General features: G+C 37.8%; 3 protein-coding genes across 7 annotated transcripts; 2 read left to right on the forward strand and 1 right to left on the reverse strand.

Annotated features, from left to right (window-relative positions):
• The first annotated feature begins 3,334 nt into the window (after positions 1-3,334).
• On the forward strand, positions 3,335-31,183 carry LOC129796455 (sterile alpha motif domain-containing protein 5-like). 5 transcript variants are annotated; one of them, XM_055838433.1, is made up of 10 exons: positions 3,335-3,607; positions 6,377-6,991; positions 24,133-24,357; positions 24,441-24,648; positions 25,212-25,324; positions 25,425-25,559; positions 26,830-26,884; positions 28,084-28,253; positions 29,980-30,195; positions 30,326-31,183. In XM_055838433.1, exons 2-10 carry the CDS (start codon positions 6,626-6,628, stop codon positions 30,929-30,931), a joined length of 2,094 nt encoding a protein of 697 aa, XP_055694408.1. In that variant the 5' UTR covers positions 3,335-3,607; positions 6,377-6,625; the 3' UTR covers positions 30,932-31,183. The 5 variants fall into 5 exon arrangements, with proteins under 5 accessions (XP_055694408.1, XP_055694498.1, XP_055694585.1 ...); XM_055838523.1 differs by having other exon boundaries at positions 3,336-3,607; positions 6,309-6,991; XM_055838610.1 differs by having other exon boundaries at positions 3,336-3,607; positions 6,421-6,991.
• Positions 31,184-35,938: 4,755 nt separating this feature from the next.
• LOC129796804 (SET and MYND domain-containing protein 4-like) lies at positions 35,939-38,198 on the reverse strand. Its single transcript, XM_055838898.1, has 2 exons — positions 38,073-38,198; positions 35,939-37,987 (listed from the first exon to the last, which is right to left on the reverse strand). Exon 2 carries the CDS (start codon positions 37,942-37,944, stop codon positions 36,151-36,153), a length of 1,794 nt encoding a protein of 597 aa, XP_055694873.1. The 5' UTR covers positions 37,945-37,987; positions 38,073-38,198; the 3' UTR covers positions 35,939-36,150.
• Positions 38,199-39,970: 1,772 nt separating this feature from the next.
• LOC129786874 (SET and MYND domain-containing protein 4-like) lies at positions 39,971-42,162 on the forward strand. The gene is made up of 2 exons (XM_055822124.1): positions 39,971-40,083; positions 40,160-42,162. The coding sequence occupies exon 2, from the start codon at positions 40,197-40,199 to the stop codon at positions 41,967-41,969; it is 1,773 nt and encodes a 590-aa protein (XP_055678099.1). The 5' UTR covers positions 39,971-40,083; positions 40,160-40,196; the 3' UTR covers positions 41,970-42,162.
• The last annotated feature ends 23,126 nt before the right edge of the window (positions 42,163-65,288 follow it).

A 65,288-nucleotide genomic window follows, 5' to 3' on the forward strand; every position in this document is an offset into this window, starting at 1 on the left:
TGACAGTTTGAGGAGCAATATTTCTTGGAATTGCTTCAAGGAAGAAATGAAACATTTGGCTTGTGAGAGTTGAGGATGGAATTAATGAGGACACTGAAGGGACACACCACCCCCGTTTCGCTGTGCAAAATGAAAGAGGCAAGAGATGGGGGATGATTTTGGCATCTCTAACCTTTCATCAAATTAAACCACAGGTTTGACGAATGGTGGCTGTGATTGAAGACTTTCTCTGCATCCCAAGAGAGCTAAAAAGCGGAAATTGAAGTGGTACGTGACCCCACAATGGTGTCCTTTGCTCTGGCTTGGAGTAATCCACCACCGGAGAAAAGTTGCCTTTTATCGCACACCACCCGCTTTACGTGAGAGTTTTTGGGTAGTTCCGTATAAATGGGTCCATTGTTGAACATTTGTAACACACATAAATTTGTTTCCTCCTCCTAACTATATGTAGCTGGTGGACAGAAGAGTTGATGTGTATTTTTCGCTCACCAGGAAGTCAACCAATTGATGCATGCATTCGGAGAATTTCCCAATAAATTCTCTCACGATTTACTAGTTTTGTTTTGTATGGTGAAAAGATCCAATAAATTGCCACTAAAACACGAACGTTTTCACACTGAAATCCATTGATCTCTCCCCAAAGACTATTTTACTGCTGAAATATTACTGGAAAAAAATTCCCGAATGTTATATTAAAAAAAAATCAAAAAAAAAAGTTTCATTGAGTATCGTTAAAGAATACAAAAATTGCTAAATTATTTTAAAGGATTTTCACATAAAATTCCTTTGCAACACCCCCGCATTCCATCTGATTTTACAGTTTTAGAAATTTATTTTATTCCCCATTTTAAATGAAACCTTTTCGATTGAAAAAAAAACTCATATTAACATGATGTTTCAATCCTTTAAAAATTCATCATAATTGCCGAACTTTAACCTCGCATAAAAATTGCTCAAGGGGTCATATTCCTCGGGGTTTGGCTCGTAGCAAAGGGGCGGAATTACACAATTTACCCAATGATGGTGGAACAAAGTTGGGATTCTAGTGTCTTCTTCCTTAAAATATTACTCCATTTTGTACGTGATCTGCACTCCAACACCTGACTAAGGTGATTTATCAATGGCTCTGAGGGAATTCCTCCGTGTAAGAAAGTGGTCAAAGTTGATGCGCTATTGATGAAAACTTTCCCAACATCGCACGGAGAGTTGCTGAATTACATAAAACCATTTTGAATAACTTTTAATTGCGGGAAGTTTGATGTACGATTATTTTGCACCTATAGCTTAATCATTCACTATGCTACATATAATGTTGCATTGCGGGGCAAAGTGCAAAAGGAAAATATATATCAATGGTTTGGCTTTTGCGAGAGAAGTGTCTGATTGATCATTAAAAAGTTTTGCATTTTCCAATGTATTTCTTCAAAGCTCATGCTTGTGCAATTTCCAAGAATTTTTGTGGATACGAAAACTTTGCATTTTGTGTTTTTTTTCTTCGACGTCATTTGGAAAGATTTAAGAGATAATTTTTGCAACTAATTGAAAGTTTTTTCAAAGGAGAGATTTAATATAAATTATATTTTTCAATTGATCACATCTTTAGGTATTCTTGAAAATGAAATTCTGGGTTTAACAAATTATTTAAAAAAATATATAATTTTGTGATAAGAAATTTTTGTCATTGTCTTTTGGCTCACTCAGGAATAACACAAAGAGTCTTATTCATGTTATTCGTAGTCAGTCCCTAATATTTAACCGAAATCTTTATTTAAATTATTGTAGAGCATCGTCAAAGACTCAAAGAAAGTGTGATCATTTCACAAAAAAGCTCTGAAAAATATACAAATTTTCCCATTTTAGGAAGAAATAATTCAAATTTTGATTACACGTAAAGACTGATTCTGACCAACATGAATAAGACTCTTAATTTCTAAAACCTCAAAAAAAAAAACAAAAACATTAACATACCAAAAACTTTGCTAAGATGTTCTGCATGTGATTACAGAAAGACTTTTGGTTGAATAATTTAAATTATTTTGTACAACATCTTGAATTTGCAGTGTCTTTGGTCTTTTTGTGAGAAAGACATTCTTCTAATACCCTTTTTTGAGACAAATTAATCCTCAACCAGATTATTTTCGACCTGGAAATGTGGATGAAGTTCCTTAATCCTGGTGAATGTCTCCTGCTTCGGAATTTGCAATGTATTATGCTGCTCTTCCAGCATTGTTGCCACATTGCATGTTTTAACCATTTTTTGACGATGCTTGGTGTACTTCCATTGAGTACTTCCCCTGCTGAACTTCCATACTCCAGTTGGAAGTTGTGCCTGGAAATGTTCCCTCTCTCTCCCAAAGTCTCTCACTTTAGCGTCTGCGCTCGATGTTGGCGAGAACGGCCGATGAGCATACTGGAATTGCTATATGTGTACGTGCTCAATGTATATAGCATAGGCATCCCCTCGCAGTCCGCACCCTAACTTTCTAGGTCTGTATATGTATGAAAAATCCCTCGAATGCAATATATGTATTAGGAGAAGAGAAAGAGAGGAAGAGAAGAGAGTAGAGCCGAAAAGAGAACCGGTTTGGCTCTAAACTCCGAAGAGTACGCGAGCTCTTCTATAACATCGCGACGTTGCTCTTCAATGAACATCTCCGCCGTTGTGGATTCAGTCTCGGACAGGGTTGGGCAATTTCATGTAAAATTATTTGTTTACATGATTTTTACATTTTACATGTAAAAAACATGTAAACTATATGTAAAGTATACAAAAATGTAAAAAAGATGTAAAGAATTTGTAAAAACAACATTTGAGAGAGAAATGTGTAGAAAAAAACCTAAAGTTTGATTTTTTTCTGTGTTAAAATTACTTTAATTAATTAACTCAAAGTATTTAAATCAAAAAGTTATTTTACATTAACGGAAAAATTAATTTATAAAAAGTTTGTCAATTTTTTTTTTAAATGTTTTAAATTTCTTTCTTAATATGTATGCAAAATTACTGATTGGTCAGAAACTTAGGTGGGAAATCATCTTTTATATGAAACCCGTTAAAATATTTATAAAAAAATAAAAAAATTAAAGAAACTTAGGTCAATATATTAATATGTAAAAATTTCCTTTTTGTAAAGAAACTGATGATATATCCTGGATTTCATTCTATTGATGTTCTTAAAGCCCACTAAATGATTTTAAAACAGATATTTTTCTTATTTACATTATTTATGTAAAATGTAAAGAAAAGTATGTAAAGAAAAAAGCATGTAAAGAAAGGAATTGTTTACATGTAAAAAAGCATGTAAAATGTAAAAATGTAAACAAACCGCCCAACCCTGGTCTCGGAACGAACGTGGCTTTACACTGCGGCGGACTGTTTCAGTGGTTGCCCTCGGTGTCACACGCTCAGTAACATCGCTCCTCTTTTTGGCTCCTATTGTCCCTCCTTGTGCACAGCGCGCAATCAACATTGCCGAAAGTTGCTTTGCCAAGGAGTGATTTTGTGCAAAAGACATTGTGTTGTCAATAATGTGTCCGTGGCAGGAGTGAGAGTTGCGATAGCTCATCTGCTTCAATAGTGACATACATAGTAGCATACAACCAGAGTGTGGTAGGAAATCCATTGACATTGTGTTGTGATTTTGAATGGTGAAATGATGCAAAAGAGAGGATATCAGTGGTCATTGAAGAATGTGCATAAAAATACTTTACCACTCTTCTTTACCTTCTTTCCCTTTTTTTTGCCCCGTTCTCACAAAGCACTTCCTCAGGCCACACCACTTACCTGCATCACAAGAATTTCTTTGTGTCTCACATTCCGTACTGCTGCTGCTGCTGATGCTACAGCAAGTAAACTTACTTTGGCATCCACGATATACAAAAAAACACAGATATAGAGAGAGAGGGAGAAGAAGAGATATGTTGGGCAGCAGCAGCATAAAGAAAAATATATATGTTTCAATCGTTTCAATGCTATGTTGCCCAGCAATATAGTGTTAGTTACCTCTCTATACACCAAAGCAATGGTAACATCAAACAAAAGCACAAACACATGGCTCGGGGATCTTGAGTGAAATCTTGGGGCTTCAATCTGCAATTTCCTCATCACATTTCGTGATGTTGCAGTATGACACGATGCTGAAAGGGATTTAGGATCACATACGGGGGTTTTCTGCTTTTCTCTCTAAATTCATTTCCTCTCTTTAAGGGAGAACCACTATGTATGTACTTTTCCTCCCCTGTCCGCATCATGCCTCATAGCGCTGATTCAAACGCATTTCGCACGTGAGTGAAATTCACAATGCCAAAGTCCCATGCATGCCTTTCAATTTTCCGGACAAAAACACATCCTACAAAATATTCTTTCAGACTATACCCAGGAATAGAGAAATATATTGTAACGTGTTGTTCTAACTGGGAGTTCTTGGAGCACATCCAAAATAAAATCTAGACTACCGGGAGGATAAGGGAGCCTTCGATGAGAGCAGGTGATACGGTGTGGGGGAGTTGATGGGAAAAAAAATTCATGAATAGGGAATGTGAGGCACAAAGTTCATAATACAGAAAAAATTTATTGTTTACTTTTATTGCACAACGAACAAGGGGATGAATCCTCCATAAATAAACGCAATCAAGATGCTCCTGTTTCTGCATGGGCGGAGTGGTGTGTTAGATTCTTTGTCACTGTCGACAATTTATCCGTTGCTTGATTGAGTTTCTTTTTATTACATTTGTACGTACAACGAGACACAGAGAGAATATTTCCCCTGAGGCAATGAAAATTGGTGGATTTTTCTCTTTGTTGCCCTCGTCTCTCCACGATGTTATGTGGAAGTTAGGGTTCCTTGCTTTACCCTCTATATACTACAGGCAGCACACGACTCCCTCATTCCGCAAAGTTCTCTCCCGAAAACCCATCAAACCCCTAAGACGTCGACATACTACATACTTCGCAGTGTTGAATGGTGCAAGTGGCAACATTATGAACATTACACCTGCTCATCGTAGTGCAGGAATAATTAAAATCCGGAAATTGATTAATTGACCGGGAGGAAAATGTGATCTCGAGTGTTTTGTAGGGCTCTTTTTTTATTCATCACCGAGGGGTTCGTTCTTTTTTTCATAAAAGCCGACACCGCATTCTGGCAAATGCATTCAATGGGAGCATTGGGAAAGTACCTATTTAAAGAGCACGAGAGAGATAGATGATATTTTATATGTATTTAGCGTCAGGTGGTGCAGCATAAAAGAGCGTAAAGTAGCAAAAAGTTATTTAAAATGTAACTTTATTTTATAATGCAGTAAAAATCATTAATTTGTATTTAAACTATAATGTTTTAAAATTTAAAATCAATTTCACCGAATTTTTATTGATTTTACAAAAATTATAATACAAAGAATAAGAAGTTAAATTATTTTAGATTAAAGCTTTTTATCATATTTTATAGTTTGTGGGGAGTGGGGATGGAACTTGGAATTTCGTTCAGAATTTTTCAGTTTAATGAATTTTCTTTAAAATTAAAAAAAAACCGAACGATTATTAGGAATTTCTAGTTAGAAGTTAAAGAAGAAAACTTAAATAATTTTATTTAATATTGTTAGAGTTTGCGACCATCTAAGAAATTCTAAGTCTGGTTTTCAGTTTAAAGAATTTTATTTAAAACCAACTTTTCGGATTAATTGATTCCTTCTTCAGCGTCTATAATAATTTTAAAAAAAAATTGGAGTTTAAAATGGACTCAAATAGCAAGAACAGAAAGGTTTCTAATAGATTAGACCACAAATCCGATTTAAAAAATTCCTAAATTTATTTTGGTTTCAAATCAAAATTAGAACAAAAAATTCTCACCTAAAATTTGAGTTTCATTACCACAATCAAGGAAGTTTAAAGCTTTAATCTCAACTTTGATTTATAAATTTAAAAAATCTGTAAGATTTAATTTTAAATTCTTAATTAAAAAAATATTCTGCTCATTAAAAAGATTCAGCTGCAAATATCATCCAATTTTCACGAAAAAAAGATTTATATTATATTAAAGTTGAGGCATTGTTGTATAATGTTGTAAGGACTTCCTGGAATTCTTGAATCTTGCTTCTAAACCTTTGTATCAAATATCCTGAATAGAAAAGCGTTTGAAAAATTTTCTCCAACGTAACAAGTACCTATACGTAATGTTCTAGGAATCATCTTTATAAGCAATTCAATGGGGTATTCCCTGACATGAAAACGTCCTACTAAAGTAGTTAGTTGATGCAATATATTGCATAACATGATCATTCCAATTAAAACCCTCTTGTATATCTTTCTACAGCAATCTCCTTCCATTGATTCTAAAAGTATATAAAGTATGAAATGAACCCTCTCTCTTATTTGCCATAGCATGTGTTCCCAGATGAAAATTATTTTTTTTCCTTGCCTAAAAGACTAAATGAACACACCCTCGGCCATTTCATTCTCAATTGAGGCGCAAGTTGGTGTAGAAAACAAAAAAGACAGTACACTAAAATACGCTTTGGTAAATTGAGACAGTGCTGTGTTTGGGTGCAACAGCCGATCGCCGCGTGAGTGTCTAACTACCCAGAGAAGTGCTTTCTTTTTTTGGAGTGTTGTTATTGCTGTTGTGAAACAATGGCTGCCAACAATATTGTGTGTGAATGGCTAAAGGCACTCGGTCTTGCCCAGTACGCCGAGGGTTTCCTCGACAATGGCTACGACGACCTGGAGATCTGCAAGCAAATCGGCGACCCAGACTTGGATGCAATTGGGGTCCATACAACGGATCACCGTCACAAGCTACTCAAATCAATACGACAGCTGCGGGAGAAGGGTGCAACGAATCTGTATTTTGTGCTCAGTGAGCCAAATGGACTGTCTGGCAGTAGGGAGATCCTCGAGGGCAGGGACACCCCACCACCCAATGACATTGCATCCCTCGTTCGCGAGCAGCTGAATGCTGACTCAATCCGATTGACTTCACATCCATATTCCACACCGGTGAGTCTCTGACAAAAATTCAATAGATACGCCAATAGCTGTGAGGGAAAACACCATTCAGCACAATATGGGACATCATTGTAATTTCCATAGCACATGAAGGAACATTCCATTCTACCCAACTTTCCGCCACTTGGTGTGTCTTCCGCCTTCACAAATGGGGATTATCTGAAAATTTAATTCCATCATTTATTTTTATTAGTCCTCGTGGCTCCGATCCAAAAAAAAACTGTCTGTTTTCGTGCCAATTGAGGGGTGTCGATTAATCCTCGCACACGATGCCTTCGCGCGCAAAAAACCTCCAGTGCGTGATGATGATGAAAATTGGCAATTCATTTGAATAGCATACACAGAAGTGGCGGAAAGTTTATTCCCTTGGTGCCTCTGGTGGTCTGAGGAAATTCAATTCATTTTTTTGGGAAAATTCCAATTAGGGGAAGGTTTATCTTAAAATTCTCTTATGTCGGTTATTTAGTGAATCATCATTTAGATGAGAAATTTCTTTTAAATCTCTTTTAAAAAATTATTATTTCAATGGCTTTAAAAAATTGAAATCTAAGAAAGGGAAATTAGAAATAAAAACATTTTTCTAAATGTTCTATTTTATTTTACAGTCATACCCCGCATAATCAAATCTTGGTTAAACTCTTCTTACCCATTAAAACTAATGCGTAAGAAGAGTTTAACCAAGACTTGATTAAGCGGGGTATGACTGTATATTTTTTTTATAATGCGATATTAAAATTTTCATCTTAGAACATAATGGGAAAAAGAAGTTTTAAAGAACTTCTTCATCAATTAAAGGGTTAATTTTTCACGTCTTTAATTGAATTTCAAACCCAAACAGGGTATTTCTTTCTCTCGAATGACATACCCCCAACAAAATTATAACTTTCAGAAGCATTTCCATATTGTTCCAATTTTCTAAACATCTCTTTCATTATGTGCATGTGATATGGTTTTAGAGGCAAACTATACGTGATTTCTCTTCTCTTGATAATCAAAAAGCACCGAGAATGTCTCAATCGTGCACATTTGAAGAGAGGAAACCACAAAAATCTCCGCCCCAAAAACCAACTAACGAGGACTCTCCTGAATATACTTTCTCTCTGTTTGACAAATGTCTGGAAAGTGTTGTATAAATTTCTCCGGGTTGACGCTGGACCAAAAGAGGCGGGAAGCATAGAATTATTTCGGTGTGTGGATCACTGAATGATGGTTCACACTAATTTCAAAGCTTCTCCACATGAACAAACTTGGTCTGGTGGCTGCTCTGTCTGTTACTAACTGTGAAGCCAAACCCGGATAATCATTTGTCTGCATTTACCATTATATGTGGAAGACTATTATGCTATATATGTATGTATGTGCGTCCCCCTCAGCCCTCACAGTCCCGGAGATGCCCACAAAGAGATGCCTTATCGTCGATCCCGGTGACCATTTGTGAATGATGACGGTGGCCTTTTTTTTCTTCAGCATTCCTCCTTCACTGCCCTAAACATTGGTTTTTGTCATCGAGCTCTCTCATAGCACCACAGCAGTACCCTTATCGTTCTCAATTTCCTCAGCAGCCGACCGCATGAATGTTCACGGGATAATTGTGGATGTTGAGCGGGCCACCTTTCTCATGGGGTCGTAAAGAAGTCAATTTGGAGCGACATACCCAGCAATTATCGACTGATACAAATTTAAAAGGCGCACAATGAAGGAGAAAAAAAAAAGTCAGTTCCGCTGTTATTTGTATCTCCCGGCAAACATTCGAAACAATTTAATTTTATTCTCTTCACTTTGTTTATTCTTCGTGCTTCGCTGCCCCATCCTCCTCCATGCGGCACACACCATCATACTCCACACTCAAAAGCCCATGATACTGCGGATTGATGAGGTCGACCTTAATGGCTCTTCTGCCAACCACACAAATCCAAATGCGCAGCGGTGGAAAATTAAAATGCATTCCCCGAGTTATTTTTATGTGATTATGTTAATAGTGATGAGAGATTAATTCCCTGGGCCAAAAACTCCAACAACAACTTGAAAGATTCGGATGGTGTTGTGGTGCACCAAGGTGGCTCTGAGTGGTGCATTTGCGTGTGAAACTTCTTCTTCTCTCCTGAATTTCTTTTTTTTTGGTAATTTTATTCTAGAGCATTCTTATCCTAACTTTTTTTCTCATAAAGAAATTTTTTTCAAAGAAATTCCTTCGAGGCCCTCCGTCATGTTTGCATTTTAGCTAAATTAGCCCCGAAGGCACAGCAATATACATTTAGTTTTAGTATTGACTTGTTTCTTGTAGCATTCTCACCTTAAGTTGTTGCGTGGAGTGTTTTGCAAAGAAACCAAATTGCTCTTCATGTTAGGATTTTGAGGGCACGTCATAAAATAAATGTTGTCAGTCAGAGTCAAAAATGAAATTATCAGAATTCATGATCAGAAGTGTTATGTTCGTTTGGAGAAAGAAAAAGAAAACATTTGAATAAAATTCCTATAGATGGCTATTATGCTTGAAGACCCCTCTGGCTCAAAGGACCATTTTTTTTTGCTTTTTAATAATTTTCTTATGCAAGAAATCTTTAAGATTCAATCGAAAATATTTTTTTCTGCTCGATAGATTTATGTATGTAAAAAAATAGAAAAATAAGGGACAAAAAGACATAAAACTTTGCAATGATAACCCTTCCTTGAATTGGATACAAAGGAAAACTCTTCATCGCATCTCCTCTTCGGAGCACAACATAAGGCGAGAAAAGGGCAATTGCTGCAATGATTCTGTATCATCTGCCATTATTCCCCGGTGTACCATGAACTACACACCTTCCCGTGTGATGGTGGTTCTGCGGGTACGACCTTCGGCAAAGTCTTGCGGGTGCAGAAGGAGAAACACGGTGGCAACGACCGTTGAGCAATTCATTCCAATCGTGACGCCCCTGAATGTGGCCAAGAGTCTCTCTTTCTCCATACTCCGCCACCATCTCCAGCTGCGGCATGTTTTCATTTGTTTTTGTGGATTTTTTTTTTCTATTTTGCTAAATTGATTACCTGGCCCGAGCTGAGAGAAATCCATGGGAGTCATCATTTGCCAACTTCCTGGTTCTCAAAGGCGCACACACCACAAACCAATCTTCCATACCGATGTGTTGTTGAGTGGAAAAGTTTCTCTTGCACCTCTTCAATTTTCGAAGTTGTATTAAGTCATAAAATGACTTCTAATGGATGCTCAAAGCATTTTCAATCAATTTCTACTTTAATCGGTCTTTCTCTTCTCATGCAAATCACCTTTATATATGTATTGGAATAGGAGTCTATATATCTCTGAGTATCTTCAGTGGGAGATTCTTCGGAAGAAACTTGAATAGTTTATTGAAACTTTGTTGATTTATTTGTCTTGTTGTTTATATTTCTTTCCAAGAAGCAATTAAATCATAGTTTTTGGCATTTAACCAGCAAATTACTTTAAGAAAACTTTTTCTCTTTAAGAAGGGAAAAGGGAGGATTTTTATATAGATGCTGTTGAGCAGGAAAGTTTTATGAGTCCTTGCCTATAAGTGAAAACAGAACTTTCAGTGTATAACATTCGTTGTAAACAACTGGTCCAATTCAAAATTGTTGATGTTGCGTCTCAGGAGCTGTTGAGACACCCTGGAAACAGCATCGGCCATTATCGATACACATCCGCCCTCTTCCGTCAGTATACTTCATGGCAACCACGAGTCCCAAACTCTTTTTTGGGAAATTAATTTTTATCAAGCCTCGTTAGGCCCATCGGGCTTAGATTTTATAGTAAAGTTAAAAAGTGAACCAAAGGCGTCTCGCGCCACAATTTATATTTGAAAACTTTAATTGAATTATATTAAATTGGTGTTGGGAAGAATCCGTGCATTTTTCTTCTCCATCTCATCCGGCCCTTCAGAACACCCAGACATCCGGCATCTACGGGAACTACGAGAAACGAAAATTGTTCCTTCTCACCAGAAAGGCTACTAATGTATTTCTCACCTGTATCTCCAAAGGTAAATGACTTCTCCTGCCCGGCTCTACTGGGATATCTATTGTCTTCCTTATTGCTAATCTCTGCCCTGTACAATCCAAAGGTATGTTCTATACATAAAATTGTTCCTTCTCACCAGAAAGGCTACTAATGTATTTCTCACCTGTATCTCCAAAGGTAAATGACTTCTCCTGCCCGGCTCTACTGGGATATCTATTGTCTTCCTTATTGCTAATCTCTGCCCTGTACAATCCAAAGGTATGTTCTATACATAAAATTGGCCATTCGAGCCTCCAACCAGCTACCGCAGTTCACGCTACCTTCTGAGATTACTTCTGTGTGCCACAAGTGCTTACCCTCCTACAAGCCTTATCGTTGATTGCATCTTCAAAGTCGATGAGCTTCCGTGTACTACAGAGAATCCTCACAGCAGTTTCCTGTGTTGAGCGTTACGTGGAGGAACTCATAGCGGAGGATAAAAAGCTTGTAGGACAATTGATCACGCTAGAATTCCAGTGCAACAATCTCCCGTCAATGAGGTTGAGGTATTTGAAAGTTCAGAACCAAATTCTCGCTGATCATAGCACCTTAGTGGACAAACAAAGAGAGGAAACATATCGTGATATCTTTGTGAACGTTGTGACAATCTTATACAAAGGATTTATGATTTGTTTTTGGGTTAATGATGTCAAATCTACCTACCTTGATGCTTTTTATGACGTCATTTCTGTCGCAACCCAGCCAGAAGCATTGCCAAATGATTATCCTACTATTGGCAATCGTGTGTAGCACCATCATTCTCATAAATCACATTCCGGACAAGGTTGCTCTTTCAACTGTCTACCCACTATCGCATATATCACGACCTCTCATCCAATCCCATACTTGTAATGTTATGTCCACTGATAACCTCACTCGTCGGTATTGCCATGAAGAATGCCGTCCGCTCATCCGATACCAAACTCTTCGAAACATAAATTCGGATAAGCACTTCCAATCAAGGAAACAGCTGAGTCTTTGCCTAAACTGTTTCTCCACCTACTCGATGTACAGTTGCACGTCCCAAGACTGGCAAACGTGTCAAGGAAAACACCACTTGTTGCTTCATGATCATTTCTTTGCCAATTCTGAAGCTCACACCGACTGCAGCTCCTCTGCTTTGGATCCTGTGAAGCTTCCCATCCAATTTGGCGCAAGGAGTGCGCCTGGTCCTTCGACATCCAATGTGCTAGCGATGATACCACAAACGGAAAACCCAATATTTGAAGCTACACTCAAAATCCTCCTTGTCACGGCTATTGTCAACATTCTATCAGCAACTGGCGACACTACTTCTGGCCATGTGGCACGAGATAGAGGCACTCAAACGAACATCATGTCTACCAGCCTTCTGTTATGCCTCAATCTGCCACAAAATTCAACAAAGCTATCCATCTGCGGAGTGAATGGGAAGCGCAGTCGTTCCAATTTCTGCGTTAATACCACAATTTCTTCGCGACTGCCAAACTCCACATTCACATCCAAGACGTTCAACCTCCCGAGCGCCTCCGGAAAGCTTACAAATTGGACAGTTGATCGATCGCTCATTACTATTCCACTCGACGCTCCAATAGCTGCTCCAACATGGAAACTTCAGCAAACCGTTGATCTCATTCTCGGTGGTAAACCTTATTGTGCTAGCCCGCTCAATGATGCCATCTTCTTGTGTCACGGACTCCCATGGCTGATGAAGACTGTGTTCGGCTATATTGTCACAAGGGAAGTGGATCCATATCTCTCCATGGATCCGGATGAGCGAACGACAGCTGAAACATGCTACAATTTCTTCAATATTTCGCTACCCAGTGAAATTCCAAAACTCAAATCTTACCATTGGATAGAATCTGCTCCTGAGATCTCACGGCTTACTCATGCTTCTCTCGTGTCTTATCACAGAGGTCTCACGGATTCAACATCCGCAAATCCTCACTGGTCCCTCCTGGACTCATTGAACTTCAAACGCTTCGAAGTTCTGGAAGGAGCTCTCCACATCCGAGCTTCATTTATGCACCTTCTCAGCAATGGAAGATTCTCACTCGGCTTGTGGGAAAAGAGTTACAATGCGTGCCTAGAAGAAGATCCCACAATCACTGACGTATTCTTTGACGATGCCACCCCCAGCGCATTGATCCTCAAAGACCCCAAAATGTCAGATTTCTATGCACTCGTATCTCTTGTATCTTTCACAGAAAACTGCTCAATCAAGCGTCAGCTCTCCTTGTCTGTCGCCCACTCATTCAATCTGATGGCTCTGTTCAGTACCGTCACACCGGCAGAAGTTCTCATGCAATTATTCCATCATTCTTGCAAGAATTGGGTTGCCTCCCTATCCGGGGAGTTTGTGACGAAATGGCGAGAATTTCCACAAGGCATCCAGTTGGATTACCAACTTTCTCATCCCGTCGGGAGTTCTTCAATCTTCAAACCCAGCACAAAGGTTCTCATCCTCCCACTATTAGAACTTCGCGGTGCTCTCCTAGCATCTGAATCGACGGATACAGTTCAGCCAGTCTACCATCCAAATGCTACGCACTTTTGGTGCGACACTACCAGTCTACTCCATTGGATGCACAATCCCCCTGGAAAGTACAGGATCTTTATCTCATCTCGTGTGAAGAACTTTCCGGCTGTGCCCACTACAGCCCAATGGAGAGACGTATTTACTTACCATAACCTCACTTATTTGGTATCACGTGGAACTCTTCAATCTCATTTCAAAGATTGCTTTCTTTGGTGGAATGGACCTCCGGGACTCCTTCAAAGGCCATCTCACTGGCCTCCTGCGCCCACCAAGCAATCTGGATTCAACGAAATGGAAGTTTTGTCGACCACGGTCAGGGCTGATACACAAACTACAACATTTCTTGCCCGACTATTTGAGCGCTACTCTGCATTACCGACCTTCCAATGCATGGTTGCCAAACTTCATTGTTTTGCTTTTCCACGGACAATGACAACTTTCGATTTCGCAATGGAGAAAATAGAAGCAGCTTTGCAAAGACTCATCTTTATGGATCAATCGCAGCCACTTCACCGTCTCGGAGAGCATCTCAAGAATTACTGTAGCATCAAAGATCGGAAGTGGAAATGGCTCACATCTGTTTGTCTATTTGTGAACAAAATTGACTCCATACGTTCCGGAAAGTTCCCCTTACATTCCGGTAAACCCTCTGCAGTTAAACATCCCATTTGGCTGCCCATATCGCTCCTTCCAAACTTGATTCTCACGGAAAAGAATCTCAAAGTACTCCACTCTGCGCACACATTGCTGATAGCCAATTTGCGCCAACGATTCTGGCCCATTGGAGAGCACACAGCTGCAAGGAAGATTTATCTCCAATGCCATCGTTACTTCTGTGCAAAGTCGCAATCTCTTCAGCAACTTATGGAGGACTTACTTTCCGGCAGAGTTCATTTCAAGGGAACATCTCATTCTGTACAGGAAACCGGTGTGGGTCTTGCAATGTATCAACGATCCCCACCCCGGGGAGCCTCTCAGAAACAACTCTGCCTACCAAACACGATACATTTGGAAGTCGCTACAAATCTGTCTACTGGGACCCGGTTTGCGAACTTCTGCTTCTTTACTGCAAGACGAACAACTTCACGGCATGTTTACTCAGACTGCGGGAAGAATTTTGTTGGTGCCGCAAGAGAACTTGCTGTACTTCTGCAGCAAGAAGATTTCCAACAAGAGATTTCCACTGAGACCAGCCGTCATGGATTTATTTGGCATCTTAACCTTCCAAGTGCTCACTACCATGTTGGTCTCTGGGAGGCCTGTTTAAGTTTTCATCTCTCTCGAGTCACCCAGCGCATGCCATTGCCTCTCGAGAAGATGTGTGCTATGTTGTGCCAAATCGAAGCGACACTCAACCGTCATCCAATCGGAATTATGTTCTATGATGCAACCGAACCGTCAGGCCTAATCCCTGGACATTTCATTGGAAAGATGCCTGGACACGGCTTTCCTGATCCTGACTTACGACATATCCAGAAGAATCCCCTCTCTCTGTGGCGATTGTGTCGGCAAGATTCCCAGGAGTTTGGTAAGAAATTCAGACTCTTCTATCTCGATATCTTACAGCCGAGGAGCCAAGAAGAAGGGTGCACTCGTCCTATCAGGAAGTTAGCGTGTCTGGCCACTGAAGATTTCTACGATTGTGCTCTGAGAAGTCGGATGACCCCCCAGAGCACCCCGGGGAGCATGTATAACATTCGTTGTAAACAACTGGTCCAATTCAAAATTGTTGATGTTGCGTCTCAGGAGCTGTTGAGACACCCTGGAAACAGCATCGGCCATTATCGATACACATCCGCCCTCTTCCGTCAGTATACTTCATGGCAACCACGAGTCCCAAACTCTTTTTTGGGAAATTAATTTTTATCAAGCCTCGTTAGGCCCATCGGGCTTAGATTTTATAGTAAAGTTAAAAAGTGAACCAAAGGCGTCTCGCGCCACAATTTATATTTGAAAACTTTAATTGAATTATATTAAATTGGTGTTGGGAAGAATCCGTGCATTTTTCTTCTCCATCTCATCCGGCCCTTCAGAACACCCAGACATCCGGCATCTACGGGAACTACGAGAAACGAAAATTGTTCCTTCTCACCAGAAAGGCTACTAATGTATTTCTCACCTGTATCTCCAAAGGTAAATGACTTCTCCTGCCCGGCTCTACTGGGATATCTATTGTCTTCCTTATTGCTAATCTCTGCCCTGTACAATCCAAAGGTATGTTCTATACATTCAGAAAGATTTTATTTTCTTTTCCAAATAAACATATTTTTCATGTAAAAAGGGGGATTAACATGATAACAGAGAAAATATTTAAGAGGGAAAATAAGCTCCTAAATATTTTATGCAAGAGACTATTAAAATATAGGATAAGGGAGGGGAAGTTTAGTACTTTAAGAAGTTTTTCGTGCGATTGTAGGATCAAATAATTGATTAAATAATTAATCTTTTAGTAACAGAAAAAAAATGATTTATTTGTCATTAAATTCTAAGTCGTTTTCTTGAGAGTTTTCCAACTCATCTTTGGCGTGCAATTTAGTCAGAATATGAATTAAGCTTCCCATAAGTCGAATTCCACTAAATCTCATCTAAATCCCCTAAATCAAGAATTTATCCTCAAGGATAATAACTTTGCACAATCACCCGAAATTGTACATTCAAATAGAAATCCAATATCCCGGAAAATACATCCACTAAAGTTTCATTTTCACAGCCCCAAGGAGGCAATCTCAAATTTCAATGAGACGAATCCGTAAACTCCAATTCTGGGTGACTCTGAATTACGAGGATCAATACACACCTCCTGAGATGAATTCCTTTCAATTATCGACCGTGATATTCAACTTCTTTCACAATTCACAGACCCCCATTTACATAAGCTAACCTGAGGAGACCTTTTTTGCCACCTCAGAGCCCATAAATACACACAGAGGAGCTTTTCTCGCCTTTTTTCCACCTCAATCTCGGGGTTTTTTTCTCAATGTACTTTTGGGCGCTGTGTGAGAGGATATTTGCGTACGAGGATGACAAAGTGGGTGGGTAAGTCAGTGATAAAAATTGGTGTATGAATGACGGATTTAAGTGCAAACACTCTGGGAGCTTTTAAAAATAAATTGAATATATTGTGAAGCTTCCACGACGCGTCTCGTACGTCCTGCTATGCCATTGACACGGTATCCTCCGTCTGACGGCGTCTACCAAATGATGGGATGGTATACAGGAAGGAAAAAAAATGAAGCGGGGGGATGGTAGAATAGAGTACTGAGAGAGAATGTTTAATACTTGAGACATGAACGTGTATTTAATTCCGTCAACCCATCAACACAAAATTGGATTTTTTTTCAGCGTTTTGTGCGTTTATTGAAATCACACAGGAGATGGGGGTAACAATTTAATGATATATACTATGGGGGTATGTTGTGTGTGTGTGTATGTGTCTGGTGCTAATCCTCAAACCCCACAAGCTCATCACAAACCACCCCTACTCACCCCCCGCAGAGTTTTGCTGAAGAAAAGAAAATGGAAGATTGTGCGAAACAATGACGATGAGGTTGTTTCATCTCTTAACTTTGCAGTGTAGGTATATTCAACTTCCTCTTTGCTTTGGTGATTAAATAATAGGATTGCAGCACTTGTTTGCATCCCTAAGACCTCATCCAGGCGGGGGCTTGGGCGGGGGTGTAACGAAGGGAACAAGAGAGGAAAAGAGAGAGAAAGCAGGAAAAGCATTCGGATGTGCCATGAGAGAAAATTTATGGTTCACCATTTCATTCATGCAAATTCTAGGGATTCCATCTCACTCCACGTGTCTCTGATAACGTATTACCGACACGTGTGTATCTAAGTAAATTGTCATACACCAGTGAGGAGGAATTTGCAGAAGCTATACTATGCGAAATACCATCGTTCATGTGGCCCCAAAATACTCAAAATCCTCATCTTTGGGAATTGGAAACATTTTCAGATCAATTAACTGAACAAATCGTTTAGGGTGAGCCCTTTTGTGTGTTTGCATCCCCATTGTGAGAAAGTCCCTCGTTTTTTTTTATGCTGGATTATATTTGGGAAGAATGTTACTTCTCTTTCATCATTTTACACAACATATTCACAAATTTAGCTTCATCCCTATTTCATGCATTTTTTCACACGTCCACAGTCAGTGTGGGATACATTCAGCAAAAAAATCACCAGGGCCGTACTTACAAGTTTTTTTTCATTAGAAATACTCCTTAATGTTGTTCTTATGCTGCATTTTTAAGCATTATTTAATTAAAAATTTTCATTCCTATCGAATTTTTCTTAAAATAAATTTATTTCAAAAGAGGATTCATTTATTTTTTGTGATATCTATAATTTATTATATAGAATTTATGTATGTAAATAATTAGAAGAAAATTCATTTAATTTTCTCACAAAAACTTGTTGCATCTAAAGGCATAAAATGAAAGAAGAGAAAATCAAATCTATACAGCTTCCCAACTCTCTTTGCAATTCCCTAAAAGACTTAAAAGGGAGAAACGCGCGCCAGCACACAAATAGGCTTTCTTTCAAGTCAGTTCATGGCGTGTCAGACTCCATTTATACTAATTGAGAGAATTATTGATTATTTAATTCCATGGTATGTCTGTGTTTCGGGGCATGACGGGTGTGCTTTGATACGAGCACACACTTTATCTTCCATTTTGACGAATACTTCCCTCGAGTGGGTACCATTTGAAAAATCATTTTTAAGATGAGCATAACTGTGATTGTGCAAAGCGGGACGATCCTTCGTTTTCATGGAGTTCCTTCCTATCTCCTTTTTGTACCTCCTCCTCCACATACAAAGTGACAGACTAATGACTTCAAGTGAAGCAGATGCTACTAATATTTTCTGTCGACGAGGGCGCAAATTTACTCCTCAACACAAAACTCGAAATTCGATTCCATTTATCAAGAACAAAAATGTCTCAGACACATTTAAAAGCAATTAATATTCTTTATTCAACGCGAAGATGTTGGAAGAGCCCCAGACAATTAGTGATAAATGTTGATTCGGGGATTTTCTTTCACATTTTTCTCCTTATGGAGCTTACATTACTCACGGAGAGACTTTTATGATCATTCGGCGTGGAAAAGGGAGGAAATTGATTTTCTTCACTTCGTCACAGAGAATTATGCTAAATTTTGAATAAATCTCCCGTGAATTTATCCTCTCACCAGCACCCCCCAAAAGGGGCAGCGTGAATTGTGCAAAAAACCACATATACAGCGGAGTGGAGAGTGTGATGGCTACTCTTGGGTGAGAAAGTAGGCACAATTTATGTGGATTAGAGTGCTATCTTACCATAAATTTGGAGATGATCATCCTTCGTTTTATATTTGTTATTCATACATCCATTTCGAGGGGGGTGGAATGGCGATAAATGTACGATGGGGAGCAACATTGCGCCATGCAATCAAGCTCTGGATATGTGGTTTCCTGTTACGAGCATCGCCATATACATATTTTTCAGACGAAATTTACGACTTTAGACGCCGAATGGATGTGCTGTCGGTGGCTATCTCTCTGGTCGTCGTTGGTGGTTTGCTGTTAATCGTGTGCCGTCTATTGACTGTGTCCCACTGGGTTTTAGCGCCATACTCTTTCATACACTTCATGCGCGTATAAAAATGTTGAATGATGTTGCACCTTCTTTTAACGTTCCCAAAAGGAAGGTCATACGTATCATAAAGGTGAATAAAATCCACCACACCGGGGCAAAGGACAACTGCACTTGATAAATTCTTCTTGAATTTTCTTTCATTGCTTTAGGAACTTTCCTAAAACTTGCTCATGAATTATGAATGAAATTGCTTCATATTAAAAATTTAATTGATTAATCAAACTATAAAACAAAAATAATGAGCAATAAAAGATTGATTATTTATCTACCTATCATACAGTGTTGGGTTTAATTTATCTCCCGGCAAAATGGTTCACAAAGAGGAATTATTTATGAATTTTGCTTGGAATTGAGCATTACAAAATGATCAAAGGGGATTTTTTTTACTACCTATACCATTTAACCCCAAAGCGTGGAATTTCATTTTGTAATTTCCATGCAAAGGTATGCAGAGTACTTGTCTGAAGGGATTAAACACGCGAAAAAGTCGAGTGAATTCACGCATTGTATCCACGTAGCAATTTAATGTGATTGTAAAATTAAATGTTCCATTTGGTATTGCTTCAAAATTAGCCTGGTGATGCGAAAGGATCGGAGTTTACGTTTTGCTGTAAATAATTTTATTGCTGCAAAATTATTTTCCTCTATATGGGTGGGTTTTTCTTCGCGCATCCCCGTTTACCATTCCCATGGGGTGTGGGGTGGAGGTATACTTCTGCCCCAAAACGTGCTAACTTGGAAGCGTGTCGATTGGATTTTTCATGTAAAATTCTCAGTCAATATTGCTCAATGATTCTCCTGTGTATACACATTGCTCGTAAAAACGAAATTAATTAATTTAGCTACATGCTGAAGGAATTTCCACTCATCAATTCCATTCGATTTGGAAACAACGAAGAATATAAAGTGCAATTTAGTGAGGATTCCTTTCAAGTTTCGTGCGTAATGAAACTCGATTTTTTTTTCCTTTAATTACTTCATCGAAACATGGATTCGCTCGGGCAATTTTATGTATAGGTACATAGGTACGAAAGAAAATGCGGAAAATAACATTTTGTGTGCGCTAAATCTCACGTAGGACACGCAACAAAGAGATAACTCACCAAGGAGTTTCCTTCGCACTGAATGACATCGCACAACATATTCGTTCTTTTTGCACCCAACCGGGGGGAACGAAGGAAGAAGAGACCTCAATAGAGAGGCGTTCTAACTAACTTACTGCATTCATTTGTGGTTTGTATTTCCTTTCTGTACGAGGGTGCCCTTCTGCACGCAATTTTGTCGCAGACCACCCTCGAATTCCCGCACTCATATGTGGTCTGTCTCTCCACATTTATTCCATTAGTCGACGCTGCGTCTCAAAGGCTCACGGCAAAAAATTGCACTTCTACATAACGCAAATTTCCCCCCACATATTTATATATTATGCTTATCGGGGAATAATCTTACACTGAGAAAAAAATTTGATTTAAATCTAAATTGTGGGGAAAATTAATTGTAGAAGAATTTTCTTTTTATTGCTTCATTAATTTTTATGATTACGTTATGATTTGTAAAGTTTTCTTTAATAAAGAGAAAAACTAAAATAAAATAGAATTTTGAAGATCTAGCAAAATTATGTTTTCAGTTTATTTTACGTAATGAAGTCTGCGACAGACGCAGAATGATACTAAGAGTAGAAAATAAAAGAAAAATACAAATTAAAGTTTTTTTTCCACTCAATTCTAAACTAAAGAACTGTAAAAACTTTATAAAAAAAAATAAATGGTATTTAAGAAATTTTTCCAAATTTTCTGTCCAATTTTTTTCTGAGTGTCCCTTAGAATGTGAAATGATTACAATGCCAAAGAATTTTCTCTTCTCCCTGTAGTCGTCATGCTTTTCTCCTCATTTTCCTTTTTCGTTGCCATTCGTGCTAAGGGGATTATGTAGGGCTGCGATTCATCTCTATTTTCCTTTGATTTGCACAGAACGAGCTGCCCAAGAGTGGGTCGTTATTGAATGAAAGTTGGACGGAGGTTGGTTTTTTCTTCTTATATTTGTCTTGGATTTTATCCGTTTTGAGGGAGGTTGGGTATTTTCCATCCCAATGTGCTGGCTGTGTGTGTAACAGATTGCACTTCCTCTTACCAATCCACACTGTCGCATTTAATATGAAATCAAATAGAAAGAAGAAAATATTGTGCTCACAATTTGGCATTTATCTTGATTTAGCACTCACCTCCGCCACGGAACAATGCACGACTTTTAATCGTGAAGCACCTGCACGGATTTTTAGCACATTTTCACGCAATTAGTATCAACGTGATTACCTTTTTCTCACACAACCGGGTGAAAAACATTTGTGTTTCGGGATGAAGAAGTGTATAGCGTGTGCAGGAGATAGTAGAATGAATTTATATTTCATACAGAGCGGCGAGAGAAAGAGGTGTGGGTGGAAATAGTGATAACCTCTCCTTCTTTTTTTGTGGTGCAAAGTAATATGAGCTTTTACCACCCAAAAACTTCTCCATTTCTTCATCTCATTATTTACACAAAATAAATGTTGATGAACGACAATCTCAACATCGCTGTGTAGAGTGGTGTGGTTAATTTAATGAAAGCTCCGGGAACTTTTCGTGCCAAATGACTTTCTTAACTAGTTTGAAAGTTTTTCACCCAGAAAACTCAAAACCACATCAATCACTTCAACAATTCCACATTTTCATAAATATTTAAGAATAATATTTGCACATTTATACGTTTTGATATATCCCTCCCTCCCTCCTCCGTATAGCACCAAAAAGTTGGTCGTCTCCTCCAATATGTGAGAGAGAGAGTAAGATGAAAACTTACCAATTGCGGAACCATGTGTGGGAGTTCGAACAACAATGGGAGGAAATGTTCCATACCGGCAAAGAAGCAATTCATTCTGAGTGGCACTAATTGCGTTACATCTCCTCTTTTTCCTTCCTTCCCAGACCTCATTCATTCTCCCGAGGAAATTCTTCTTCTCATGGTTTTCCCAGGGAAAGCCTCCCCATTGCTGGTTCCTCATACGGCGAGAATCTTTGCTACTTTTGCGGAGAAACATGGGAGGATGCTATTCTCTGGGCGGAGGAGTTTTCATGGCTAAATAATAGATAGTGTGTAGACAGATCCTCGCACGTTTAATTTGAATAATGAAAGGAAGTTGTCACTCCAAACGAGCCCTCTTCTACACCACCCCTATGCCCACACAATACTGTGGTAAAATTCAAATGCCAAGGATTCACTTTTGAGACGAATTTCGTATATTTTGGCACATAAACGGAAACTTAGGAATGTGAAGGTGGAAAATCTCTTTACCGAGATTTTCTCACATTCTAGCGGTTCCTATTGATTAAATGTGCCTCTCAAAAGCAACAGGGATATGATAATTTGTTTCAGGGATACACCAAGAAAACCCCACAAGGACGTCCTCCCACAGAAATGTGTTCTCCTTTGTACTTTGCCCCAAACAATTGGAATATGCGGACAATATGTCGAAAGCTGGAATGTTGTTTTACAAAATAACATAATGCTCCCTCCGTATTGTATCTCGTTTGGTTTCTCCCATGCTGAATGAATAAAAGGACATTGTGCCAAACCAAGTCAACGATAAAATTGTTGTGGTTCCCCAAATGCTAGCGTGAAATACTTAGCTGAGTTGTATTGTTTGTGAGGAGAAGTTTAAAGTCTCTCTAGATACCACTAAAGTGAATTTCATTATTATTTACGATAAGAATGGTCTTAAAATAATTTGCTTTTCCTTGAATTTTGTGTTGTGTACATGTTTAGATTTTAATTCAAATAGAAAGTTAGTTTGACTTACAATTTTAACTTCTTGAGATGCGCTAAAGATTTAAAATTTTTAATTTATTTGTTGATTTTAGAAATTTAATTTTTTATTGAAATCTTTTGTAACTGATTGAGCTTTTTGTCTCTAAATTATAAGTTTTTTTCCTTTACCAGGCGCCTCCTCTGTTTTCTATATATTTTAAATAATTTTGTTTAGAATCCACCTTACTACCAGGCGTCTCCATCGGAATTTATTGATAATACTGAAGGAAAATTGTTAAAACCCGGCGTCTCCACTGTTAATTTCTCTTTTGAAAGTTCAATAAGAACCTTATCTAACTACCAGACACCTCCCTCTTCTTTAATGGCTAATCTTTGATTATTATCTTAGTATAAAACTACGCGCCTCTACTTATTAATGTCTAAAATTTAATATTTATCTCCAGAAAATTGTGATTTCCATTAATTTCACGAAAGGCAAAGGCTAAGAAATTTTCTTATATTTTCGTAATTTAATCCTAATTGTGTAACCTATGTACATATATAGGAAATTAGGTATATGCAAATCCTAATTAGGAATTATTAATTGGGCTTTATTAATTCTGTGGTACATGCGGATACAAAGACTCTGCCTGAAAGTCTCAAATATCATCTCGCTTGTAGCATCATTTATCATTTTCAACCCATATTAAATCATATGATAAATTTATTGCAATATCGAACTTAAGTTTGTGCTGAATGTGGCAGAGAATTCCTCACATCTAATGTCGACATTTTGATGTAATAGATGAACAATTTCGCCTAATACTTGACGGGTCATACATTAAACAAGCCCAAATTACTTCATCAGGCAATTTACCCCTCGCACTATATATGTACATATATGGTGTATGGGAAATGTGTAGATTTGACAAAATTACTGTCAGTTTGCCACCCTGGAGCTACATCAGCTCCATCGATTTGTGAATATGTGTATACAGGGGGAGGGAAAGCACATTGTGTGCGGGAACTTGGGAAAGTTTGTCCAAAACAGAGAGTTCCCACAGAGAGAGTCTGGTGGATATGGAATGCGATGCGAAGGGGCAATTGATTCTGACATACACTATATATATGGGGATGTAATGAAGTTCTTTTTTTTGTTCTTTACCCCCGGCAGGATGGTGGTCGAGGTCATTTGGAGGGATTGGCATCTGTGTACTGTGAACTCCTTGTGGCACCCTTCGAGGAAGTCCTGAATGCCTTGGAGAATGAGAGGGTGGCCGCATGGGCGAACATCAGTCCTCGGCGGAATAGCATGAAGCGTGGCCACCAGGGTAGTCCTGGCCAGAGTGGTTTACCCAATAGCCACAGTCAGCCCATCTATGTGCCTGGGAAATACTCTGTAAGAAATCCATCGAGCGAATCCCCCAAGTTGCCCACTAATTACAGCTTCTTGTATTTTTTTTCTGGTGCTACTTCCTCCAGCCCTCGAGTTGTCTCTCGGATAAGGAAGAGGATGAAATTTATGGGTTCGGATATGGTGTCTATGCTCAAAAAATGGCACGGCGACCACTCAATTCTCACAACAATTCACCCCAACACCAACTCCAAGCACCACAGCCCATTTACGGTACCAGCACACCCACACCCCTCAATTCTGCAGCCCAACTCTATTGTGATATACCTCCATCAGGTTTGTGCTTTCAACATTTTTTTTTCTTCTTCTTCACACATGAATCTGTAAAGCATATCATGCATTTGTACGGGTGTTATGATGAAATATGTAGGATTCGAAGAAAAACCAGGAAAACTAGAAAAGCACCTGCTAAAAGATTTTTTTTAAAGAACAAATCTTTAAGTTTAGGTTTACTCTTTTTATTCATCTTAGCTTCTCAGAGAAAATTGTTTTATATTTTCCTGTAACTAATTGTAAAAGCTCTGATATTTTCATCTTAAAGCATTTTCTTAAAAGCTTCTTCGAAGAGGTGTTACAAAATTTAGTAAAAAAAAAAAAGCTTTATAAGCATGCACGTAAAAAATTGTTTTAAATCATTGAAAGATTTCAGATTTTAAGAAACTTTTAGGAAATTAAGAGAGAAAGATTCAAAAGAAACTTTTGAGCTCTTAGAATAAGGAAAATATCCCTCTAAATTCCCGAGAGGATTTTTGAGAGAATCCTCAAAGCAAATTAGCCTCAAATAACATAATAAGTTTATCTTCTTTTTCTCGTCTCTTTTTGGGGGGATTTCTTTGCAGAAAATTCTGATAAAAAGAAAAAAATGACCCTTGGTCGACTCCTCAAAGGACTGAAAACGGTAAAAAGGCGGGAAAAGGCCACACTGCAGAATGGTACCATTCATCAACTTCGGGTAAGTTTATATGGGAGCGCTATGTATTGCATCAAGTGCAAAAGGGCATGACAAAAGGAGAATTTAATTTAATTCTTCTTCATTCTCATCTCCACAACAGAATCCCAGTACGGATCGAATGCGACAATTTCAATTGAACGGACGGACACATTTGGGCTTTGAGCAAACAATACAGCGGCTCAAAGTGGAGGATGCCCTGAGGAAGAGGGAAAAGTACCAGCGAGAGCATGAAGAGGTATGTGAGGGGGGAGGGAAATACTATTAAACTTTCCCGCGCCAGTAAATACAGCTGCATTGCATAACTTTGTCACAATTCCATAAATGTTTGTGCATTTTTCTGGCTCACTCGAGAGGCTTTGTTCGTGTTCTGGGTGGAAAATACATATCTATGTAGGTATATAGCGAGACTTGGCGACCAAATATTTGGCACCCAACCAAATTCCTTTCGAATTCGAGCAATTAATTTTGCGGGTGGAGTACTTTTTCAGCAGGATGGCTGCTGCAGTAAATGGATTGAGTGCATTGATGGAGGTGAATTGTGTGGAAACTCAAGTACCCTCTCGCCTGGTTCATTGTATATACTGGCCTCCCTCCCGCCTCCACCTCCTCAAATGGTTTGCCTTTTCTCCGCGCTCCCATGCAATCATGGACAGCGAGAGAGAGATCAAAAGTCTGATTGCCAAGTCTACCAGTAAATTATTTATCTCCCTTTTTCCATGAGACATCGCGTCTTGAAGTGGCACAGCCATTAAGGGGCTACGCAGTGAATTGCATTACATACCTTATAATTAGTAGGGGGATTTTTATTTGAGAGAAATGTTCAATTTTGATGATGCTGAAAAATCAAAAATTCTTAAAGATTCTTCAATAAAATGCCTCATTATTGCTTTAATAAATTAATTTTAGGTTCTTTTACGTCTAAAGGGCCTGGGGGACAATTTAAAAGTAAAAGAATCGATTTTGTGTCTAAACCATTTCAATTGTCTGACCCACAATAAGCTTGCTTTAGCTGCAGTGGATTGGAAACGACCTTAGTCGCGGCCACCCCAAACAAATCTGAATTTCAATTGTCTACCTTCCCCACAAAATTCAGCAACCCTCCCCGTATTGCAATCAAGAAATTAGAGACCACCAGCATTGTGATAAACCCTCAAATGTGGCCCTTTTCATAATTTTGTGCGACATCTGCCTCGACAAGTTGGCAATCTCATCTGGAAATCTCATCCCATGTTGCGGGGGGTTATTAACATTCCCCAAAGTGAATATGAATATTTTATGCGTCGCAAGTCTTCTTTGGCAAAATGATAGTCCCCATGATTATTGGTTGCGAGTCCCATTTGAAAATTATGCTGATCGATGCGATTGCAATATTACGTGCTTCGTGGTACAAACTGCAACCCAATGCTACAGATCCATAGTCAAAGACTGTCGCGGGAGAGAAGACGAATGGCCATCAAATGGGAAAGATAATTCCGTGATAATTTAGTCATTTGCATTCATTTCAGATTCTGCGCGACATCCAACGAGGGCTTCAGCAAATGAGCAGAAACGGCCATCCAGGTAATTTATTTCATTTTCTCCCCCACGCTTTGCCCCGCCATTATTATTCAATCAGTGCGGAAGAACAATATTGAACCGTATTTGCGTGAATTTTATTCCATTGAGAGTGGAGGAAAAAGAAATCTTAATTGCTATGCAAATTCTTCTTTGGCTTTTCTTGCTTTCCCCCAAGAATAGCAAAAATAAATTTATTTTGACTGAAAGCACAACAATAATCTCGATGAAATCTTCCTTCTGCATGACATTGTGACTTTTCTTCATCAATTCTCGGGAATGTATTTTTTAGAAAAAGATTTGGTGTTGTTTTTACAAGTCAAATTCAAATGACGTGCGCCACAAGTCGAAGGAGATTTGAAACAGATTTTTTTACTGAATAATCTTTCTGGATTTGTTGATTTTTTGAATTCTTAATAAATTTTCTTTTCTCCTCATTTTTTAAATCATTTTATTGTTGAAAAAAATAAAGATTGTGGATGAATTCGACGGGATTTGATCTCAGGATAAACAGCATGTAACAACCACAGTCTTACCAAATAACCAAAATTTATATCAATGAATTCAATGACTGGAAGATTAACAAAAAGAACATTTTAATATAAAGAAAACGATTTAAATTTTAAAATCGATTTAAAGGTAAATGGCCACTTCGTAGCAAAAGAGAATTTTTCTCTGTAAAACTTGTCCAAAGAGAGAGACATTTTATTATGCAGAAGATGGGGTCACCCTCTGGGACAATTTGCAGTTCAATGCCGCACAAAAGGAGGGATGTTAAGCAAAAAGAATTCCAAAAGTTTCACCCCATGCAGAGACAAGCAAGTGAAAAGTATTCTCGGTGAATTGTGCAATTGGGATTGAGAGGGGATCCATTTCCCGCGGCTGCATGTGTTCATTTGTCTGCTAATTTCCCTTGGTTGCAATTCAGACATCGTATCAAGTTTCACGTAAATGCAACGTGATGGACCTAATTCCTATTCCTTCGGTGCTGCCTTTTGTTCCTCCACCAAGTGCGCGCTTATATCATCCCTGAGAGACATTTTGCACTCCAAACGTTGCATGCCGTTTTATTTCAATTCAAAATTCCACACTATCACATTACCGGCTGCAATGTCTTCCCTCCCCTCACCTCACCTCAGCGACATGCTTAATGCCTCCTTTTCCATGTGGCTCACACTCTCTCTCTCTTCCCTCATTCCTCACAGACTCCACGTATATGTACGACGACGCTGCAAGAGGCGCCTTCGTTGGAGCACATCCATCACTTGCGACGCGACTCCCACGGCAATGGTACGAGGAACCCCTCTATGCCAATGATACGGATGATTTTCTCATGGCGCGCCGTGCAGAAGCAGGAACGTTGGAGCACATGCAGGTAAAGATTGCATTTGATGGAGGCAAAAAAAAAGTTCTCACACCCCCACATTATAGGAAAAGGATATCCAATTTAGAGCTTTTCCTATATTGGCATTGCCTATATTCTTCTCATTTGATTGAGCTTTTCTGGGTTTTATTCCCTTCCAATTGGTGTGGATTTGAACGATTGGAAATATATCGATAAAGGGGTTTTCTCTTTAATTCCCTCTCTTTGGATCTAATTATATGTACTTCATACCGTCAAATGGGGTTAATTTGTTTGCTTTTAATTTGTCTCTACAATTGTTCTGCCCTATTAGGAATTTACATTTAATTTCAATGTTTAATTTCTTTTTTTTATCATTTTCTTTTTTTCGAAATGTGAAAGAGCTTTATAGGATTTAATTTTTTCTTTTTTACTGTAGAGAAAAAATAATAAAGCTCTGAAAGCTCTAGAAATTTTATGTTTTCTTTAAATTAGCACAAACCCCCGAAGAGAGTTAAAAGGAAGCTCATAAGGAAGCTTTTTATAAAAAAAAAAATCTGAAAGAATCAGTGTGATCAATATTACTTCAATATGCTTTTAGCCACATAAAGGAGTTTTCCCAATTTTGTATGAGAAGAGTTATTCGATGAAACAGTCAAACTTTGCATAAGCTTAAAGAAAATTAAAAAAATAATAATAATAAAAAGATATCACAAATTCCAATTTAATTTCATTTAACTCCAAATGCATTGACAAACATTAGCAAAGATTTTCCCAAAAATTTAAACAATTACGTTACCATTTTGTAGTTTATTTGTCTTCTTGAATTCATGAAGATGTATCGTAATGTTTCGTTAATGATTTTGAAAGGTTTTTAAAAGAGACAAGAAGAACGGTTCTGACGTCATTATTCATATTTTTGAATGAATTATTTTCGGATTTTCTCAGTTGACCACAGCATAATATAAAATCCTTTTGGCGATTTCTTAATCTCAATTGATTCTTTACAAGATTAAGCGTATTCCGATTATTTCCTAATATAAAGGAATATCTTGTAGAAAACCAAGTAAACTCCTTTTAATTTAATTTAAAAAAAATACGTAACAAAAAATTAAAAAAGAAACAAAAACAAGAACCTTCCCATTAACACAATAAAAAATCCGAGACGAATAATGACTTTTTAATCTTGGCAATGTCTTCATTTTGTTGGCAATTTCAAAGGAACATTAGGCAAGTGCATTTAATGGATGAAAGAAAATTGTAACAAAAATCTCCTAAAAGAACTTGAAGAGAATGCAGTGCAATGAGCAATAGGAAATGCAAATTTAAAATCCTTCTCAAACTCCTTCAGTTTTTCATCTCGTCCGCTTTTCTCTCTTTCATTCTCTCTGGAAAAAAGCTTCTTTCTCTAACAAGTGGACTTTTTGAGTTTTAGCAGGAAAAAAAGGAGGAAGGAGTTGAAAGGATTGTGAAGCTCACTTGTATGTCTCGGCACTCTCTCTCTCAATATTTACCTTTTGGCACAAGTTCAAGACGAACATGCAATTGCTGGTGCGAAAATAAAACTCACCTGCCGTTGGGACAAGGTGCTGCTCTCGAAGGAGCTCACGCAATTGCTTTAGCAAACAAATCCCGCCACCTCTGAGAGTCCATTTTATGTGGTTCATTCAATGTTATGTACATATACATATATGTGGGGAGTTGTTTGGGCCTCCGATTATGGCCACTACGTGATGCCATTTCGTTTACTCTTCCGCAGGATGATCAGTTCTTCAGCCCACAGTCAGCGGATGAGGCTGGTGTCATATCCCTGAGGTCAGCCGGTGATATTTCTCTACCACACCGGAATGGCCATTCTCGCCGATACAACCGCCAGCCCGGAGCCGTGACGAGATTGCGTGAACGTGAGAACGGTGACTATTCCAGTTCCGTGTCCGACATTCAAAGTGTCACGTCCAGGCTGAGTTCTGTTTCGGTAAGGGTTTTTTTTTCTTTTCCTCTCAATAAGTTATTTATTAGGGGATGGAAATTGTGTCGTTTTTTCTTGTGCGGGGGTGGCTTTCTCTTACACAACCATGGATATCCTCCCATTTGCATTCTTGCAGATTGGCACGGGAAGCAATTATATAAATCGATTTGAGGAATCCCTATCCCTCACCCCGAGCCCCTCGTCGGACTATGAGGATGAAATGGTGGATCCACGGATGTGCGGGGCTGTGGGACGCTTGAAGAAAATGTCAATGCCACAGAAATCGGGGACGGTGAGTCAGCGAGCGGTGATTCATCAAATCCAGCCGCAGAAGCCCCAAATGGGCAATGATATCTTTATGTTTAACACAAAGAGAGGCTCAGTTAACACTAGTACCGCCAAAGACAATGCCAAATTCGTCAGTCATGTTGCACAGCGACACAATGCCACCCTCATGGATTCCCAGGGCTTCTCTCGTGATTCTGCCTTTGCGTGCTCCGCAAGTTCAGCCGAGAGCCTGCCCAGTGCATCGGGTAGTAGCACAAAAGCCCTTGTTCATCCAACGAGTCCCCTGCGCTTTGGGCAATCCACCGCTGCATCCGTGGAGCAACCACATTGCTCCTTTGCCGAGGCATCGTGCAATGGGAAGACGCTCAAAGAGTGCATTTCGGACTCCCTGGAGAATGATGCAGCAAAATTCAGGGCTGTGGAACTCATCAACGAGTCAATCCCCTTCAGGTAGCAATTTGCAATGACCCTCCGCTGACGTCTAGTGATTTAATTGATGTTGATTTACAAAACATCCCTCCGGCTACCTTGGTTCTCGCCTCATCCTTCTTTGTGACAACCACACACACCACACCCCGGCTGTGTGGCTCTATATATAAATTTAATCTGTTAGCAAATCGCTCTGCCAAAGTAAATGTAATTTTTAATAAATTTGTTAAAGTATTTCGTTAAATAAATTTGTTAAAACGTTTAATAAAATAACACACACAGGTGGTTTTACTTCAAATTTAATTTTCCAAAGCAATTTCGGAGCTTTTCCTTCTTCCCCCGTAGGAGATGTTGTGTGTCTGATGGAGTGGCGGACTGATTGCTTTTGATGACTAATTTTGGGGTCTACAACCACAATCTCTCTCTCTCTCTCTCTCAAACCAATAAAGTATGTAGTCTCTACCTACAACCACGGTAAGTCTTCTGCATACCTTAATTGACAAATAAGGTAGAAGTGAAAAGTTTTCAATTTAGAGGGAAAATTATTGAGCTTTTTTATATAGAGGAGCTTTTGGATTTGTTGCTATTTATTTCATAAGAAATATTAAATATGTCGTTAGAGCTTTTAAAAATTGCTTTGAAAATTCTTTTTTCATCAAATTGAAGGAGATTTACTAAAATCAGTTTAGAATTTCTAAAGAAAAATTCCCAAAGATCTCTTTATGCAAATTGTTCTAATTCTTAACAATTATATCCTATTTTAAAACAGACATTTATTTTCCATTTTCCCCTGAATAATAAAAAGATTCCTAAAAATTATCCTTGCTTAAAAAATTAATCACAAATGATTGCAAATTCCGGCAAAATCCATTTGCATTCTAATGCATTTCACACATTCTACTCTCCATCTCAATTTGGTGGAAATGCTGAAAATTCATCCAGTTGCGGTACCTCTAACTACGTAAAGTATGAAAAAACTGACCTATATGATTTTTCAATCCACCCCTGAATAATTAAACGTCTCTACAGAGAGAGAGACAGAGTCTCAACTTCTGCTTTGATGAGCAATCCACGGGGCCAGAGAGCTTTACCATTTGGTCCCGTGCATTCTACAGGGGGTGCTGTATGCTGGAAAACCCCATATGCATTATTAATTGGGCTTAGAAACAATGGTTTAGGTATGAATTATGAATTCGCGGTCAATTAAAGGGGGATTTTGCTTGCCATGGCTGAAAATCCACTGGGAATTGCTTCCGATTTTGTTACAATGGCGAAAAGATATTAAATATTTGTGCTAATTTTCATTTGGACCGGAAATTGCTATAAAGTACAGGAAATTGCGTATCCCATTGAAATATGTGCGAAGCTCACATGAAGGGTGTGTTGTGAAGGGTTTCAGTGTGATTTTGCATTGTGAATTGATGGGGGTGGAAATGGTGGAAATACAATATATATATAAAATAAAGCTCAACTGTGTAGCGTGTGTATGCCCGCGTTATAGAATGGTAATTATTTATGAGGAGAGAAATGTCAGAATTTGTGTGGTATATGTATATACATATTTTTTATATGCGAGGAGATGTGAATGGCGAGCCCCATGAGAGACGGAAGTCCTGATAGGGAAATGAATGTTTCATTTGCGCGCTTGTCAGAAATGAAAGAAGTAAAAATGTAATTATCATACACAACATATCGCACATGGAAATTGTATACAAGTATCATGTGCACAAAAGTACTTCACACGGGAGGGTGGTGGGAAAAGGTACAAAAACCACCACCAATGTGAGAATTTTTCAAAACGTGAGGTTCTCCAATAAAAAAAAAACTTATGAAATAGCGTGGGCGTGAGAAAAAGGATTGGTGAAATTGGGCTTCTGCAATAAATTGCATGCCACTTGCACATATTTTACCAGTGAAAAATGTTTTGGTAAATCAGTTAAAACACGCTGCCCTGGCTATATTATGTCTTGTTCTATAAAATTGTACATATGTATGCGCACATTAAGTATGTTGTGTATGGGGTTCAATTACGCTAAGTTGAAGTACTCCTATCCACAATGCGGTTGCTGCTGAGAGTTGGTTATAATGGTGGGGATGGAAAGAAAGCTCGCACATCAACTTTCAATTCAATTAATCATGGCATGGATAAAGAGCCTTCTTGCGGAAGAACTCTCCAGCTAACGTAATCCAGATTGATTATTGAGACAGAAATGTGGACAGCTGAGATTCAATTGATGGACCCTAAATTATGCGGAGGCGACAGATATTCTTCCAATCTTGATGAATTGCTTCAATTTCATTTGAATATTATATCTATATGTAAGTAGGTATGTGGTAAATTCACAAAAGTGGCGCCACATCGCGTTCTCAAGCTTCGATTTTCATTGCAATGATGCATCAATTTTATTGAAGTGTTATCTTCAAAACCTTCCTATCTTTGTCCCATGACTAATTCATCTTTTAACAAAAAAGTGTGAAGACATGTGATTGATTCAGAGAAATAATTAGACTCTTTTTATTAAATTACTGAATAATTTATTTTATTTCTCATAAAATTGAGCTAAAAGCTGCAATGAATAATTCAGAACAAATGGAGTTTTATTAACCCTTTCGTGTCCAACGTGAAACATAAAAACATTCAAACATGGCCTCTTTTTATCACGATCCTAATCAAAACTTAAGATTTATTAAGTCAGGCTCAATCATGCAAAATTATCTGTAAGATTTTTCCTAATCACTTTCGGGATCAAAATACGTGACAATTGACGAAAACTTAGACTTTTCATATGAAAACTTTAGATATTTTTAATGTCAATCAAAAGACAAGAAGCTTCAAATGCTAAAATAAAATAAAATGTTAGAAAAGATAGAAGATACGAAAAAAATTAGGATTCGTACAATCCTGTTTTAAAACGTTAAAAAAGAAATCTTAAACGTTAGAAAAGACTTTTCAAAAGGTTGGAATTGCACGAATGAATTTGCTAAAAGCTGCTAATTTGAATGCAATAGCCATGAATAAGTTATGAGGAACTTGATTCCTTATAAACTTTAATTCCTAAAAATCCATTTTCAGCACTCTTTAAATAAAGAAAACAACTAAAAACTCTCCCTTAATGTTTGTCTGACATTTTCAACCCCGGTCATCCCTAAGCCAAAACTTTTTTTTTCATATCAATTTTTTATATAAAATAATAATAATAATAATTAATCGCTACCTACGATTTTAAACATTTTCCACTTAAAAAATTGTTTAAATTTTTATCACTTAATCAATAATATTAATAAATATAATACTCATACAATTGTAATGTAAAATGTATGAATTGTATATAAATTTGGGAAAAGCGTTGATATATAATCAAGCAATTGAAATGTAAATTTCAATATTTCCGCATCAAATAAATTAATTCTATGCAATTTAAATATATTTAAACGGGCAGAGGTATTTTCCAATCAAAAATCAATATTGGAAAATACTTTCGGGGAAAATGATATTCAATGTTAATTAATAAATAAATATCAAAAAAAAAATTGCAAGGAAGAGATTTTTCTGGATCAATTTGATGGAGGGTGTGAGGAGAAGAATGGCAATGAAATTTAGAATTTGAGATGCGGGAAGTTGAACTTTATGGTAAAAGTGTCAGACGCAGTTGTGGGATTGTGGTTTATTAAATTGAAGTTCCTCCCTCATCTACATACCTATACCCACTTCTATATGTAGTTAGTTCTCCCCTCGGGCGGACGAGACGTCTCCTTTTGGCAAAAATATTTATATAATAATTATGCTTTCAAAAAGCAAAATAGAATCAGCTGTCTGAATTGAAATAACCACCCCTTTTTGCACAACACTCACCCCTCCCCTCTACAAAGAGAATCAGAAGGAATGGAAATCTACGTTGCAGAAGGCCCCGCAACCACGTCACGGTGGACTGGCTTTCTGCGTGGGTGAAATTGAAAATGATACCGGGGAATAGATAGCTGAATTAAGTTCTCTGGTTCTCCTGAATAAGATGCTCCCCCCTTAATGAAACAAATTGATTTTTGAGTCTTTAGGAGGAAAAATGAATAAATATCCTCACAGAATAGATGCCAATTCTAACTTCTCGGCATAGAATAGGGAAATATAGCAACAAAAGAGTTGTAAGGGAAAAGTAAATAATTTCATTTTGGACTACCCAACACACACTTTTGTCCATTTGCAAAAAGGGGAAAACTTTCTACTGGTAAAACACGAAATTTCAACGAGAAAAGTGTGATGCAGTTATTGTTCTAAAAGCATCTGTATACAACACCAACTCTTTTCAATCGAAACTTTTGCCATTCATCCAGCAGCCCCCAAAAATACTTCACCACCCATTGGCACCAAGTTTTCCCATATAAGAGGGAATTCCCCGCACATGGAAAATACCTACATTTTGGGGTTTTTGCCGGAGAAGGACGGAAAATTCCAAAAATGAATCAACAATGTTAAATTTCCACTCTATCAAGTTCTGCACAAAAATAACTCCATATTACTTGTTCATCTCTCGCTCCATGGTGTTTTCTATTCTTGTGTAACTTGCCCAAAATTTGCGCTCCCTTTTATTCCAAAATACACTTCAGGATGTTGAAATTTTGCTCAAAGGTACTTTTTGCTGATTGCTCTCCCTTTGATATGCATTCCACTTTCCCTCCACTTTTTTGAGCCATTTTCAAAGAGGATCTCTCTGTTTGGTTTTACATACTACCAAGAGAGATATCAGTAGAGTATATAGCTACATAGTATATAAATAGCATTTGAAAGTATATAAAATGATTTGAATGATTGAAGAAGATATAGAATTTCATGCAAAGTCCCTTTTGCATGTACTGAACCTTTTTTTTTTTAAACTAAAGTAATAAATTGATCGCGATCCTTAAAGAGTTAAATTTAAAGACTTTTATTTCAGTCTTACGTATTTAACTCTCAAGGAAACAATTCGCAGAAAAAAAATAAACTAAATTATCCAAAATATAAATAAATTTACCAAAAATTTGGCAGAAAAACAAAATATTTAATTTAATATAAAGAAAGTTTTTTTAATCGCAAATTAATTCAGTTTGAACAAGGTTTATTCGATTTTGTAATTCATATTTAGCGTCTTGAAGGTTAAAAACTCAAAAAAAGAAATTATTTTTCAATGAAAGCGATTAAATAATTCAAATGAATGAAAATGAATAAATATTTCAAAGGAAAATGAAAATGAATTGAATCAAAGAGAAAAATTAAAGTTCAATAAGACGAGCCTTCTCTCGGAGCACGAGTGGAACGTTCCCGGACATGATGTCAAGGCAGTATTTGAGCTCTTCTTCGGCAATACAGATTTGAGAGGTTGGATAGCGATGACCGTACTTACGAAGGTACTTCCGGACTGCGTAGAAACCCTCCGTGGCATTCTTAACGTCGAAGCGGCAGGAACAGCAGTGTGCCCGTGTTGCGTGCAGCGGCACCTTGGGGATGGTCTTTGGCTCCCGCAGGAATGGCAACATTGGGAAATTCTTCGTACACGCCACACATTCACAGTGGAAATCATGTTGCTTGTGCAGCACAAGTTGACGCATTGATTTCTCCATGTACTTGAAGTTGCAGCTGTAGTTGGCAAAGAGTTGCTCCCCTGCTACGATCTTCTTCACAGTCATCACCACAGATCGCGTTCCCATTGTGTTGATGCAAATATTGGGGTTACACGAATGATTGATGAGAGTGCGAAAGCCATGCATGCCACCGCCATAGTAAAAATCATCCAAATGCTCATTTTCCATGATTGTATCAAAGCTGTAGGCATTCATAGGACAGAGCACAACGTAGCGAAAAATAATCTTCTTGAGGAACTTCTCTGCTTTGTCACTTGTCAGGAAACGCTGGCTGAACTGTGAAGAGTTATTCTTGAGGAGATTGAAAATCAGAGCTGTATTGACGTGATTCTTAAAGTCCGAATTCTCCTTGAGCTTCTTTTCTTTCGTGAGCATATTGTGAATTGGTGCGTAGCGCTGTTCCGCTGAGACTGCCCCACTCCAATCGAAGTTGAAGACATTCTTCCTCTCCCGTTCAATCTTCATAACAGCCCCAGCCATTGTGTTCGGGTCTGCGAACAGCAAGAAGGCACTAATAACCGTCCGGAAGACAATTCGAAGGCCCATGTCGAAGATTTTAAACAAAGCTCCATTAATTGGGCATTCGATGACGTGGAAATCCTTCATAGCTTCCTCCTGGCACGCCTGGGAGCAGAACATGGTCTGAGTACATTGGTTGCAGGCAAACAAGAGATGAGGAACCTCAACCAAGCATGTGGCGCATCTCATGTATTGAGTTGATCCCAAAAGTACCTTCGAGAAGGGTTCATCAATGGCAATAATCGTCCCAGCATGGATCTCCTTAGTTGTAACAATCTTCCTCCCATACTTCCTATCATGTCGCAATGCAAGACATTTGGCCACAAAGGGAATCTTCTCATTTACCGGCAAGTCGATCTTTGGCTTAAATTTTCCCACCCTTGGTGGCTCTCTCTCCTCCAAACTTTCCTTACAATTTGCCTCCCTTCGATCCAGCTTCTCCTTCAAGCGCTCAGGATAGCCGAACTCCCGTGCCATTCGGATACTCTCGAGGCACTCCCGGAACATTCTCATCTCAAAGAAGACCGCAGATCGATTAGCAATGGCAAGACTGATCTTCTCCTTGGACACAGCATAGCAGGCGCTCTTGTTGTACTCCTCAATAGCCTTCACGTTCTTCTTATACTTGAAGAAGGCATTTCCCTTCAGACGAAACTCCTCCGCCTTGGCGTCACTCTTCTCCTCCGCCAATTTCTGGACGTCCGGAAATAGATCATTATCACTCAACATTTCCAAGGCCATGTCAACTGTATCAACAATTGGGTCGCCACATTCACGGAGAACGAACAAATTGAAATGAAAAGCGAACATTGAATGAAAATCGTCACCCACACTACGAATAAGATTAGCATAAATGCCCTCGCTTGTCTCGGATTTGAAACACTGACGCCACTCTGCTGAAGCCATTTTGCCTTTCGAGGCTTTTGTCGCCTTTGAAGTGAAAAATGTCCTGCAGAAGAGAGAACAAAGGCTTAGAAACAATTTCTCAAACATTAATCATAAAACTAAGAAGAAGATTTAAGGAAGTAACTTACTTTTTGTGTGTTAATTATTAAGTTCTTGGCGAAAAAATCTTCGTCGTCCTGATGAAACTGCTGCACGGACAAGATCCTTTTTGCATTTGAGGTTATGTAGTCAATGTGAAAAATTTTTTATAGCAACATGAGAAAACTTTTATGGCAACCATAAAATTAACCCAATCAAGCCCACGATTAAAACGTTTGTTCAAAACTTTTCAATTAAAATAAAATGCTAATTTTCACAGTCATTTTGCTGTAAAAAAAAATTCTTTTATTGATTATTTATTAATAAGATTAAAGAAAAGTTACCAATTTTGATTTCACCTCAAACGATTTTTTTTTAACCCTCTCGTGTCCAACAAATAGTGAAAATATCATTTTGTCGCAAATTTTACTCTTTGTGTACATTTAAACGAGTTTTCTTAACGTCTTCTTTTAATTCTTTATTATTTTAATGCTTTAGTTGCTTTTCTACAATTTAAACTTATTTTTTTCTACATTTTGTCATTTAATTACTTCAGGAAAAAAATAACTTTCCATGCAATCCTCACGATCTTGATCTTCAAAGAAGCCTCAGCCTGCAGCAATTAAGTCTGTGGTGTCTTGCTGGCAACAAATTGCTATTTCTGTCTTGTCGTCAAAGCAGCAGTAGCTAAAATATGGAAGAGAGATGTTATAATAATGAATTATAAATATTCCAAAAAATGATTAAGCACTGCATAAGTGTCATGAGGCATTAGTTTGAGAAAAAAGGGGTTACACTGCTGCGGCATGAGGACTCACCGCAAGGCAGATAATGCATTTGGCCAAAAATAATCTTTGGGGAGACACCGAAGAAGCCCTGTGAGTGAATCTTGTCGACAAATTTACAACTTGTCACTTTGACTGTTTAGAAGAGATTACCGTCCCCCCGGAATTATGAGATCAGTGTCCTGTGACAGAAAGTGGGGTCTCTAATTGGGAACATTTGTTACTTCTGCAGCACTTCTTCATCGCTCCGTATCTTTCCAGCTGAAATCTTCCCGTCATCCACAAGAGGCATACAAAACTGAGGTTCCTCACACACTTAACATTTCATGAATTATGAGAATAAATCCTCTTCTCAGCCACAAAAGTTTAAGGTGTCCCCTAGCTCTTGCTAGGCTATACTAAAAGAAAATGATACATTGCACACAATTCGTTTATGAGAACAAATTGCTTTTCTTGTATTTGCATGCGCTTTGATATTTTAAAAAGAAAAAAAGTGATACTTTTTATTTTTGCTATAATTCTTATTCGCTGCACGCTTGAAACTTTAATCTGGGTTTTATTACAATAAATAAGTCAATGAATGATTTATAATTTGCCTTTATTGCAAACTAATGTAATGCTAAAATTCATTGTGAAAACACAATGCATATTTAATCGATTTCATAAACATTTTATAATTAATTTTCAATTTAACCAGAAAAGGATAGAATGGATAGATGTATGAACGCTATCTACCTTTGATAGCTTCCATAGTTTTGGTATTAATAATAATAGCCCCCTCTGTGATTTATAACTATTTGCTGTACACACAAACTCTCCGCTTGTTGTACCCACATGCAGAACTAATAATTTTGTAAATTTCAATTAGAAGATAATTTAGTTAATGGACTTTTTATTTACATTCAGTTGCTGCACGCTCAAATATGGCTCCCGCGTCATTATTTATTTTATTTTTTTTAATATTCACAAATTGGATTACATCATTCTACTTCATTTACATAAATATATTTAAAAATCTATACTGCTTTTTGTAACTAAAAGAATTAATTAATCAACGAATTCAAAGTTAAAATGGATAAGAAAAAAATGTCCGCCAGCAATGCATATTATAAAAATCGTGCTATAAAAATTAAGAACGCCACTGCTATAATTTTTGGCGCAATACCACACATAACCTCAAATATTTTTCAAAGGCTTCAGGCAAATCGTATAAGAACTTTCCACAACGTTTTATTACACAAAAAAGTAGATAAAAAGGGCAAATTCTGCACAAAAAGTAAGTAGACACTCTTTAAAGTTCTAGAAGATGAATTAAGAATCTTTTCCTAAAGAATCTTTACTCATTTTCGCAGATTTCCTGACATCAGAAGTCCCGGTAAATGCTGTAAAATGGCAGAGGATCGGTTCAACAAGAACGTGGTTTATCAAAAGTTTATCGAATATACAAATGCCCCATTCACTAAGGCTTTGTTCACCAATAAAATTCAGGAGTTTATGAAGAAAGGACGCAAAGAAGGTCCTCTTATTGAATTTTTTCTTGGATTCGCAAATGAGCACAATATCATTCCGGAACCTGCAAGTTTTGCGGAAGAGAAGAGTGACGCCAAGGCGGAGGAATTTCGTCTGAAGGGAAATACCTTCTTCAAGTATAAGAAGAACGTGGAGGCTATTGAGGAGTACAACAAGAGCGCCTGCTATGCTGTGTCCAAGGAGAAGATCAGCCTTGCCATTGCTAATCGATCTGCGGTCTTCTTTGAGATGAAAATGTTCCGGGAATGCCTTGAGAGTATCCGGATGGCACGGGAGTACGGCTATCCTGAGCAATTGAAGGAGAAGCTGGATCGAAGGGAGGCAAAATGTAAGGAAGAGGTGGAGAAGCAGCCGCCGAAAGGAGAATATTTTGAACCAAAGATCGACTTGCCGGTCAATGAAAAGATTCCCTTTGTAGCCAAATGTCTCACATTGCGAGAGGATAAGACTTTTGGAAGGCACATTGTGACAAAGGAGAAGATCCCCGCTGGGACGATTATTGCCATTGAGAAACCCTACTGCAAAATTCTTGCAGATAAGGAGATTTACCTCAGATGTTCCAACTGCACTGATGACGTTTCCTATCTGCTGTTTCCCTGTGACTCCTGCACTCACACCATGTTCTGCTCCAAGGCGTGCCAGGAGGAAGCTATGAGGGATTTTCACGCCATCGAATGCCCAATCACAGGAGCTTTGTTTAAACTGTTGGACATGAGCCTTCGAATTAGCTTCCGACTAATTATTCGGGGTTTCTTGACGTTCCCAGACACAGAGACAATGGCTGTGGCCGTTATGAAGATTGAGCGGGAGAAGAAGAACGTTTTTAGCTTTGACTGGCGTCAGGAACTCACACCGGAGGAACTCTTTACGCCTATTAATAACATGCGGACGAGCGACGTGTTCTTCAATGATTACTCTTCCGTCACGGTTCTTTGCTTCACTTTGTGCATCATGGAGAAATTGCTGAAGAAGGGTTCTCCGGTGTTCAAGCAGCAGTATCTGCCGACTAGAGAGGCAGAAGAGTTCCTCAAGTTTTACCTCTTCCATAAACTTCCAGTGAATGTTGCTAATAACAATTACCTCAATGGTGTGATGGACTCCTATGGCAATCAATACAATACAATGCGAGGAATGGCTTGCTCTCCCTTCTTCAGCCTCATTAACCACTCATGCTCCCCCAACGTTGCGTGTATCCCATCCAAGGGAGCTGCAGGAGTGATGTCGTGCATTATCACCCTGAAGACTATTCCTGCTGGGAAACAACTCTTCACCAGCTACGAATTCACTCATTTTCTCTTCGAGAAGTCAGTGCGTCGGGAGAATCTGGAGAACCGCTATAACTTCATCTGCAAATGCGTGGCCTGCATCAAGAATTACCCCAGATACAACATCCTTCCGTCACCAAATTATGCTTTTCTTCAGTGCTTGTTCACCGTGGAAGACGCAAGGAAGTGTTTTGTCGAAGTGAAGGATTTCCTCTGCAAGAACGGCCATAAGTATCCAACTGTCCAACTCTGCATTGCTGAAGAGGAGCTCAAGTTCTACCTCAGCGTCATGTGCGGGAATATTTCACTCACGATCCGTGAGAAATCTCGTTTGATGGCTCAAGAATACTTGCCCGCAGAGAATTAGTGAGTAATTTCTTTTTTTATCTTCTTCAATTTATCACCAACCCTCTGGAATTAATCAAAACATCATGAATTAAGAAAATGTTCTTCCAACTGAATTGAATTCAATTTGAAAAGGGAAAAGAACCCTTAAAATATTTTTTGAAATAATTAAGAAATGAAATAAAAAAAAACCTTAATGGTCAACTTAGAAAGAAGATTTTTGAATTTATTCTTAAGAGTAAGATATCAAAGATAAAATCCATGAAATAGATGTGGGATGAGATGCTGGAATGCCGCACTTCTTTGCGTGATGGTTCAGTGATTTTTGGAGTGTCACTAATTCCCCAAAACTAAACCATCTCATCGTCGCATAGTATTTTAAATTCGTTGGGTTGCAGATGGGGCAAAAAAGCGCAATTTCCTGCCTGACTTTTTGCCCACGGAGTTCCCAACACAATATTGTGTGTGTGTGTCTGTTCTCTGAAAATCGTGAACGTTTGGCCATAATTATTGATTGTTCCAACAAATTCAACGTGAATACACCTCACCGTGAAGTATTGGATTCGTTCCACCAACGCGCTCTTTACACACAACTTTTTTTCCCAAAAGCAAAATGAACTCAACACGTCGCGATGTTAGTGGAAGGAGGAGGAAGAGAATATTTGGCATCGTTTAGTTCTCTTTTTTTTCTCTGGATGACGATATATCCTGATAAAAAAAAGTCAATTTTTCACAACATTCAACTGTGCCCGGGAAATGGTGATTGCTTGAAATTCACGGAATATTTTCTCTATCGTTACGCATGTCGAAAAGGAAAATGAAATTTTTGGGAAAAAAGAGACACTCTCTTTCACGTAAAAATCTCCTTTTCACATCGATTTTGGGGAGAGAGCTTTATTCAGAATTGTTGTTTGGAAGTGGGATTGTGTGACGTGCTTTTTTGGAAATGCGGAAGATGAAAATTGAAAATACAAGAGTCGTTAGATTGTGTGTACAGATGGCAAAAATTGCTGATACATCTCTCATAGGGGAGGCTGGAGCACAACTGGTTATCCTTTTACATATAAAGTTTTTTTGGGAGCTTTGCTGAAATTAGTAAATAAAGAGTTTATATTCTGAAGAAACATGTGTTTTTTATTTATGTTGTCATCTAAATTACGTTTAAAAAAAATTAAATACTATTGCAGTATGTTCACGCCGCATGACAAATATCGGCGCACGACTCCCAAACTTTTTTGCTATAAAAAAGTTTGGGATGACGTGGCGGAATGAGAGAGTTAAAGAGAACTGTCAAAATTGTTGGGAAGGAATAAAAACGTTGTTTGTGAAAATTTACATTTAATTTTACATTTTATACAGTCCGCTGCTAAAATTGCTTAAGTATTTCCTTGCCACACGTGTGCCATTAATTGTAGAAGTGGCAAACATTCAATCAAAGTGCTCAATACGTGAAAATTCATGCTTATTGTGGCGCAGTGAAATTCCCCACGAGGCCGGAAGAAAAAATTTTTTTTGTTCCTCCAAACCGGAGACATTTATTAACTCTGCGTATATCTGCAGGTGGGATATTTGCTGCCGGACAAAGAGACGACGCTTACTCCCTTAAAGTTGTGGGACCATTACTAACGCTGAGTATATCTGCAGGTGGGATATTTGCTGCCGGACAAAGAGACGACGCTTACTCCCTTAAAGTTGTGGGACCATTACTAACGCTGAGTATATCTGCAGGTGGGATATTTGCTGCCGGACAAAGAGACGACGCTTACTCCCTTAAAGTTGTGGGACCATTACTAACGCTGAGTATATCTGCAGGTGGGATATTTGCTGCCGGACAAAGAGACGACGCTTACTCCCTTAAAGTTGTGGGACCATTACTAACGCTGAGTATATCTGCAGGTGGGATATTTGCTGCCGGACAAAGAGACGACGCTTACTCCCTTAAAGTTGTGGGACCATTACTAACGCTGAGTATATCTGCAGGTGGGATATTTGCTGCCGGACAAAGAGACGACGCTTACTCCCTTAAAGTTGTGGGACCATTACTAACGCTGAGTATATCTGCAGGTAGGATATTTTCACCCAACATTTTTTTGGTCCTTCGAGCCGGATACATTTATTAACTCTGCGTATATCTGCAGGTGGGATATTTGCTGCCGGACAAAGAGACGACGCTTACTCCCTTAAAGTTGTGGGACCATTACTAACGCTGAGTATATCTGCAGGTGGGATATTTGCTGCCGGACAAAGAGACGACGCTTACTCCCTTAAAGTTGTGGGACCATTACTAACGCTGAGTATATCTGCAGGTGGGATATTTGCTGCCGGACAAAGAGACGACGCTTACTCCCTTAAAGTTGTGGGACCATTACTAACGCTGAGTATATCTGCAGGTGGGATATTTGCTGCCGGACAAAGAGACGACGCTTACTCCCTTAAAGTTGTGGGACCATTACTAACGCTGAGTATATCTGCAGGTGGGATATTTGCTGCCGGACAAAGAGACGACGCTTACTCCCTTAAAGTTGTGGGACCATTACTAACGCTGAGTATATCTGCAGGTGGGATATTTGCTGCCGGACAAAGAGACGACGCTTACTCCCTTAAAGTTGTGGGACCATTACTAACGCTGAGTATATCTGCAGGTGGGATATTTGCTGCCGGACAAAGAGACGACGCTTACTCCCTTAAAGTTGTGGGACCATTACTAACGCTGAGTATATCTGCAGGTAGGATATTTTCACCCAACATTTTTTTGGACCTTCAAGCCGCTCGAAGCTACAAGCAAGAAGTTTTAGTCGTCGATCCGTGCGAAGTCATACAACGCTTGATTTCATCAATGTGTGCGGAATGGAAGACAGCTTCGTCAGCGACCATGACCATTCAATATGACTTAAGAAGGATCCAACATTATTTGGACCTTCAAGCCACTCGAAGCTACAAGGAAGAAGTTTTTTTGTTTTCAATCCGTGTGAAGTCATACAATCTTTGATTTCATCAATGTGTGCGGAATGGAAGACAGCTTCGTTAGCGACTATGGCAATTCATTATGATTTAAGAAAGATATATCAAGACAGGATAAATGAGGTGGACACCGCTCTTGAGGAATTCGTCAAAAATCCTATGTTGTTGAGGAGACAGGAAGCGATAATCGAGTTAGAGACGCATAGAGAAATCATCAAACATCTCGAAGCAATGTTCAAAGAAGTTCAAGCAAGTATTATAAAGGAGACAAAAACTCTAGATATGAAGCAAAAGGAACAACTAGAACTATTCAACTTCGGCACAAAATGCATAACTCGCTGCTCAAAAATCGCCAACCTACTCATCACGGCATACAGACAGGAGAAGATGCTTCCACCCAGACCAGGAGAAATCTCAAAGGTACAACTGACCACAACAAGGAATCAGCACCTAGAAGAACAAAGACTCCATAGGCAGGGAAATCAAAATGGATCATTAGAAAAGACATCTGCAGTTCCGCAAGTTTCTGATCTGGAACCGGCGAAAATTCTGAAGTTTACGAGATCCGAAGAGAAATGGCAATCATCCAGAAATCTCTGTGTGGTAAATTACAGCGAAAATCCTCACCTCACAAAGGTACAAGGGCTACAACCCCCTCAAGTTGATATATCTAAATTCAATGTTTCAATTGATCTTTTCGTGAATTCATCTGTGCAAACAGCAGATGATGCCCTGAATCAATACACGCAACTTGAACCACAAGTGACAACTCTCGCAGGTTCAAGACCGTCAAGTGGGGCAAGGGCCAATGTCCTATTCACAACGGCAACAGTGGATATCCCTGACAAATTCAACAGCAACAGGAAGTGCAGGATCATTCTGGACCCAGGATCACAAGTAAAATTTACGAGTGCCAACCTGAGCCAGCAATTGAAACCGAAATGCCAAACCACAAATTTTACTGTTGATGGGATCAATAAAAATTCTCAAAATCGCAACAAGGAGTCACAAAGGACGATTCTCAATGAGGAAAACGAGGCACAACCAGCCCAAGATGTATTATGCTCAGTCATGCAAATGATCACAAAGGATCAATCAAACTGGCGAGTAAATAAATTTAAAGTCCACACTCCGGGACAGTACAAATTAACTGAACCAAAGTGGCAAATCCATCTGAAAGATGACATGCTCATAGGGGGAGCAACGATTCAGAATTGGGTCGGAGAGAAGAAGTACGAAATCAGAAACGTCAAAATCATAGGACATAACGGTTTTCTTGGATCGGCGAAAGTCAACATTTCTTCCAAATTTCTCTCCCCAAAATTCACAGCATACAATTTTATCTGTTGGTATTCCCTCAATACGACAATCAAAGGGTTAATGACATTGAAGGGAATCTTACCAGCAAACCCTTTCAATCCAGGCATCAATGCAGAATTGTCTAAAGTGATGACAATTGCCTTCTATGCCGAGAACTGCCATGTTTGGACGGAAGCTGATGGGAATCTCAGTCAAGCAGACAACTCTAAGCCAAACCAGGAAGGATTAATTTACCAGATGAACGAGGAACCACAAACTTCACAACGGAAGCATAGTTTCAAACGGCAACATCAGGCAAATTTAGTCTTGCAAAGGAGAACCGTCAAACAACAAGCAGAAAATCGTCTTGAGGATTCATTGGAAGAGATCAACCGAGGAACACCAATGATCACGACAATGGTAGGAGATCTGAGTAACACACAATCGTTGGAAGCGAAGGACAACCCCTGAGACTGAGTCGAAGATCCGTTGGAACGCATGAGGAATCTCAAGTGAAACACCACAAGTTCCCTAAAGGAGAATTCACAAAGCTCATCATACAGGAAGATCACATCAAATCGCTTTAAGTTGCTCACAATTCATTTTATGCATATTGGAATTATCCTATAGTGTTTGTGAAGACGTAAAAGGTGTAGGCAAATCAAACCAACAATTAATTACCCATAAGAAGACCAAGACATGTATCACGGAAGGGTTGATGGGGGAGCGATCTACTGCAAGGTCAGTTTGTTGGGTCGACGGAAACTCTAGAGGGTACGGTCGCGCACCCTATTCCGAAGATACTCGTATGGGGTTAAAGGGAATTTATTGGAAAAAAAATCGTAAGTCTTCTTTGCATTTAAAATTTATTAAGTAAAATTTCTTTGGTGAAGGTAAATCTTAATCAGAAAGGGTCTTGAATTTTGAATTATGGGAAAAATCAATAAGGGTATAATTATTATTTATCTTATAATTATTTTATATAAAAAACTAAATTGAAATAATTTTAAAAAATATTTGAAGAAAAAAATGTAAACTTCGATCCCTTCACGTGTGGCAATGAAGGGGGAGAAATGTTCACGCCGCATGACAAATATCGGCGCACGACTCCCAAACTTTTTTGCTATAAAAAAGTTTGGGATGACGTGGCGGAATGAGAGAGTTAAAGAGAACTGTCAAAATTGTTGGGAAGGAATAAAAACGTTGTTTGTGAAAATTTACATTTAATTTTACATTTTATACAGTCCGCTGCTAAAATTGCTTAAGTATTTCCTTGCCACACGTGTGCCATTAATTGTAGAAGTGGCAAACATTCAATCAAAGTGCTCAATACGTGAAAATTCATGCTTATTGTGGCGCAGTGAAATTCCCCACGAGGCCGGAAGAAAAAATTTTTTTTGTTCCTCCAAACCGGAGACATTTATTAACTCTGCGTATATCTGCAGGTGGGATATTTGCTGCCGGACAAAGAGACGACGCTTACTCCCTTAAAGTTGTGGGACCATTACTAACGCTGAGTATATCTGCAGGTGGGATATTTGCTGCCGGACAAAGAGACGACGCTTACTCCCTTAAAGTTGTGGGACCATTACTAACGCTGAGTATATCTGCAGGTGGGATATTTGCTGCCGGACAAAGAGACGACGCTTACTCCCTTAAAGTTGTGGGACCATTACTAACGCTGAGTATATCTGCAGGTGGGATATTTGCTGCCGGACAAAGAGACGACGCTTACTCCCTTAAAGTTGTGGGACCATTACTAACGCTGAGTATATCTGCAGGTGGGATATTTGCTGCCGGACAAAGAGACGACGCTTACTCCCTTAAAGTTGTGGGACCATTACTAACGCTGAGTATATCTGCAGGTGGGATATTTGCTGCCGGACAAAGAGACGACGCTTACTCCCTTAAAGTTGTGGGACCATTACTAACGCTGAGTATATCTGCAGGTGGGATATTTGCTGCCGGACAAAGAGACGACGCTTACTCCCTTAAAGTTGTGGGACCATTACTAACGCTGAGTATATCTGCAGGTAGGATATTTTCACCCAACACAGTAAACATTTTGATTGAGTGAACAAGCACTCAATCAGATTAATCAATGATTGATCAATAATTGATAAATCCGGTGATTAAATCAATCGATTCAATAATTATTGACCGTGTATTGATCAATCTCCGGTAGTCTACTTGCTCATTAAATGATCTTCTATATTGATCTACATTGACTCAACGTTGAGGCTATCAATATGGAGTCAATTTCAATTCAATCAATTTTTGACCGTAAATTCATCAAATATTGACTGAATAATGTTCTTTATGTTAATCAAACAATTTATGCTCAATCATTGGCCAAAAAAAACTATTTTCACTCAATATCTTCTCAATCAGCACGGATTTTTAAAGTTTGATTAGCAATTGAGCAATTATTGTCTCTAAATGAGATTCATCAATAATTGACCATATATGTGGTCTCACATTGACTCAATATTGAGCAATTTTTGCTAACTGGAATGAAATAAATACTTGAAATTTGACCACAATTTAAAAATAAATTAAATGTTAATACATCTCCTCAAAGCAACAAACTTTTACCCCACTCTCCCCTAAATTATATATATTTATTTGGGGTTTATAGTTTTGCCAGCATACTTTAACACAATCATCCGCGATATTTTTTCCACGCACTTTGCTGCAAACATTTAAAAAAAATCCATCTCGATGTCTCATTTATTTTGATTTCCAATGCATCGTGTGTGCACCTGAAGCGTGTCTCCTGCATTTCACTTTTAAACTAAAATGTGCTCCTCTCTTTGTATAAACATCAAAAGACAAAAATGCGCCTTTTCATGGCACATCGCATCGTCCACGCATATGGGGAGAACATGGGCATTGATGCAACACAAGAAGCCAGGCCAAGCAATCTTGTGAATAATAAATGCAAAGTGATTGTGAACAGGTGCACCCGAAGACACTACAATTAACATTCCCAAACAAGCCATGTGACATTCTCATGCTGAGGTACACCGCATCAGACACACACTTGCACCGTGCTGTGGCCTGAGCCTCGAAAACTCTTCACTGTGCTGCTACACAATATCTCTCCAACGGAATTTCCACTTTGTGGCTTTCAAAATACCAACTTGTGCGATGCATTGATTAAGGTATATTATTATGTTTATCACAAGGCTGCCACATAAATTTTATTATATATAGAGTAGGTAGGTATACATATAAATCCAATCTGCACTTTTCAATGGAATTTAGGACAATGCCTCTAAGGCTTAGTATAGTTGCAGAAAATTTTCTTTTTGTTAAATACATAATAAGCAATTGTAAAGAAAATAAGGTTACACAAGCAAGGAGTCCAGTGAACACGTTGCTCTTATTTCTCCTTGTAAAAATTCTTGAATCAAAGTACAAAAGAAAACTCTCTTCAATGGAGTACAAGACTTTTGCCCCTTGTGTGCTCTCATTAAACTTTCTTTAAATATTTTAATACACAATAACCCTTTTCATTATTATTTTCATTTTTTCCCATGATTATTAAACTCAAATTCCACCCCCACAAGGCGTTCAGAAAACTATAAAGTCAGAAAATTATCCCCCGCCAAGCTTTGCAAATATATGAGATATTTGCCAAAAGCTCTTGGAGAAAATTTATCTCGCACTCTACTTAACCCATGCTAACGAGGTCATAGATCTTCTGTACCTAGGACCTTCATTTTCTAGAATTTGACTAATAAGCCCATAAGAAATATAATTCCTGAAGAAAAAATTTTTAGCCCCCATGGGGGCGTCGGTAGACACCGTATGATATATCATACGTTTAACGAAAGGGGGTTGAAAAAATTCAATTTTTTCTCACAGTGTTGAAACAAAGACTTTAATTTATTTAAATGCATAAAATACATAATTTATGTTGAAATTAAGTATCCTGGCTAGATTTTGGACCAGAATTAATTAATTGATCCATTAGAAGTCCAATCCTTGGGTTTCACAATCAACTCACCGCGTTCTTGTAGAGTTCTAGCTCTAAGAATATGGAAACTGAACTTGTCGTGAATCCCACAGTTATCCTCATCGCAAACAGTTGCGTAGCCAGGAAGTAAAATAACCATCTCATGTTGCATGGTTTGCTCTAGGACGGAGACTTCTGGTGAATATGCTGACAAGTCTCTGGACAGAGCCGGATGTACTATCCTTCTTCGTTCTCAGACCTACAAAAATCACGATTTTTGCTATAATTTTCATATTTCCTGGTATTAGATACTTCTTAATACTTACGATGTATCTGATTTAGCACTTCCTGGCATTCCTTTTCACTGCAATCTTAATTTTTATTCCCAAACCCTTAGATCTTCCCTCACAGAAATAAACTCGCACTATAACCTAAAAAGTACCTCAATTCAATCAACGTATGATATATCATACGCAGATGTTTATCGCGCAAAATAATTAAATAATTTGCGGCCGGAGGCGGATATTTTGGTTAATTCACAAAGTTTTATTAATAAATAAGAGATTTTGCACAAAATATTACGGAGAAAAAGGGAATTGTCACTTAAAATACACACATTTTGGTTTCCGGACAACTTTGCATTTGGATACACTTAGATTTTTGTCAAAAAATAATATTATTTTATGTTTTTGACACCCAGGAAAATTAATATAAAGAGTTAAGGGTATATAAAAGTGGAAAACACTAACCCGGAAGGAAAATTTTGCGAATTCGCGTCACAAAAATTAATCAAAAACTACCAATTTTGCGTATGATATATCATACAAAAAGTGAGGATGGGTTAAAATTTATTATTTTCCACTTAAATATTTTCACCGAAAAACTTTCTTCAAACTTCCGTGTTATAATATTTTGTGAAGGAAGAAACTTTAAATGCCGCTCTCTCGATTGAAGTGAAAATTATTTTCAAGTAATTTCATAAAGTCTTCTCCCAATAATAAAGGAAAGTTTTCTTGTTCGACTTTACCAAAAGGAAATTCTTTTAGCACAACAAATTGTGTGTTGCACAGTGTTCAATATTCTCTCATTAATATTTTTAGTGGGGGCTAATTGGGTGCTTTTAGCAGTAATAATAAGTGCATCGTCGTGTGTAATGGAATTTTGGTCCATCGTGAAAGGCGCATGCAGAATTTAATTCAATTGACACAGAAGGGACCCGAAGGGACACACATTTCATTGCATGTTAATAAATTTCTTCTCAATTTTCCCAATTTTCCAACACACTGCACCGTATCAATTAAATTGTTTGAAGAGTATTTTGTCTCCTCTCAAGATTCTCTGACTTGTTCAAAGTGGGTGGGAGGAATCAATTGAGAAGCAACCCCACACACATTTTTTCTTCTTCCTTTTTTTTGGCTCTAAAAGCACCCCCAAAGTGCTTCTGCCGAATGTCTGTGATTTCTGCTGAAAGCAGCAACATTTTGCAATCCTGAGAGAAAACATGCCATTCTTTGTTTAAAAATCGATTAGATAAGCCGCCCGTTAAGTTGATGTGATTTATATTTTCAAATGGTAAAATGTGACCCTCGCTCATTCCACCCTCCCGCACACAAGCGATGGTACATTTTATATATATGCGAAACAACCCCCCTCTGGATTCACAGTGAACAGATGAAAGAGCACAAAAGAGAGGTTTATTAGGTTTGCATTCAACATGAAAGTTCCACTGATATTGAAAAGGAATCATTCGAGATTTTTCTTGAAAAAAAAATGATTTTTTATTTAATGGAAACGTTTTGAATTTTTAAATAATTCAATGAAAATTTTCACTGTAATAATGATTTTAATCCATACTCGGAAATTATATTTTTAATGACATGTAATTAAAAATTCCATTATGCTCGAATGAGTGAAGGATTTAATGACATTCTTTTCGAACTAAATAAAAATGTCTTTTAATATTTTATTTTGAAAAAAAAAAAGCGTTTGCTTTAATTTTCTTGTTTTATTCACTTTTTAAGTTTAGAGCTTTTTATTTTAGTTTCTTGTGTTCTGCAGAATTTTCCTTTATATAAAAATTAAATTTTTTAAATTCCTATCTCCGAAAATTCGTTTTTTAATGTTTGAAAATGAAGGAAGATTTTTTTTGCTTAATCTTTAACAAGAAAATCACAAAAACTCGTAATACAATTGAGCTTATCAATCCATTTTCCCGCCAGCAATTGTTGGCTGTATTGTGGGTGGGTTGAAGAAAATCTCAAGACACAAAGGTAGGTGGGGGGCGGGGAGTGGTACTCTAAAAGAGCCAAATTTCTCATGGATAAGACATTCTGATCCGTTAAGATATGTTAAGAGCATAAAAATGGCTTTGCTGGGAGAAAAATGTCGCGCCAAAAGTATTAAATAAAAGGGAACTGCCAATTTCTTCCTTTTGCTGTGCTCTCCTCCCACCCTCCCTTGCGTCTACATACATACATCTACCCACCCACCCCTCTCAGTTTGTGTTGAATTTAATCGATGACAATTTATTTGTAAAGCTTCTTGAGGGGGGTGCCACGAAATGGAAAATCGTGAAAGTTGGCGCAAAGTCACCCCTTGTCACTCCAACGTATAACTTCTTTAAGACATTTTGGGTGCTAATTCATGAAGTTTTCTCCTCAAATCAACACTTTTTGAATTGTAACGTTGGGGATTGCTCTAAATTGTGGATGGGAATGTTAAAAGAAATTGTCGTCCTTAAAGTGCCGAAAATGTGATTTTCCGATGTGTAAAACAACTTTGTTGGTCTCCCTTTTGCCTCGTTTTTTTCTTTACTATATAACACAAAGTCTGTGCTTTTAGAAAAAAGGTGGTGGTGTGTGCGGGGAAACTTTTGCAAATTCAGCGCCGTCAAACTGCTTAACGATGAGTCCCCAAACGTACAATCTGTGAAAGGAAGGAGATCGGAGAGCTGTTTTGGAGGGACTTTTATCGGGGGCTGTGGTGCTACAATTCTGTGGGAAATTCTATGTGAATCCTCTATACTTTTTGGCTTATCTCCTGAATTGATCGATAATTCAACGGAATGGCATGGCATTTTCAGAGGCGCGATTATGGAGTCACCCAAAATTGGTTCTCCCAAAATATAAAAACGCGCCTCCCAAGATTTCGCCCTAGCCTCCTAAAATTAAATGAAATTTTGGGAGAGTGGTATTATGGTGTCACTCAACCAACATTTTCTCCCAAAAATTTGGTTGGCGCTAACCAACTGCTTTTGAGCACTTGGTTGGCTCACTTTTAGCCCCAAAATCTTATTTTTTACACTAAAATTTAAGTAAATCCACCAAAAACATAAAGTTTAATTATTATTGTGTGGAGTGTGATCTAAAATAGTGCCAAAATGCGTCAAAAAGTGTCATTTAAAAATTAAAAAAAATTGGCGGTTTTTGATACTGAATATTTTGGTTCGTTCGCGCGGTTCGCGGGTGACAAGAGTGAGTAGAAAAATTACTATTTTTTTCTTCCGAGATCCTCAATTCCCTGTGAAATAAGCTCCCACTACTTGATAAGGTGCTCCGGGATGCGTAAAATCCCAAAATTCACGCAAATCCGCGAAAAATAAAATCAAAACATTGAAAAGTGAGGTTATGTTGAGTTTCGCCGCAGATTAAAATGTTCGCCACCTAAAATATGCACAATAATACCACCGCGAAGTGAATGTTGGTTACTCTTCCAACAATTTGTAACCAACATTCCCAATTCTGGGTGGCTCCATAATCGCGCCTCAGGACCAATAATGGTTATGGAATTATTGTAGATTTTCCAATTTAACGCACCAAACACACAATTATTATGTTTTTGGTGGAATGAGAGAGAGCGGGGGGAGGTGAGGCCCTCTATTGGGGTAGTAGTATTATATATCGTACCCTCCTCAAGGACTCTCTTCGAGGGAACCATTGTGCCAATATAAACAAAATAAATACCATGGCGAATCCTTTAACAGTTTTGGGAAAACGGCAATATCTTCGTCTCCTCTCTTCCTTTCAATATAATAATCTCCCACTCTTCCGTACTACATATACAAGCATGTAGTACCCAAAATTTCCAAACCAAGGCGGAAATGTTGTATAGACATACCAACAATAACATGACTATAGCAATTTCTTATGCTCTAATTGCACCACAAAATTGGTATTGTATGGATAAAAGGACTAAAACCCTGAGTCAATTATTGTAGCAATCACGAGACTCCCAAGCCAAAGAGCTTGGCAATTGGTCGTAAAGGAGGGCCTGAGCTTTTACCACCCCCCATCCCCTTTACCGCACATTTGGGCCCATCATCCGGAAAATTTATATAGAAAAGCCCAAGGTGATTTATTTTAGAATTATGATAGCTGCGGTTCATATCAGTTGAGCCCTTCTCAATTTGATTTGTTATAGCCCCCATCGACCATATGTGTGGTTTGTGCTATCGCAACCACCCCCTAAGATTTTAGCGCTATATATGTAGTTAGATAAATTCCCCATTTTCACTCCCTTCCTCTTTAAAAAATAAAACGTGGTTAGTGTTAATGCTCCCAAACTCTAGTATAGAAGCTCAATATTGTTCTTCTATTATGCACAAACAGAGCTTTGTGTAGTAATAAATAAATCGCATGATAAACTACATATGTAGTAAAAGTATGTAAATATTGGAAAGTTTGTATGAGAAATTCGCATATGAATGATAAATGCGAATATATTGATTTTATATATAATAAAATATTTGTTTCATCAATGAATATTGCATCAGATTCCAACAATACCGTCACACGCGCCTTTTTCCATCCCAAACAAATATAACAACATTAAGTTTATTTTTTCACAGAAATTTGCCACACTGCGCTGCAGAAAACTCCTCCGTGTCATTATTTTTGTAATTCAATCCTTGATGGTGTGCGGGGCGAAAAAAGGTGAAAAAGTTCACATGGGTTCTTCACCCCTTTGGCGGTGTTTGGACGCACAGAAAAGGGGGTTTAATTAAACTTTGAAATTGAAAGCAAACACTGGGAAAATAGAAGCCCCAGAAATAAAAACGAACAGAGAACAACAAGAACACATTTAATCGTATTGTGATACCGATTTAAAATAAACACAAATACAATGTTCAATTCCACATTCTGCGCGTTTTCTCGCTCACAATTGAGGGGGATGGAATGATGTTTGGGATAAAAACAGAGATTCGTGAACTTTATACTATATGCGTGAATCCATGCCCCTTACTTTGCGGTATGTTCATAAAAGAAACGTAAATATATTTTGCTTTTTTTGAATAAATTGTGTGTAAAGTGGAGGTTCAATCAGCGAACACAGTGTAGGATTTAAAGGACAATTTTAAAGCAGAAAAAAAACTCAAATAAATTATGGAAAATAGGCGTTGTCATTGGAAATTTCTCCATGTCCTTAATTTTTTTTATCTTGTGGAGTCTCAATGCAAAGTTTTATTAAACCGAATATACGTAAGTTTATCCCTAAATTAGATCTAAAAAAATATTTTTTTCAGAATCTTCCGAGAAATTTCCATTTGAAAATTCCAAACTGACTTAATTAGCCCCGCTCTTCTCTACAGATACAATATAAATCAACTTGTTGCAATTCACAGTACATCAATTCACGCGCTGCAATATTCTTACTTTTCACCCCTCGTGTGTTTTTGCTGGGGTGGGGTGTTGGGGCGAGGGTGCATTTATTGAGTAAATTCATACATGTGTCCCATCCAATTTAGACGTGATCGGGGAGTTGAGTAACTCACGGTGCAATTATGAGGGTGTTGGCGGACACAAACACTTTGTGTATGCATAATGGGAAAATTAATGGGAGTCTGTTTGCAATCCATGTGTGTATGCGCCTGAATGAATTGAATTATTTATGCTTGTCATACATGGCGGGATGGCCATTGGAGATATTCTGCTTTTTACACTCCCCCCAAAATACTGAGACAGGGATGCGCTCAGTGGATTTTATCAGAAGCATAATTCTGTTTACTTAAAACATCATCCAGAACGATGAAAATCTCATACACACAATGCACCCCTCCATATGTTTCATCCCCTTTTCACTATACATATTGTATGTAGTGTGTGTAGCGCATCCCAAGTGACGAATAGCAAGTATATGTACATATATAAATTTCCCGGGGAAATCAGTGAGTGGTTGAAATTGAATTATTTCATCTACCCCTCCATCATACATATAATGGAGAATTTTGCAAGAGCCGATAATCAGGTGGGACTCATTGGATGCATTGTGACAGTGTGCAAATCTCATCATTGCAATAATTCATCACAAAGTGAGGTGTGAAGCACCTTGCAATGCATAAATTCCTATTTAATTATCATCGTAATTCCATTTGACTGAAAATTGATGTGCAAGAGATTCTCCAAATGCACGTTAATCGCATCCAATCGCATCATTTTGCTATGTATATGTTATGTGTTTTACTTGCTATTTGTCCCAGGGAAATTCTACATAGCAATGCATGCCATCCCATGCATGAGAAAGTGATCAAACCATCATGGATCTAATGGGAATATGTACAGCCTCGGGATTTAAATGATTTTATGCGGTTGTATATCAAGTAAAGCTTATCGTTAGCATCTCAGCTCTGACATACTGTCAACCACACCTCAGCTTTGTGGTTCAACTGAGTGAGGTAGGGATGATTTGAGCTCATCACTGACAATTGGAATGTCTTTGAATACAAAATGCTATCAAAGCATCCAAAAAAGGAATTTAATTATTCATTAAATTGGCGCGTTGACTGATGGAATCAATCTTAAATATTTATTTCATTGTCAATAAACTCCACACAGTAAAAGGCTTGTCAGCAACCCTTAAAGAAACTCCCTCTAAGGAACTTCTCGAAGTTAAAGCTCAGGAGGATTTAAATTTTCACAACTTTGCCGCATTTTCAATTTGAGGTGCAATTTTTCTAAGGATTAGATTTTTTTTTTCGGTTGCACAACCCCATCCAATAGTTGAGTGTGCGGCAACCCCTTAGAGAAAATACGTGTATATAGCATGAGAAGCAATCTTGGTGGGAAATTCTGCTTCGTCGGTGTCTGCCAAGGGTGGAAAGCTTCATGTGGAAAATTCCCAATTCGCAACCCCCGCCCCCCACCCGTCATCCTTTGAATCTTTTGTACACTCAAGCTGTGTAAAAGTTAATAAGATAGCATAGCAAATTGATTGATGAAAATTCGCTTTCAAGTATGCGATGTAATAAAGAATCAAATGGTGTAATTTTTCATTGAGGAATTTCATGAAAAATTCCCCCTTCTTTATACCCTCATATTGATGGTATTGGAAAGATTTTACTCACTCCACCTTCTCTTTGTTGTTGTTGTTGCTTCTCCATTCTCCCCCATGTGCCATAAAATCGTAGAAAGTGAGATTTCTTATAGTCTCGCAAACCTCCTCGTTGTTTCATCCCAAACTCACATTAATTTATGATGAGATACAAACCACAATGATATGTATATTTGCTCAGTTGGTGCCCCTTCTCTCTTTATGTGTATGTTACAAAATGCTATACAATGGCAAAACATGGTGAATTGTACATGTTTTTGCTTCTGCGAATGAGAGAAATTTTACGATTATACCCAAAAACACCATGCTTCTGCACGACAGCAACATCTTCGTCAACTATGCGTATTTATCTCATCCTCACCCCCAACCCCTGGGGGTGGCAGACACCCATCCCCCATCACCTTTGCAAAAGCCATGAAAATTCTCTTGTGTAATTCATGAAATATTCAGATAGTGTTCTAAAAAGCGTGTGCCGAACGTGTGCAGGTCATTGTATAGGGCACGTAATTTTACCGTGGCGCGGGATCTCTATCTTCGCCATCCCTCCCCCCTCTATATGGGGATAAATTTGATTTGACAGGCGCGTCGACAGGCACTATAGGATGCGTGAATTCAGAAGCCCATAAGGCCACAAAGTAGCTGTGTGGGGCAAGGGTTGCAGATTAGCCAAGAGTAAGAGGTTTGATCAAAAGTATATGTCAGAAGGGGTTGGGAAATTTCATCGTAGCGAATTACAAGATTTTAGGGGTTGAACGAAAACATTTTCTCCATAATGAGGGTGTTGTTGCTTTTAGAGGGTGGTTTTGTGTGTATGAGTTCAGATGAGACGGTGGGTGACCTCAATAAATGAACTGAATTTAAATTTTTAAACACAGATCACGAAGAGGAGAAAGAAATTTGCAATATTGTACCACAAAGTAGTTAAAGTAAAGTTAATTTGAATATTTAAATTATCTGATTTTTTTATAAACAAATTTAAGGTAAATTTAAATTCTAATGAATTTTTCAAGTGAACGTTTGATATGATAAAGGTATAGAGAATTATTTTTCTGAGCTTTTGCAGAAGCTTTGAAAAGGAAAGTCGTGCATTTAAATCAATACGTAACATACATATATAAATAATAATTCTATATAACATGGTTAAATATTTTAATACTTTTCGATCATTTCTTTTTTGATTGCTCAATTCAAATAAAATTCTTGAACGATTGTTCTTATTTCAATAAATCATTCTTCATCTCTCGCAAATATTATTTATTTTTCAATTTTATTCAAATAAGAAAAACAAGAAAATTCTCCAACAAATACGAGGTAACCCCTTTAATAATATATAGTAGGTGTATATAAATTTAAAATTTAATAACAAAAATAGCTCCAATTGTATATAGTTTATCTTTCACTTCAAAACATCATTTTACGATGAGATTACAATCAAGAAGGGAAAAGAAAGGAATCTTTGCATATCCATCTCATTTTTGCAAATATCTTGTTGGAAAATGCAAAAATAGTTTGTAAGAAAGTATATGTTCTGTTCAATTTTCCGGGGAAAAGGAATAAGGAAGAAGAGTTTCCTCGTAAAAATTGTTTTCCTCTCAACTTTCAATTCCGCTCTGAAAGCTATCCCCGCATTGACAGTGTTTGTATATTTAAACTGTGTGGCGCTCAATTGCAGACAGTTTGGGTGAAAGGAGTAAATAAAATTTTCCTATTTCTCTCTCCTCCTCCTGCATAGTTTGTTTATATATATCGTGAGAATAATCCTTTGAACTTTATGATATGTTGGAGGAAGGAGGATGTTTTGCAATACTCTTGATCAACAAAAAACAGCAAAAAAAATGAAACCTATACCAGCTATTTGGGTAGAATAAGAGAATCTAGCTTTTAGAACGAAAATTCCAACAGAGAGATAGGTCCTTGTGGTGTCTCCAGGGGGTAACGGAGGGGGTGAAATTTTCTTCGCTACTGAAGGCAAAGATACGGTGAAGGAAAATCCATAAATTGAATGACTTATATGACGAAAGAAAAGAGCGGATATGGCAAAAGGATTACTTTCCCTTTTGCATGATTTCCACAAATTGCATAACGCTCGAGTCAACAAACACATTTTCTTACACAACACCACAATGTCTTCCGCTGAAAAATTCACTTCTTGGCAAAATGTCTCAATTGGCATGACACCAAATCTCATGGGGAGTTTTCACGAAATAATTTTCAGACATTTGGAAGAAATTTTCCTAAATTAGAAAATTTTCTCCAACACATTATGAAGCGGCATACCTCGTGGTAAATGTTTCTTAAGAACTTAAAAGGACTTTTCTGTAATCTTAATTATATTTTAGTAAATGTTACGGAAAGATTTAAATACTCACAGATTTTCTAATATGTTCCAAGTTTTAACTGAAAAGAATTAAAAGATTTCTATTTGATTTAAAATTGAAATAAAATATTAATTTTTCCATTCTAATCTCTGCTAAGGAAAAATTTTAAAATTAAATTTTATTGTTGTTTTATTGTATTGGGAAAAGCTATCTTGCGACGTAATAATTATCTCACATACCTATACATACTCTGTACTATTAATACATTAAAATTCCAAAATCCGTGCTTTGCATCACGAAACTACCACTTGAGAGTTAATTATGTTCCGCACCTATGTATGATGGGGAGTTTAGAAGGAGAGAGAGCTTATTCTGTGAAAGCTTAAAATCTCGTTAACATCTTCAAAATGGAATTATGCACAACTTCTGCTGAAGATGTATATAACTTTCTCAATTTTAGAAATTTCATCAAAACATTTTGTACAAAATTATTGTAATTGAGGTAAATTTCATTGCCATACATATCTGACATATTTTAGTCGTGTTTTTCTTCAAAATTTTGCCATGGACTACTTTTCAGGAAGCTTTCATTTTATTACATTTTTTTCTCTAAAATACTCCGCTATATAGATGTCTATTTTCGTGAAAAAAAAAAGCTTCAAAAAGCAACTCTATTTTTGGGTAAAATATTTCTCTTTGAACACTCCTAAATTCCTCAATCTTTTAATAATAAATTTTGAAGCTCACCCAGCGTGGAAAATCGCAAGCGGAGGATTGTGTACACATATATAGCGTGAATTCTCGTGGAAAATTCTGTGAGAAAGTTAGTGGGTGTTTTAATAAATTCACATTTTCAGAGCGATAAAAGTAAATTCAATCTGATGAATTTTCATTGGAAATCTCAGTCTTTGGGTGTATTTTTCCCATTTTCCGTTTTTCTTTTTTTTCATTCTCCTTTACAGGGGAGCTCTTTCATTTATGGGGTACCTCATAATCGTAAAGAATCTCTTGATTGATGGATACACTGAGCGTAGCTTCACGATTTGTGTGCTTTTCTGACAGTTATGCACAGACATAAAAGTTCTCCATAAATAACAATATAAGCTCCTACTTTTTGATAGACATTTTTTTTTCTACCAAACTCCTCCGTATGCTGAAAACTCCTTTGGAAAACTCAACCTTTTCGTCGTTATCACTAAAAACAGCGCGAGAATTTTTCAAGAGAGAGAAAAAAAGCTCAAGTCTAAAGTTGCGGAGAAATGTTCTTCCCATGAAGACAGAAAGTTCCTGGGGAGGGAAAACTTTCACATGATTATTTGCAAAAGTATAAATCATATTTTACCTGGGAGGAGACATTTAATGAATTTAATATGCAGAAACTAACACAAATATAATACAACTTTGAAATGCTAACTAAAATACAAAATACAAAAAACACACGGCTTAATATAACGTAATGTCTAACAAGAGAATAATACATAATAATTCTTATTTGCATAAACTTAAAACTTTCAACATGTGAGAGAAAATTTCACATTTCATTGGGGATTTTCATTAGGAGTTGGAATATTGACATAAGCAAATCTTATTTTAGATTTAATCGAAGAAGAGAAAATTTTCTCTTTGCAAATTTCCACCACAAATTGTGGGAAATTGCCATGAAAGACAGAGAGAATTTCTCACACAGCCATTATCCTGCATAATTATCAATTCCTGAATCAGTTTGCCACACCTGTCGCCCCCATTGCGGATGCTCCACACGCAAAAGGAAAAGTACCCCACGTGAGACACACCTGGGCTGTGAGGTAGCCCTACACAATCAAGGCTATATGTATCTTTACTCATTATATATCTACGCACAACAACCCCCTCTGTGAGATTACTTTCTCGCCTCACATCCACTCCAGTTCTTCATGGAAGTTTCCCATTCAGAGAGGTATTCATAAACAAGTTTATTTCCAATGTTGTGAGATCTCCTCGTCAACTTTGAGATCTCTCACCAACACTTTTCACACCACCAACAGCCACCCATTTTGCACCCACCCACTTGCTCACCGTAAATGCGGAGGAAAAGTGATGAAGAATGAGGTGGAATGAAGAAAATTAGGGGCAGCCATAAAGTGTTGGCCCCATCAGTGACATTCAGTAAACTCTAATTGCATGGTTTTTAGGGTTTACCGAAACGGCCAGACACTTTGCCAAACTTTGTTTATTATGCAATTACCTTCTTGAGGGGAAAAAGTGCACAATAATTATCGCATTTATGCGGCAACGGATATTGCCAGCACCATGGTGGGGACTTGATTGTATTGTTTATAGTTGCACTTTCATAAACCCACCCACACACCCTTTTCACCCACCCATTTTCATCTTTCCGCATATATATATAGCAATAAATTACACTGTGAGGAAAGTCGTAATACTTGGGGTTGGGATTAATTAAGTTTTTTTTAAAGCTTGAAATAACACTGGGATATTAGATTGAATTTTTTTTTTGTTCTAAATGTAGGTGCCATTATATAGATTTTACGGGGAAAAAGCTCTAAAAGCTCCAGAGAATTTATGTTGATTGTAAAATATATAAAAACTGATTTAAAAAAAATGTCAGCATTAAAAATTATTTAAAGAAATCAAGTTAGAGATCAAAGTTTTCCAATTTGCAAAGTTTTCATATTAGTTTTCTTTTAAATAAATTTGCAAGTCAGGTTTCAAATTACGTTTTTTATTGATTTTGCAAACTTTCCAGTACGATCTTTTTTTAGGAAAATTTTCAGAATTTTCACGATAATTTTAAATTTTTCGTTAAATTTATTCTTTATGAAATGAAAATTTTGAGAAATATGGTTTTTTTTGGAAAATATTAAAAGAGTTTTAAGCTAAATTGCTTGATAATAAAAAGAATATCAAATCAATTAATAAAAGAAAAGCTTTCTTTTACCATAAAAATGTCAAGATATTAAATTTTCATTTATTTTCTTAAAAAACTTATCCTGAAACTAAAAGCTAACTTTATTATAAAAATTCTTTTTCCTAATGAAAATATTAGATTGAAAATTTTTAAAATTTGTTAATGGCATCTCATGCCTGATGCTCAATTTGGAAAATGTTAAAACACAAATTCGAATATCCTTTTAAAATAAACATTGAGGTTTGTGGCAGGGTGCATAATGCAGATAGGAGAAAATTAAGTGAATATAAATTCGGTTTATGCAATTTACATAAATGAATATGAGTTTACTATTTGGGAATACATAATTAACAGATTGTTATTTTTACCGACTTTATATGCCGCATCACACCATGTGGTTCAGACCATACATAATGTACTGAGAGGTGAGATATTCTGTGTGTGCAGGCAGAGCTTGTAAAATAATAAAAATATAATGCTTTCATCATGACCATTTTCAATTTATCTCATTTAAAATGTGATTTATGGAAATATAAATTAAGGCTGAGCTGCTCTGTACATACATATATATGTAGTGTGGCACGAGGTCCGCCTTGGTATTCCACGCAGACGAGTGTTATACATTTCCTCGCATAGTGACAGTGCACCAGGGCGAGGACATTCATACTTTATGTAATTTGATAAATAAATATGAGACCGGTATCTTTGGGGAGTTGGTAGTGTACTTCACTTTTGAGAATGTTCCGCATCCCCTTGCCCCGCACCCCCGTGTCCCTTATGTACAATCTCGCGGGAACACAAATTTATATAACATTCATAAATTGTTTTTCTCTGGGAATTGCTGGGTGTTCCTTGGGTTTTGTGCACGATGGGGACGCCTGGTGTGGGGGGACATGCTAAGAAAAATTATTTCCCATGTTGCACCATCTCTTTCCCTCTGTGTTGCTGCTGTTGCGCCCCCATGAATACCAAAACGGGGTGCAGAGGGGAACGGAGGGTGGAGTAAAAAGACGATGGAAATGCCATTGCCAACGTGAGAAAATGCCTCACCACGACCTCATTTGGTAACAAAACTTTGCAGCTGACGTTAATGGCTTTCCGATTGCAATGCATGTTCATGTTTTTCCACATTTTTTTACGCTGCCGATGATATCAAACCATTATACTCCTCACTACTCTTTGGGGGTATTTATGCTCATGTATTTTGGAGGCTTTTCCACTCCTCTCACAGACAATCGTGTCTGGTACAATTTCTTCACGTAACAATATATTTTATATACATGTTACAAATAATCCCATGTCTCTCTCTATCTCGCGCCACTCTTGCACCCTCTCACCCCTCCGCCAACACACTGCAGAGAGCAAATAAAACTTGTGCAAGCATCCATTACGTAAATAACCCATTTGACTTTTCCATGACGCTTTTATTACATTCTAAATAGTAATAAATCTTCTAATAAATTTGTATTCTCATAATACCCTTTAATAACAAAAGTTTCATTAAGTTTGTAATTAATTTTCTTCTGGGGACTGCACAAGCAGCGTGAACTTTTCCACCCCTACCCTTGAGACTTCTTTGCCATATAATATTCATGGAATTTTTTTTTCAAGAAATTAAAAACAAAAACGCAAAAATAAGTCCTTAAGCTGATGTGCAACGTAAAATTAAGTTTTAGCAATCTCTTCCATGGGAAATATGATAATTTTTTACATATATTTCTTGGGTGAAAATGTCGCTGCAAATGCATCATAGTGGGGGTGGGAAAGATGAATGATACTACCCCGGTGGGATTAAAAGAAAAATAATTTAATATTTAATGTTGCATTTTAATAAACTAGATATACAATTCAATTGCATTTTGCTAACGATGAAAAGTTTGCCTTCGACAGAACTTTGTCTATTTAAATTTATTTTTGTATCTACATAATAAAGAATTATTGCGAAAACTTTATCCCAGAATCATCTATGGAAAATAATAATTTCAAACAGCCTCTCTGTGGAGCTATTTGATGATAATTCCTAAATTGGGTCTTTAGGTGCAAAAGCATCAAATATATTTAGGCCAGGTGTATTTGATGGGAGGGGATGAGTTTGTTTGCTGGCTTTTGCAAATTGATACGTAATGCAAACATATCCTCCCAGGGAAGATCCCTCACACAAGGAGGGATTCCTGAAATCTGCAAGGCAAATATCCTGTATACTTTGGGGCATCTTGAGAACTCAAATGGTGTTTCCTTTGACCAATACAAATCGTTAAAAGTGTTTGACCATGAACGATGACGGAGTGGTGTGAATATCTTATTTCATTCCATACGGTATGAAAGACAAGGAAAATCTTTCGATTGGTCTCTATTTGATTTGCAAATATCCCTCTCGTATTTTTGTTATCCAATCGTTTGATATTAAAAGAAATAAAACGAAAAAGGTGTATGTGGATATGATTCATGTTGAGAACAATACCATCATATTATCCGCAAAGCTTTTCCCTCCTGCATCAGATGGACAAATGAGTGGGTGGGTGTAGGTGTGTGTGTGTACATTTCATTTGAGAAGCACAATGGATGCAA

This window comes from Lutzomyia longipalpis, chromosome 1, assembly GCF_024334085.1.
Source record: "Lutzomyia longipalpis isolate SR_M1_2022 chromosome 1, ASM2433408v1".
Classification (NCBI taxonomy): Eukaryota; Metazoa; Arthropoda; class Insecta; order Diptera; family Psychodidae; genus Lutzomyia; species Lutzomyia longipalpis.

What these genes read in the sequence shown, in the direction of transcription:
- LOC129786874 (XM_055822124.1), top strand. Translation starts at nt 40,197, where the DNA reads ATGGCAGAGGATCGGTTCAACAAGAACGTGGTTTATCAAAAGTTTATC.
- LOC129796804 (XM_055838898.1), bottom strand. Translation starts at nt 37,944, where the DNA reads ATGGCTTCAGCAGAGTGGCGTCAGTGTTTCAAATCCGAGACAAGCGAG.
- LOC129796455 (XM_055838433.1), top strand. Translation starts at nt 6,626, where the DNA reads ATGGCTGCCAACAATATTGTGTGTGAATGGCTAAAGGCACTCGGTCTT. An exon ending in ATGTGCCTGGGAAATACTCT is followed by an intron (nt 24,358 to 24,440) that starts GTAAGAAATCCA and finishes TACTTCCTCCAG; the next exon opens with CCCTCGAGTTGTCTCTCGGA. An exon ending in GAACGTTGGAGCACATGCAG is followed by an intron (nt 28,254 to 29,979) that starts GTAAAGATTGCA and finishes ACTCTTCCGCAG; the next exon opens with GATGATCAGTTCTTCAGCCC.